At 44.7% G+C, this 71,357-nt stretch overlaps 1 protein-coding gene and 1 long non-coding RNA gene across 5 annotated transcripts; one reads left to right on the top strand and one right to left on the bottom strand.

Moving 5' to 3' along the window:
- The first annotated feature begins 43,815 nt into the window (after positions 1-43,815).
- Positions 43,816-63,558, top strand: LOC115516095. Its single transcript, XR_003969469.1, has 5 exons — positions 43,816-44,005; positions 46,751-46,929; positions 50,549-50,632; positions 59,367-59,454; positions 63,502-63,558. It is a non-coding gene; the product is annotated as an uncharacterized LOC115516095 (long non-coding RNA).
- On the bottom strand, positions 54,641-70,975 carry CCDC32 (coiled-coil domain containing 32). Of its 4 annotated transcripts, none has more exons than XM_030318479.1 (4): positions 70,917-70,974; positions 68,357-68,612; positions 63,562-63,718; positions 54,641-55,680 (listed from the first exon to the last, which is right to left on the bottom strand). In XM_030318479.1, the coding sequence occupies exons 2-4, from the start codon at positions 68,598-68,600 to the stop codon at positions 55,629-55,631; spliced, it is 453 nt and encodes a 150-aa protein (XP_030174339.1). In that variant the 5' UTR covers positions 68,601-68,612; positions 70,917-70,974; the 3' UTR covers positions 54,641-55,628. The 4 variants fall into 4 exon arrangements, with proteins under 4 accessions (XP_030174339.1, XP_030174337.1, XP_030174338.1 ...); XM_030318477.2 differs by lacking the exon at positions 54,641-55,680 and adding an exon at positions 59,610-60,561 and having other exon boundaries at positions 70,917-70,975; XM_030318478.1 differs by lacking the exon at positions 54,641-55,680 and adding an exon at positions 59,610-60,561 and having other exon boundaries at positions 68,357-68,607; positions 70,917-70,975.
- Between the last annotated feature and the right edge of the window lie 382 nt (positions 70,976-71,357).

The raw sequence follows: 71,357 nt of genomic DNA, 5'->3' as shown, positions 1-71,357 counted from the left end.
GCTGGTGTTTTAAAATAGCAGGTAACTCTCCTCAGAGTCCCACTCAATGTGGCAATGTCATTCCCGGGACGAAAGGCTACCTTCCCTCAGAGTCCCAGCTACTCACATTGCCTCTGCGCTGCTGGGGGCGCTTTTCCACCTGTCCTGGTGACCTCGCTCTCTGTTTGCAGGCTACTCAACAGCCTGGGGAGTGGCAGCCAGCCCTGGACAGTGCCCTTGCCCTTGGCTGTGCCCTTCCTTGGGGCAGCTTCCTCTCGGCCCTGCCTTCCACCACCCTGCTAGCACATACTCTCTGCTGCCTGTGACCTTACCCGCAAACCAGCCTCCCGTGCCACCACACCTGACCCGTAGAGCTTGGGATAGTTTTCCTTCTATCATGCCAGCTCCTGAAGTGCTGGAGAGCTCGGTTTTACATTCCTTTTCTAGAAAGAACTTGGAAAAGAAGTCTCCCAGGGCCTGGCTGGAGGATACTGCATGAGGAACGTCACTCAGGGCAGTATCAGAAAACGTTCCTAGACAAGGAGTTCTTTCACGTGTCCCTGTGGTAAAAAGCACATAACCTGAATGTCCCCTCTTAATTTTTTAAGGGTACAGTTGAATGTCGTTGACTGTATGCACATTGCCGTACCACAGATCTCAAGACTTTTTCATCTTGCACAACTGAAACCAAACCCATTAGACTATAGAACTCCCTGCTTCCCTTCCCTCAGCTTCTGGCAACCTCCATTCTACTTTCTGTTTCTATGAGCCTGACGCCTTTAGATACCTCATATAAGTGGAATAGTGTGTGATTTGTCTTTTTGTGGCCGGCTTATTTACTTAGCATTACGTCCTCAAGCTTCACCCCTGTGGTAGTATAGGCCAGGATTTCCTTCTTTTTTTTAAGCTGAATAATAGTCCCTTGTATGTATATACTGCATTTTGTTTATCCTTTCATCTGCTGAACATGACGGTTGCTTCCACATGTTGGCCATTGTGAATAATGCTATCATGGACATGGATGTACAAATATCTCTTCAAGATCCTGTTTTAAATTCTTTTGGATATATACCTAGAAGTAGGATTGCTGAATAATAAGGTAGTTCTGTTTTTATTTATTAAAAAAAATTTTTTTTAATGTTTATTTTTGAAAGACAGAGAGAGACAGAGCACGAGTGGGAAAGGAGCAGCGAGAGAGGGAGACCCAAAATCTGAAGCAGGCTCCAGGCTCCGAGCTGTCAACACAGAGCCGGGTGCGGAGCTTGAACTCACCAACAGCAAGATCATGACCTGAGCTAAAGTCGACACTTAACTGACAGAGGCACCCAGGCGCCCCTAGTTTTATTTTTTTGAGGAACCTCCACACTGTTTCCTATAGCAGCTCCATTATTTTACCACCCCATCAAGAGTGCGCAAGGGTCCCAATGTCTCCACATCCTTACCAACACTTGTTATTTTCTGTTTTGTTTTTGCTTTGTTTTTTATAGTGGCTGTCCTAATGGGTATGAGGTGACATGTCATTGTGGTTTTGATTTGCGTTTCTCGGATGATTAATGATGTTGAGCATATTTGCATGCTCTTGTTGGCCATTTATAAATCGTCTTTGGAGAAATGTCTGTTGAAGTTCTTTATTCATTTTATTTTTTTAAAGCGTATTTCTTTCGAGAGAGAGTGCGAGAGAGCACACGCAAGCAAGTGCAGAGGAGGGACAGAGAGAGAATTCCAAATAGGCTCACCGCTGCCAGTGTGGAGCCCAGTGTGGTGCTCGAACTCACAAACTGTGAGATCATGACCTGAGCCGAAGTCGGACACTTAACCAACAGAGCCACCCCGCACCCCATGTATTCATTTTATTTTATTTTTAAAAAAATTTTTTTTAACCTTTATTTATTTTTGAGACAGAGAGAGAGCATGAACGGGGGAGGGTCAGAGAGAGCGAGACACAGAATCTGAAACAGGCTCCAGGCTCTGAGCTGTCAGCACAGAGCCTGACGCGGGGCTTGAACTCACGGAGTGCAAGATCACGACCTGAGCCGAAGTCGGACGCTCAACCGACTGAGCCACCCAGGCGCCCCCATGTATTCATTTTAAAATTGGGTTATTTGTGGGGTGCCTGGGTGGCTCAGTTGGTTAAGTGTCCGACTTCAGCTCAGGTCGTGATGTCATGGTTCACGAGTTCAAGCCCTGAGTCTGGCTCTGTGCTGACAGCTCAGAGCCCAGAGACTGCTTTGGATTCTGTGTCTCCCTCTCTCTCTCTGCCCCTCTCCCCTCCCCCCTCAAAAATAAATAAACATTAAAAATTAAAAAAAATAAAATTGGGTTTTTTTGTTGTTGAATTATAGGAATTCATTATGTATTCTGAATATTAACTCCTTATCAGATATATACTTTGCAAACATTTTCTCCCCTTCTATTGGTTGCCTTTTTTACTCTGTCGATTATTTCCTTTGTTGCACAGAAGTTTTAAGTTTGATATAGTCCCATTTGTCTATTTTTGCTTTTTGTTTTGTTTTGCTTTGCCTCTACTTTTAGTATTGTATCCAAGAAATCATGGCCTGTCCAATATCACAAAGATTTCCTCCTTTGTTTCTTTCTAGATTTATAGCTGCAAGACTTATAGTTAGGTCTTTAATCCATTTGGGGTTCCTTTTTGTAGATGGTATAAGGTAAGAGTCCATCCTGATTCTTTTTCCTTTCTCCCTTGTGTTGTCACCCTTGTTAAAAATCATTTGAGGGGCGCCTGGGTGGCGCAGTCGGTTAAGCGTCCGACTTCAGCCAGGTCACGATCTCGCGGTCCGTGAGTTCGAGCCCCGCGTCAGGCTCTGGGCTGATGGCTCAGAGCCTGGAGCCTGTTTCCAATTCTGTGTCTCCCTCTCTCTCTGCCCCTCCCCCGTTCATGCTCTGTCTCTCTCTGTCCCCCCCCCCCAAAAAAAATAAAAAATAAAAAAAAATAAAAAAAAAAATTAAAAAAAAATCATTTGAGCATAGGGGTGCCTAGGTGGCTCACTCAGTTAAGCATTTGACTCTTGATTTCAGCTCAGGTTGTGATCTCATGGTTTATGGGTTTGAGCCCGCATTGGACTCTGCAATGACAGCTGCAGAGCCTGCTTGGGATTCTCTGTCTCCCTCTCTCTCTGCCCCTCCCCTACTCGCTCTCTATCTCTTTCTCTCAAAATAAATGAAAAGAACATTTAAAAAATCATTTGAGCGTAGATGTGAGGGTTTATTTCTGGGCTTTCTATTCTGTTCCATTGGTCTGTATGTCTGTCTTTATGTCAGTACCATACTGTTTTGATTACCATAGCTTTGTAATATGTTTGGAAATCAGGAGGTGTGAGGCCTCTAGCTTTGTTCTTCTTTCTCAAGGTTGTTTTGGCTCTTTAGGGTCCTTTTTTAAAAAAAAAAAAGGTTTTTTTTTAATGTTTATTCATTTTTGAGAGACAGAGACAGAGCATGTGCGGGGGAGGGGCAGAGAGAGGGGGAGACACAGAATCAGAAGCAGGCTCCAGTCTCTGAGCTCTCAGCACAGAGCTCAATATGGGGCTTGAACTCACAGACTGCGAGGTCATGACCTGAGCCAAAGTCAGACACTCAACCCACTGGTTTTTTGTTTTTTTGTTTTTTGTTGTTGTTTTGTTTTTTTAACGTGTTTAGGGTCCTTTGAGATTCCACATGAATTGTAGGATTTTTTTTTTTTTTTATATTTCTGCAAAAAATGCCATTGGTAAAGCAGGTTCTTAACCTGTGGTCTCAGAATCTCTGGATGGCATTGGGGGTTCTAAGAGCCCCTTGGAACTGTGTGTGTCTATGTCCAAACATTCTTATCTGGTCTCGGCTCAGACATCTGAGGGTTTTCAGGAGCCTACAGATTGGGTCCTGAAAGGTCCACAAAGGTCAAGAGTGATCACCGTGGGCAGTCGATTTGTCACCATACAAGGAGAAACCACACATAGGCATAAAATCCAAAGGAACTCAGGGAATACACATCTGGCCTTAGTGTTACTTGATATTGTTACTGATGGTTTAGTTACCATGACTGACACTTTGGAAAAGATAATTGTTGTCCTAATCCATACTCTTGAAGCAGGCTTTGTTATAAAGAGCAACATTCCATTAATTAATTATGGCTACAGGAGTGTTTTGCCCTAAAATGGATGTCTCCTTTTTTCAAAACCTGTCCTTTTTTTCTATTTGGGTCTCTGGTGGCCTGTCATCTCAGACTGTAAACCCTACAGGGCTTAAAGGACAAGTGTCATGGTTAATTGTCCCTGCCTCATTGTATTAGGTATGGGAGTTTGGTAATGAAGTTGTTACTGTGCATGTTTCCTGCTGGTGTCCAACCAGCTTGGGAGAACCTTCACAATGTGTTGACACATTCTGTTCAGCCCCTGGTGTTGTTGTTGTTTTTTTTAAAGATTTTTTGGGGAGGTTCAGTCGGTAAAGTGACTGACTCAGTTTTAGCTCAAGTCATGATCACACAGTTCATGAGCCCTGTGTTGAGCTCTGCACTGACAGCATGAAGTCTGCTTGGGATTCTCTCTCTCCCTCTCTTTCTGCCCCTCGTCCCCTCGTGCTTGCTCATTCTCTCTCTCTCAAAATAAATAAACTTAAAAAAATTTAAAAAAAAAAAGGTTTTTTTTTAAATAATCTCTACACCCAACATGGTGCTCAAAATCACAACCCCAAGATTAAGAGTCACATGCTCCAATGACTGAGTCAGCCAGGTGCCCTAGCAGCTTGTATACTTAAGCATAATGGGACAACCCACTTTTCACAGTAATTGTTAACGTAATCATTGTTGATGACGCTGCTATGGGCTGAATGTTTGTATCTTCTCAAAATTCATTTGTTGAAGTTCTCATCCCCAATGTAATAGTATTAGTAAGGCAGGGCCTTCAGGAGGTAATTAGGTTCAGATGACATCATGAGCGTGGATCCCCCGTAATGGTATTTAGTGTCCTTATAACATGAGGAAGAGACCAGAGCTCGCTCTCTCCTCCATGTGAGCACACAGTGAGAAGGCAGCCATCTGCAAACCAGGAAAAGAGCTCTCAGCAGACACTTGGTCTCCCAGTACCTTGACCTTAGACTTCCCAGCCTCCAGAACTGTGAGAAAGGAAAAGTATGTTGTTTAAGCCACTAGTCTGTGCTTTTCTGTTCCAGAAGCCCAACTGACAAAGACAGGGACTCTTGACTGATAAAAACACAAGTCAAATAACAAGATCTTATACTTTATTTTCTATAATCCAAAGCACCCTTTTTGTCCTGGAAACTGCCACCCGGATTACAAACTTGAAGGTTATGTTTCCTTGGACCAGCAGAGCAAATTTGCCCATCTTGTGTAGGCTCCCTCCTCTGCCTTTTCCTTTGGCTAGAGTTGGTATGACTTTGTCTGCAATCCCCCTCTCTCTTGAACCTCCGCTTTACTCAGGAGCCCGAGGTATTTTGCCAGTCAGAGTGTGCTGTCACCATCATCTCTGGTCAGGAAAGCATCCATTTGTGCCCTGCTCATGAGCGAGCGCCTACCTTGGACCAGGACCATGCTGGTATTTCCCCAGAAGAATATAAGTCACATTCAGATGATAACAAGCCTCGTGAAGTTTTGATGATTATATGTGGTGGGGAAATCGAGAGTTACGCAGAATTTAAAAGATCACCGTAGGACTTTTTTCTTGATATTTAATGTGTCTTATAGATCTGAGTGGAAGACTAAGATAGTGGAACTATTCTTCCGAACTTATTTGACTACATAATCCCCTTTTTCACAGATCTGAGTCCACTTTGGAAAGACGAATCTGTAGACTCAAACCAGCTCCTAAATCAGCTTTGCTGTAGATAAATACATGTACTAGATGTTTCCATCTACTTCTAATTTCTAGAAGTGGCAGAAATTAGTAGGTATGATTTAAGTAGAAAGGTGAGTGGTAAGTACGTGAGTATTTTATTACTCTTTGAACTGTACACATATTTTGTGTATACTCTTTTGTAAATTATTTTGTCAAAAGTTCTTTCTTGCTTGCTTTTTTCTTGCTTTCTTACCAAGTACCATAGTCTTTATAATCCATCTACCATTATTTGTTGACTCTAGCAATGGGTAAGCAAATCTAAAAATTGGCCAGAGCAGGTTTATTGTTTTCTCACTTACCTACTATTTGACATCTGTTTTCTTTAAGGCATACATAAAGAGCTTGTGAGACTTGGAATGCCTGTAAAAATCACTCAGGTGAACTGTGTGCCACAAAGTAGAAAACGTCACCTTTTAAGGCTCACTCTGTAAGCCCCTGTTCTTTCCCAAATACCTAGCATAGTGGTTTAGAGCGCAGGGTTGGAAATCAAGGAGATGTATATTCAAATCCCCATTTCATTATTCATCTGTTTGACATTGGGTAACTGAGTCACTTCTAGAAGCTTCCATTTCTGGATCTATAGAATGGGATTTGCATGAAGATTTAGATGGGATAATGCATGTAATGCTCTATAAATTGCAGCCATTCATAATATGAAGTACAAACCAGTACCCTTACTGGGTGTGTGGCCTTGTGAACTAGCAGGCAGAAGGAGGGGGCGGGGGCGGGGGACAGCAAAAAGTCTTCCTGCACCTTTGTGATGGTTAATTTTATGTGTCAACTTCCCTGGGTCTTGGGTACCCAGATGTTTGGACAAACACTGTACTGAGTGTTCTGGGATGAGATTAACAGTTGAATCAGTAGAGCTAGTAAAGCGCACTTCCTAACGTGGGAGGGCCTCGTCAGGTCAGTTGAAGCCCTGAATAGGAAAAAAAAAAAAAAAAGGTTGACTCTCCTGAGAGTAAGGGGGAACTCCTCCAGGTAGCTGACTACCGTGAGCTGGAGCACTGGTCTTTTCCTGCCTTTAGACTTGAAATAAATTGTTGGCCCTTCTTGAGTCTAGAGCCTGCTAGCTTTGAACTGAAACTATACCTATCTGCTCTCATGGGTCTCCAGCTTGCCAACCACACATCTTGGGGCTTCTCAGCTTCCATAACTGCCTGAGCCAATTCCTTCTAACACACACACACACACACACACACACACACGCACGCATGCACGCACACGCACAGACACACACACACCCTATTGGTTCTATTTCTCTGGAGAACTGTGACTGATATAATTTTGGTAGCTGTTCTTTTTTTTTTTAATATTTATTTATTTATGAGAGAGAGAGAGAGAGAGACAGAACACGAGCAGGGGAGGAACAGAGAGAGAGAGGGAGACACAGAATCCGAAGCAGGCTCCAGGCTCCGACCTGTCAGCACAGAGCCCGACATGGAGCTCAAACTCACAAACTGCAAGACACGAGCTGAGCCGAAGTCGGACGCTCAACCAACTGAGCCATCTAGGCGCCCCATTTTTTGGTAGCTATTCTTAAAAGTTCACAATTAAGACAGTCAAAATGACTGGAAAACATCAATGTAAGACTGGTGTGAAGTTCAAATGTGCAATTCCTCATAGAACTGAGACTGAAGATTCTAAGAGTTAAAACGGAGAAAGTCTAGAGTGCAAGGGCCACATGCTCATATAATGTAGCTATAGCACAGTTACAGAAATGGGGGGGGGGTGGAGAATGGGGAAAGCAAAAGCAAAAAGTATTTTAACTGTCCTCAGTAAGTCTATCAGTGATGATAGTATTCACGTTATTCTCAGGCTACTGTATGTGTGAGGTGGGATAAAGTTGATTATTATTAATGGGTGTTCTAATTATACCCTGCCCTGTGTCTTGGAGAACCAGGCTTCATAGAGTGCCAGAAAAGAGATACAGAAGTAATATAGCAAAGGTGAGATGAAAACCCTGTAGTCTTGTATTCTTTGCAGAAACCACAGTCGCCCTCCCTTGTGCCTACAGCCTTCATGTTCTCACACCCAGCATGACATGGACTCCAGCTTACTGAGGTTCCCTGTCACCCAGGAATGGCCCTTCCTTCTCCCTCCTTGCTCTTCACTCCGAATAGCCCATGTTCATAACACGCGAAAACACCCACTGGCTGGAAGCGTTTGGGCACCTTTTAACCACGTGGGTGATGAAGTGGAGAAGGCAGATCTGGAGAAAGAAAAGCAAGAAGCTGCCCCACAGAGAAGGGCTACCTCTGATCTCTGACAGCTTTCTTGTCCCCAGTTCCACTCCTTTCCTGAGACCTGCCTGAATTTCTGTGCTGGGTTCTGTGTATCCTTATAATTTTCCCTTTTCTGCATATGCTTGAGAACTTGTTCTCACCTGTCAATTTGGGAAGAATCTAGCTAATTCTTACTGAAGTATACATGACTAATAAAGCTCCCTAAGATTACAACAAAAAAACCTTTGGGGCACCTGGGTGGCTCAGTCAGTTGAGTATCTGATTTCACCTGGGGTCATGATCTCACAGTTCACAAGTTTGAGCCCTGCGTCAGGCTCTGTGATGACAGCTCAGAACCTGGAGCTGCTTCGAATTCTGTGTCTCCCTCTCTCTCTGCCCCTCCCTAGCTTGTTCTCTCTCTCTCTCTCTCTCTCTCTCAAAAATAAATAAAAACAGTAAACAATTTTTAATTAAAAAAACAAGAACAAAAAAACCCTTTTAGTCCTGAATTTGAATTGAAAGTATCATTAGGAATTCATGAGATATTTTATATTTATCTTTTGATTGATCTCTTGGTTGATCAAGCCATTCCAGCTCTGTCACCTGAAGAGGACTAGAAACAATGACTAACCCAGCAGCAAGGAGTATTTGTAGTATCCATTTATTTATTTATTTTTATTTTTTTTAAGTAGGCTCCATGCCAGTGTGGAGACCAACATGGGGCTTGAACTCACGACCTTGAGATTGAAACCTGACCTGAGATCAAGAGTCAGACACTTCACCAACTGAGCCTCCCAGGCGCTACCCGCCCCCACCCCAGCATAGTATCTAGATCGTAGTCTTCAAATACCATTTTCTACAAGAAGAAAGCAGAGCTTCTTGGAGAAATGGCTGACTTCAGCTGTGAGCTAGGAAATGTACAAGATCAGCCTGGACATCTTGTTTTACTAGATAGCAAGGAAGTGATCAAGGACTACTGCTGTCAGGTCAAAAGATGCAGGAGCCCACTTAAAAAGTTTTCGCTTCAAAAAGGATGATGATTGTAGCTGATTAAAACCATTAGCTGTGTTCACATTTATGAGTTCATACTGCTACTTAAAAACCAGTAATCTTCAGACAATGATAGTCATTATCTTCAAAACTGGTAAATAAAAGCAAAGAATCAAGCATTGATCTTGCCTTTCTATTGAACTTTACCACTGGGTAAACCAAATAGACGAAATGAAGCATTTTAAAAATAAAGTACCCCAATTAATAAAAAAAAATACAATGATGGAATAGCATCATTTTGCAACCCCCAATGAAAATAGATCTCTAGGCACTGAGCCTCAACAGCTGCTAACCTCACAAAATGTGGGATGACCAACTGCCAATTTATAGGAAATACAAGGACAGAGGAACATCTTGAACTGTGATTTAGGGAGCTGGGAGGATATGGAAGCAAAGCCCCTCAACTCTCAACAAAAATGGTTTACTTTTATTAGGTGCTACTACATGCCAGGTGTTGTCCTGGCTTTCTGTGTATGATCTCACTTAATCTTTGTAACAACCCCATGGAGCAGGTGTGATTATCATGCTTAACTTATAGAGAAGGAAAGTGAGGCACAGAGAGGTTTAGTAATTTGCCCCAGGTCACACAGCTCACAAACAGGAGCTGGAATTTGAACACTGGCCATCTGGCTCTAAGACCTACTCCCTTAAACACTAGGTTATATTACCTGTCATTATAAAAACTCTTTTTCCTAACAAATAAAAGTTATAATAGAAGTCCATGCATACAGACACATGGAAACTTTTAAGATTCTAAATGTTATTTAAAGGGCATGTGCAAATGCTAAAACCATCATATTAAACTAGGGATAGAAGAATTCACTGGGGTCCTTTGCCTGAATCTGGTTTGTTCCCCACCAACTGTCACCTTGATTGTCTCAGAAAGTGACGGTGGTGGACAGGGTTGATTCTTCTGAGCATAGGCTCCAAAAAACCATGTCTTGCAACAAATGTTAAGGTCCTGCGTTGACATGGTAGTTGTCAAGACTTATGAAAAGGCGGTCGGAGGCAGCCTTGTGCAAATGAGTGCCTAATGCTCACAGAGAGGGTAGCCCAAGGGTGGCGCCTCCTTGACATGCCCACTGTCCGACAACCCAGAGCAGGGCACCCAAGAGTGGAAAGAACCCACTCCCGTCTCTGATGGTTTCTCCCTCTCTCTCCCTGTCTGACCCAGCCCTGAGCTAACACCAAGTTGTGGATTCTGTCTGCCTTGCACGGACAAAGCCCACCCCACCCCTACCTGCAGCACCCCTCACCTTTTTTTTTTTTTTTTTTTTTAATTTTTTTTTCAACGTTTATTTATTTTTGGGACAGAGAGAGACAGAGCATGAACGGGGGAGGGGCAGAGAGAGAGGGAGACACAGAATCGGAAACAGGCTCCAGGCTCTGAGCCATCAGCCCAGAGCCTGACGCGGGGCTCGAACTCCCGGACCGCGAGATCGTGACCTGGCTGAAGTCGGACGCTTAACCGACTACGCCACCCAGGCGCCCCACCCCTCACCTTTTTTGCTCCGGTCTTTCTCCCACTCTCCTTCAAGCCCGACCAATTTTCTGGAAGCATCACTTACCCCAGAGGGTGAATTTAAATCTCAGAATTACCTCTTGCAGGGCCATAGGCATTTACATTTTAATGTCTAACTCCTGTTGGAGGATTCCTGACTTGCACATTGGGGGAGTTCGGTGATTGTAATTTGTCACCATTGCCACCCTTCTCCCAGGGGACCTTTTCCGGGCACTCTACATTCACCTGGGAAGGAGATTGTCTTCTTCCCCTGGTAACAGGTGAGCTCCACCAGGAGACGCTGAGGTCCTCTGGTCCTGTCCACGTGGGCGTTCTGCCTGAGCTCACCTACCTCATTCTCCTCCTCCAAAGACGTGGAGACGGCAGCATTTATTAGAGTGAATTGTGGTCCAAACGGCTAGTTGGGCAACTCTGGCATCTTTCTTAAACCCAACGAGGAGCTAAGGCATGAGGAGAAGCAAGCACGAGATGTCTGAGCACAGATAACTGTCGCTGTCAAATAACTGTCTCTGAAAACTCTTCCCTTTAATATATGCACGCTCTATGAGTAAATATGTTTCTTTTCTTTTTTTTAAAGAATTTTTTTTAACGTTTATTTATTTTTGAGACAGAGAGAGACAGAGCATGAATGGGGGAGGGTCAGAGAGAGGGAGACACAGAATCGGAAACAGGCTCCAGGCTCTGAGCCATCAGCCCAGAGCCTGACGCGGGGCTCGAACTCACGGACCGTGAGATTGTGACCTGAGCCGAAGTCGGCTTAACCGACTGAGCCACCCAGGCTGAGTAAATATGTTTCAAGGGTGCCCCAAGCCATGTTTAACTAAGCACCAACACTCTCAATGTATAACATCTCTGCGGCCAATATGATGTGCCACACAGATACTTGCCCTGATGAACACCAGTTTGAAAGTTTCAAACACTCTCTATTCTCCTGACATGTATTTCAACTTTTCAGGATCTGCTTCTTGCCAGGTAAAAAGAATAAAATAGAAAAAGGGGTGCCAGCCTCTAAATCAGAGCCTTCGGGAGTCAGATGTTAGGAGATTTGGGGCATATGCACACAGATCAAAAAGAGATGTGCTATTCCTATTCAGTATCAAATGAGTGTTGTCAATGTCTTTAAATGGGTCAAAATGTCTGAAGTATTGGGATCCAAAATGACCGAAATAATCCTCTGCCTTTGACTTTGGGTATCAAAGCTGAGGGTGTTAGTGTGTGTTCCAGTCTCCGAATCCTGGTCCCTTGTGGTTCTCATTTGTCAGAGTAGAATGAATGTCACATACCTGTGTTTCCATGGCAGACCCTTCCTCTCGGTCTCGAGGTGGCCTCAGTGCTGTTTGAAGCGTCACAGACAATGCTGGGGAGACCTGGGTGCTGATACATGCCAGGAGCAAGGCATTCTAATGCACGTATCCATCACTGTGATGAGTCTCTTTCCCTGTCACTTCCTGTTTTCTAGCAGATCAAGGGGCTAAAAATGCCCCAGTATCGGTAAGTGTTTACCAAACGATCTGCACATACAGATCATGCTGTTTAGGTTTACCAACGCAGACTCAAAATGAAGGGCATTTGTCTTGTTGCTGCCTTGATATATGTAGCAATCTCACCAGAATCAATGCTCCCCAGATTCATTAAGGGAGGGGGGGGTGCCAATTTTGTTAGCATGTGGATTTCCCATTGACAAATGATGGCTCTCTTTCCATTGAAATATGGCACTTGCTTCAGTGAATGCTAATGCACAGGTTTCAACATCACAATTGCGTGTTCTAACAGAATAATCAAGCTTCTAGAAAGAGTTGTTTATACTCGCTGTCTCCATTTCCTAACGTCCTATTCATTCCTCACCCTGGCCCATGTCACTCCACAGAAACCTCTTTCCCCAGGGTCAAAATCTAGTGACTTCTGACTCACTAGATCCAGTGGGCATCTAGCTTGACCTCCCAGCAGTATTCAGTCCTGTGAACCACTTCTCCTTCCTCTTTTTAATTATTTTTTTTATTTTAACAAATGTTTAATGTTTATTTATTTCTGAGAAAGAGAGAGAGTAAACGAGGGAAGGGCAGAGAGAGGGGGACAGAGGATCTGAAGTGGGCTCTGTGCTGACAGCAATGAGCCTGATGTGGGACTCACACTCATGAACCGTAAGTTCATGACCTGAACCAAAGATGGACACTTACCCAACTGAGCCACCCAGGCGCCCTACTGTCTCCTTCCTGAAACACCCTTCTCCCTTAGATTTCTGGACATCCCCTCTACTGGTGTTCTTCTCACTCTCAGCCCCTACTGCTCTGGCTGTCTTGTGGTCTTATCTCCATTCAGCCATTGAGTGTTGAAACTCATCAAGATCTTTCCTGGGCCCCTTTCCCTCTTCCTGTATGCTTTCTTCTCCAGCCCTATGTCAAATGCCATATGTGCCAATCATCTCACACACAGATCTCTAGCCCAAGCCTCCCCCTCTAAGTTACAGACTCTTGTGTCCAACTGCTAATTAACATCACCAACTCAGTCCAAAACTCACGGTTTTCCCCCAAGAAAAAGGAGACGAGAGAAAAGGGAAAGAGGAGAAGGGAAGGGAAAGGGAGAGGAGAGAATGGTGAAAAAGCAAGGCTTGCTTTTTGTGCTCCGTCCCTGTCACCATGAACATGACCACGATTCATCCAGTTCCATGGCCACATACCTCGAAATCTTGTTTAATATCTTTTCTCCCCAAGTGCAGATTCTAGTCAGTCACCAATCCCATCCCTTCTACCTACAGAACATCTCCACTTCTCTCTATCTCCATTCCATCTGCCTAGTACCAAAATTGAGGGGACAACTAACATTATCTTGTGCCTGGACTATTGCAGTAGCCTCCTTTCTCTCTCCCCAAACCACCATTGCGCCATTCCCACTCACCTCTGCTTATATCCTTCAATAGTTTCCCTCTGTTCTTTTTATTTTTTATGTTTATTTTATTTTTGAGAGACAGAGTGCGAGCAGGGGAGGAGCAGAGAGACAGAGGGAGACACAGAATCCGAAGCAGGCTCCAGGCTCTGAGCCGTCAGCACAGAGCCCGATGCAGAGCTTGAACTCACCAACTGCGAAATCATGACCTGAGCCAAAATCAAGAGTTGGGTGCTCAACCGACTGAGCCACCCAGGTGTCTCATAGCTTCCCTCTGTTGTTAAGGTGAAGACCCAACATCCCCAACACAGCCATAAGCCCTGCATGGTCCATCCAGCTCCTGTCCTCCTCTCTGACCTCCATTTCCTAGAACACAGCTCCAGTTCTTTAGTTACCCTGGCTTCCCTGCCTGCCACAGGGCCTCTGCACATGCTGTCCCCTCTGTCTGAAATGTTCTCCTTCTTCGGCCTCCACTCCATTTTGTCTGGTTAACTCCTCATCATTCAGATCTTCTCAGTTGTCCCTTCCTCAGGGGAGCAGCTCCCCTGACCCCCTGCAATAGATCAAGTGGCCTGTCATAAGCTCCCACAGTGAGACATATCTCTCATCTTTATGGCTCCCCTGACTGCATGATTACATATCTGTTAGTGCAATTATTGAATTGATAGCTCTCCCCCCCATTAGCCAGTGACCTTCATGAGGATAGGGACTATGTCCAACCCTTGGTTCAGCCTCGCAGACTTAGCTTATTACAAGTACTCAAAATGTCAAACAGTTTAACAATAAAAGTGACTTTTGAACTTTGCTTTAAGAAAGTATTTAATGGGTTTCAGGATGCCTGGGTGGCTCAGTCAGTTGAGCCAATGACTTTGGTTCAGGTCATGATCTCACAGCTCGTGAGTTCAAGCCCCACGTCAGGCTCTGTGCTGACAGCTTGGAGCCTGGAGCCTGCTTCGGATTCTGTGTCTCCCTCTCTTTCTGCCCTTAACCCACTTGCAGTTCTGTCTCTGTCTCTCTCAAAAATAAATAAACATTAAAAAAAACTTTTTAAGTATTTAATGGGTTTCTATTTACATTTCCTTAAATGACCATAAATGTGAAAGTTCCCTACTCTTACCTATTTTCTCTTGATATGTATCTCAGCTGTGGGTAGATCTACAAAAATGAGGGAAGAGTGGGCACCCCAAGAGTCAGAGCCTACACTAAATGCTGTTTCTCATGTCCTAGATCTTATTTAAACTCTGAATGTGCCAGGTGGTTATTGCACCTGCTGCTTCTCAGTGCTGCTGAAAATGTCCCCTGAGAGACTGACACTTGCTTCATGGGACCGTGAGCTGCGCTCCCCACACATACCCCGCAACTGTGGACATTTTGGGGGTTTTATCATCTTATTTCTGCAACGTGACAATCTGGAGGTCAGTCAAGGGCATTGGAAAAAGCAAGGATTTCTAGTGGCCAGCCCCCGACACGCTAACGTCACTGGGTGAGACCCTAGCACCCCGGGCCCGCCCTCTCCCCTGGGTGAATGCCACTCGCTTACACTCAGCTAAAGCTGCCCTCCCTGCTCCTGCCTTTCCCATCCGCCACTCTCTGTAGCCACCATTTCCTTACTGCTCTGCCCATTGAGTGCTGAAAGAAACCGGGGCCACTACCCCAGCCTTGTGACATTCGGCTGCAGCTGCCATCCCCTCTCAATTCAGGGGGTGGGAGGGTTCTTCCACCGTCACCAACCTAGCGCTCGCTCTCTCTCTCTCTCTCTCTCTCTCTCTCTCTCTCTCTCTCTCGTCTAGCCAAATCCTGAACAGTCTGGCTTGTGAATGGGCCATCGGCTAGTTTCTCCGGATGCTGTCACGTAGCCCAGCTCTCTCCAACCTGCCCACCGGGCTTGCTTCTGCTAGAAGTTTGGGGCGGCATTTTTCTACCTTTCTTACTTAGGGGTGCTGGTTGTGGAGCCCCCAGAGTCTAACCTGAATCCCAAAATCTCTCTGCTCTGCCATTTTCCCAGGGCATAGAGTGGGCCTTCCTGTAAGAGAGGCTCTTGAGAGCCAGCTCTGTTATTCTGGACCCTGAGGTGACTCCAGCATAATCCTTGCTACGCTTTCCGCCCTGCCAAGACGCCTCCCTTCACATAGGCTGTGCCTCCTCCACTCAGTTGTTACTTCTCAGGGCAGCCTCCTCTGACCCACAGACCAGATCAGATCTCTCGGAGGTTTGCTCCCTCCCCTCTGTAGCTCTTACGAGAGTTTGTAATCCTATATTTGATTTATATCTACATCCCCCTTGAAAAGATAAGGCCATGCAAGGCAGCAATTTTGTCTTTTGCCCACTGTTGCATCCCCAGCATCTTGCACACCTGGCCTGTGGTAGGGGCTCAATAAATATTTGTTGAACAAGTGGATGAACTAGGATTTCACTTCATTACATGTCAAGCTTTTGAGAGCCTGTCTTCAGCAAACTCCTTGCTCTACGATGGCAAAGAAAACACTTTTGGAGGCGGTCTCTCACTGGTGCTCGTTGCTTGTGTGAGCACCACAATATTTCTACTTGTGGGCTCGATACTTCGACCCCATATTTTATTAAAGTATTTCGTTCGGGGCGGTAAAAAACACTGTGTTACTGGCTTGCGGGTGGTTAAACCTGGCTCTGGGGGAAGGGGTCATGTTACGACACTGCAGATAAGTGAGCATATCAGTGCCAGGCAGGGAGGAGGCTAGGAGAACACCCAGGTCCTGCCTGGGGACATTCAACCTCCTCCCGTCCGCTGTGTGGATTGCAGAGGGCTTAAAGAAGGAGGGGACAGTCCCAGAACCAAGTGCCAGGTATTCCTATGACCCCCCACGGCCATGAGGCGGCTCTTTGATGGGGGATCTCAGAATGGGACTGTGTGGTTAGCATACAACATTTCCGGGTTTGCTTTGTGGTTTGTCAGCACCCTGGGGCTGTTGGAAGGTGGCAACAATGTATTTAAACAAGATGGACAGCAAAGCAGCTGTGATGTAGAAGGATGAGGCCCTTCGGAGTCAGAACAGGCAGTAAGAGTTACCCATCAAAAATGAACCCCCATTGGGGCACCTGGGTGGCTCAGTCGGTTAAGCGACCGACTTTGGCTTAGGTCATGATCTTGCAGTTCGTGGGTTCGAGCCCTGCATCAGGCTCTGTGCTGACAGCTCAGAGCCTGGAGCCTGCTTTGGATTCTGCGTCTCCCTCTCTCTCTGCTTCTCTCTCTCTCTCCCTCTCTCTCTCTCAAGTGAATAAACATTAAAAAAAAAAAAAATGAGCCCTCATTGAATGCAAGAAGCTCCTGGGAAGCAGTGTGGGGAAGGTGGAAAGAGGACCAGGCATGTTGTCAAGGTAATGACCATGCTACTTGCCGTGGGTGGACGCTGTGATGAGCACTTTGCATGCATTGTCTCATTTAATCCCACAGTAGCCGATGAGGGTTCTTATTATCACTATTTTTCAGATAATAAAACTGAGTGTCAGGGTAAAAATTGTGCCAAAGGTAACACAGTTAAGTAACCGTCAGAGTCAGGATTTGAAGCCAGTTCCATGTGACTCCACGTCAACCCACTTAATACCCGGATACACTGCCCATTGGGAAAGTTGGCTTTGAGTCCTGATTCTTCCATTAGGGCTGTGTGTCTTGAAGCAATCGCTTCAGTTCTACAGAAGTTTTATTATCTGTATAATGTGAGCAATAATACCTACAGCAGAGGATTAGATGAGACAATGTCCCTCACTAAAACTGTGCCAATCCAGGGCGCCTGGGCGGCTCAGTCGGTTGAGCGTCCAATTTTGGCTCAGGTCATGATCTCGTGGTTCATGAGTTCGAGCCCTGCATCAGGCTCTGGTGCTGACAGCTCAGAACCTGGAGCCTGCTTCAGATTCTGTGTCCCCCCCTTTCTCTCTGTCCCACCCCTGCTTGTGCTCTCTTTCAAAAATGAATAAACATTAAAAAAAATTAAAAAGAAAAACTGTGCCAATCCATGAGCCACTAGCCACATGTGGCTCCTGAACACTTGTAAAGTGCCTAGTCTGAATTGATATGTCCTACAAGTGTGAAATACACAGATTCTGAATACTTAGTATGAAAAAAATGCAAGGAATCTCATTAATAATTTTTCCTATGGAAGATATGTCGCAATGATAATATATCAGGTTAAATAAGATATATCACTAGAATTAATTTCACCTGTTTCTTTTTTTTTAATGTTTATTTATTTTTGAGAGACAGAGAGAGACATGGCATGAATGGGGAGGGGCAGAGAGAGAGAGAGACACAGAATCCGAAGCAGGCTCCAGGCTCCGAGCTGTCAGCACAGAGCCTGAAGCGGGGCTCAAACCCACAAACTGCAAGATCATGACCTGAGCCAAAGTCAGACACTTAACTGACTGAGCCACCCACGCCCCCCCCCTCTTTATTTTTTTTAACGTGGCTACTAGAAAATTAAAATTGTACGTATGACTTACATTATATTTCTATTGGACGGCTCAACTCCAGAGCACTGTAAAGATGAGTGATTATTGTTATGGTAATTTCACACAGAACCATATTCCATTTCACCACTGAGGTCAACACCTAGACAGTCTGACATAGAACGAGTCCCCATTTTTCTATAAATGTGAGTTTTAATGAATTTTAAAAGATGAAGGTTTTATTTATTTATTTTCTTTGAATATAGTTGATGCTTAGAAACAAGCTGTAGGTTTTAATCTTTTTGAGTCCGGTCTTTCTGATGCATGTCTCGTCCTTCAAATAAACAAGGTCTTCCAGGTGGAGGGAAGTCTCCGTGTCTGGAGAAGTGAACCCACTCAAAGTATATAGGCATTCTGACCCAGATTCTTTATTCAGGTGACTGGAGCGTAAGCTGCATCTCATGGAGCACAAAAATCACTTTTCCCTTACACCTGGCCGAAATGATGCCTTTTTTTTTCTTTCATTGCGTATCATGTGTTGCACATCCCTATTCATCATAATGTATGAATCACTGCAATTGTTTCAAACCACTGTCTATGAAAGCATATCATTCGTTTTTTTTAATCAAAAAAAATTTTTTAATGCTTCTTTATTTTTGAGAGACAGAGGAAGTCAGAGCATGAGTGGGGGAGGGGCAGAGAGAGAGAGGGAGACACAGAAACCAAAGCAGGCTCTAGGCTCTGAGCTATGAGCATAGAGCCCGATGCAGGGCTCGAACTCACAAGCTGTGAGATCATGACCTGAGCGGAAGTCAGACGCTTACCCTACTGAGCCACCCAGGTGGCCCCCCCTTTTTTTTTAATTTTGAGAGAGAGATGGAGGGAGGCGCAGAGGGAGAGAGAGAGAGAATCTTAAGATGAGAGAATCTGTGCTGAGTGTGGATCCCGATGCAGGGCTCAGTCCTACGCCCCTGGGATCATGACCTGGGCTGAAATCAAGAGTTGGACGCTTAACCAACTGAGCCACCCAGGCGCCCCTGAAAGCATATCATTTCAATACATGCCTAAATTTCATCTTGTTACTTTTGACCCATCATTCCAGTCTAGAAAATGTGGGATCTTGATTCTCTCACTGAGCATCATGCCATCCCTTTCAGCTTTGTATTTGTCTGAAAATTTCATTTTAGACTTTGTATTGTTCATCCAGGTCACTAAATGAGAACATGGCTAAAGAAAGAACAGTCAACTTAATGATAACCTTCATAAGGAGCGAGGGACCAAACTTATGTAGCTGAGATAGATGACTGATCTACATTCCATATTGAAGTGATAGCCCAGGAAAAAGCACCCTATAATGAAAGGATTTTCGTTTCAGTTAGGGTGATGCTACCTGCTGTAATGTCTGAACCCCAACATTTCAGAGATTTAACACCACAGTGGTATATTTCTCCCTCATAACAGTCCAATGTTAATGGTTTCAGTTGGTATTTATTCTTCCTCTAGTGATTTAGGCTCGGGGCATCCCCGCCCCTCCCCATCACCATCACAGCATTATACCATCTCCCAGGGCTTTGTTATCCTCTGCAGCCGGTCAGCAAAGAGACAACTTAAGAAACCTACATTTCTTTTTTTTTTTTTTTAATGTTTTATTTATTTTGGGGAGATAGAGTACGAGTGGGGGAGGGGCAGAGAATCTGAAGCAAGAAACCTACATTTCTTAAACCTGGCTTGAAAGTGGTACACAGTGACTTCTGTTCATATTCCATCAGTGTGAATTTAGCACGTGGTCCCTCCTAGACATAAGAGGAGCTAGAAATACAGTTCCTGGTTGGGGAGCCCCTTTCTAGAAAAACACTGTATGATGAAAAAGGAGCATGGAGTCTCATAGACTGCCCTCCATCTCTACTACCTAATGGATGGAAATTATATCCATAAGGATGAATGCAAAAATGTCTGAATGTGTTTGGAGACTTCGCCATTCAATATACCTATTGTCACTGCTTCCCCCAAGCACATTCGATAACACACTGCACTACATAAGAAATAGGGATAATAAAAGATTGCGTAATTACTCATGTTTTATAGGGATACTACATTATTGCCCCGAAAGCAATGGTCATAAAAGTGTTCCCTCGAGTTGGAATGAATTAGGCATTGGAGAATGAAGGAGGGCGTGGCAAGATGACTAGCATCCACCTCCATTCACTCCATTAGGAGGGTAGATGTAGAGAGAACTCAAGATACATCAATTCAAGGGAGATACATCAATTCAAGGGAGACTGCAGTCTGGCCTCCTCTGTATCACCCCTGAAGTTGGTAAAAGAGAAGCGAAGTATCACCTCTTTTCCTTTTTTAATTTTAGTAACAAAAACCACATCGTTATTCATATTTGCTCTCTCCTGGCCAACGTTTCTGGATGATTTGTCTTAGAAAGATGACTTAATACCTAAATTGTCATATAAATATGTGCAAAATTATGTAAAATATTAAAGGGTAAACATGAACAATGACCCTGCAATTTCTCTATATTCCCCACAGTGCTTAGCAGTGCCTCACCACAGCAGGCATCTGCTAAATATGTATTGATTTTTGATGGATTGAGGTGAGTCCAGAGTTTGTTATGATTGTACCTTACCTGAGTATTCTGTTCAAAAATATTTATTGTAATAGTTTTATATAGAGTAGAGGCATCAATTCCCTTCACGAATACTTCTTCCTTTGATGTGAAAGCATACATTCTATAAAAATATACCCTAAGTTGAGATTTCCCAGCTCTGAATCGGCTCTCCAGCTCTGAATCTGGCAATTGGTCAAGGAATTAAATCTCTGTTCTTTATGTGATGAAAACATAATAAGTGAAACCATCTAAAAATATCTGAATATGGACATTTTTCTGTTTAAAAGAGCAGTCACTTTTATCATATCTTGCTTACTTATCTTGTGTACTAATGTGAGGCAGGCAGGGAATCAATGATATGCAATAAATGCCTTGTAAAGAGTCTTATAAAGGGGCACCTGGCCGGCTCAGTCAGTGGAGCACTCAGTTCTTGATTTGGGGGCTGTGGGTTTAAGCCCCATGGTGGGTGTAGAGATTATTTAAATAAATAATAAATCAATAAACTTTTAAAAATAGTCTCTTAAAAATATAATAATTCTGTTGTTTTCATAAGCTCCTCCCTTAAAGTGGGAAGGTCATTTTATCTATGACTAAGTCCCAGCAACCACACACACAAAATGATTGATATATTTAACCACACTAAAAAGGAAACACTCCTGCATGGCAAAATTACTGTAAGCAAAGCTTCAAAAGACAATGTAAAATTTGGGGAAATATCTGCAACTTGAATAACAAAAATCTTATTTCCCTGTTATACAGAGGACTCTTGAAAATGAAACAAAAACCAGAAACAAAACCCACTAAGACTCTAGCAGAAAAATGAGCAAAGGATATAAAAGATTATACACGGAAAAGAAATACAAAGACCCTTACTTATATGACAAGATGGTCAACCTCATTCATAAGTGTAAGTGAAAACGACACTGAGAGAACATCTTCACTAAGAGTTTGGCAAAAATCTAAACTTTTGATATGACACTGTGTAGGCGAGGGCGTGGGGAAACAGGGGAGGGTCATGTGGGACAATCTCTGTGGAGAGCAATTTGATAATATCCCTCAAAACCGAAAATGCACTTACATTTACACCCAACAAATCCACTTCAAGGAATGTATCTCAAAAATATAACGTGCAAAATTACATGTATAGTGGGTCATTCATTGCCTTATTGTTTTTTCGGTTTTTGTTTTGTTTTGAGAGAGAGAGAGGGCACAAGTGAGCAAGGGGCAGAGAAAGAGAATTCCCTGAGGGGCAGAGAGAGAGAGAGAGAAGTGGGGCTCACCCGAAGCGGGACACAAGCTCACCAGATGTAGGGCTGGAACTCAAAACCGTGAGATCATGACCTGAGCCAAAGTCAGATGCTTAATGACTGAGCCACCCAGGCTCCTTGCCTTATTGTTTTTAATAGCAAAAACACTGGAAACAATCTAAATATCTATAGATAAGAGGACTGGATAATTAATTCATGGCTCATTCATACAGTGGAACATTATCATACTATGAAAAGTACATTTTTTTTTTATGAGGAACCTCTCTGTATGCTGACATGGAAAGATCTTCAAGATACATTAAGGGGAAAAAGCAAGATGCAGAACCGTGTGAACAGTATGCTACATTTTGTGCAAAAAAGGGGAGATTATTCCTGTGTGCTTACTGGCACCTAAAGAAACTCTGGGATCAGATAAATAACAGTGGAGGAGGGGCAGATGAAAACCAGTAGCTAAGGAAGGAGACTTTTGTGAAAATGTGAAAGGAGACTTCCTACCATAGGAAGGAGACTTTTGTGAAAATGTGAAAGGAGACTTCCTACCATAGGAAGGAGACTTTTGTGAAAATGTTTCAAAAAATCTAATGTTTGAACCTGGGTAATGTATTGCCTAATCAATAAGCTAAATTTTAAAAAGTAATGAGATCTCAGAGAACTTTGAATGCAGTGTTGGTAGGATGATGATGGTCTTGGGAAATGTGAATTTTCATGGCCAGTGACTTTATTGTATGGTATAGATCATCTTGTATGACTCAGTAATTGCTTCTTCTGCCCAAATCTTGTCTTCTCAGCAAAACCACCAGCCCTCACCTCTGCTGGAGCCTCCACATAGGCTAACCTAGGCAGCCAGCAGGGGTCTGAGGACAACTTGTTGATTGATTAGGCCTCTCAGACTTTCATCTCTTTCATCATGAGCACTTCTTATGCATTTTCCCTTCTTCCTTTCAAATAAATCAAAATATTAGCACGAAAGGACAAGTAAGATAGAAAGTTGCCAGGTAAATTGGGCCTCCTGAGAGTGTATCTTCAGATTTTTAAAAAAGGCAGTTTCCATCTCATTGATGAAAATGTGTTTGCTCTCTATTTAGTCAATTACCTATTGTATGTTAGATGGTATTTTCTGGTTCAAATGGCTGTCTGTATCAAACGCCAACATTTAAAAATCGATTTCCTCTCTATAAAAAATCTATTTCCTCCACTCCTGTTTCAATGTCAACAACGCTATTGTTAGAATCTTTGAATTGGTGTCTTTCCAGCCAAAGGATAATTCAGCTGAGATGTTTGATTTTATGATACAAATGTGATCTCGCTTCTTCATGTGAGCTGCCTCCTGAAAAATCACTTAGTGGAGAAGAGACAAAAAGACGCAAGAGGCCAGCGCGTGCTGTGCAGGCTGCTGGCGTCGGCGGCAGCAGGGGCAGCCAAGTCTGAAAGACGCGGGCCAAGGCCAAGGCCGGAGGGGGCTCCCGGATCCCCTCCAAGAGGTGGAAACCCGTCCTCCACCAGCCTCTGGAAGTGGAGTGGATCCCCCCTGCAGAATCCGCAGAGAATTATCCCGGGCAAAGAGCTCTGGTGTTTCACCCGGAGCCGGGGTGGAAAGGGCAGCTTACTGCCTTGCTTCCTGGTGCGGAAGTCTGAGAGAGCTGAGGCGGGCCAGGGGGTGTGGTCGGCCACACCCCAGGCTGGATCCCAGGGGCCCAGCTGGACTGCACACGGCCCTCCCCCAGGACGGGGAGAGGGCCCCTCAAGGCTGGCTCCCCTTGGGTATAGTAGCATCCTCTTCCCTCACACCTTACAGCCTGTCCTCTTCCCGGCCCCAGCTTTCTCTTCTCCGTTATCCCCCACTAGAGAAAGACTCCAGAACACACATAGTTGGACAAGTTATTTTGGGGGCAATAAATGAACCTGGCAGGGCCTCAGTTTCCTCTTTTTATGATATCAACCTTTACAACCTTTAGAAAGTGATTTGAGGGGCGCCTGGGTGGCGCAGTCGGTTAAGCGTCCGACTTCAGCCAGGTCACGATCTCGCGGTCCGTGAGTTCGAGCCCCGCGTCAGGCTCCGGGCTGATGGCTCGGAGCCTGGAGCCTGTTTCCGATTCTGTGTCTCCCTCTCTCTCTGCCCCTCCCCCGTTCATGCTCTGTCTCTCTCTGTCCCAAAAATAAATAAACGTTGAAAAAAAAATTAAAAAAAAAAAAAAGAAAGTGATTTGACAGTGTCCTATAAAGTTAAATAGACACTATTCAACTTGTAAGTACCAAGAGAAACGAAAATCTTTGTCCACGGAAACAGTTGCCTACAAATGTTTATAGCAGCTTAATTCACAACAGCCAAAGACTAGAAACAACTCAAATGTCCATCAACAAATAACTGAAAACACACTGTGATGTATTCATACGACAGGATACTCCTCAGCAACAAAAAGAACAAACTACTGATGATACCTACATGCTTAAGCATGACTAATCTCAAATGGGTTATGCTAAATAAGCTGGACTATGATTCCATTTAAAAGAAGTTCTGTAAAAAAAAAAAAAAAGCTAATCTGTGGTATAAGAAATCAGAAACAGTGGTATTGTTGGATGGTATAGACTGAGAAGGGCAGAGGGAACTTTCTGGAGTGATGGAAATGTTCTATATCTTTTTTTTTTAATGTTTATTTATTTTTGAGAGAGAGAAACAGAGTGTGAGTGGGGAAGGGATAGAGAAAAAGAGGGAGACACAGAATCCGAAGCAGGCTCCAGGCTCTGAGCTGTCAGCACAGAGCCTGGCATGGGGCTTGAACTCGTGAAACAGGAGAGATCATGACCTGAGCCGAAGTGGGATGCTTAACCCACTGAGCCACCCAGGCGCCCCCCCCCCCTTTTTTTTTAATTTTTTCAGATGTAGCTATTTAAACTGCCTTACCATGAGACTGCTTAGGACAGGAGAAAGAGCTTGACTGCTTCTGTTTAAATGCTGGTTCAGTCCTTATTACATGTGATATTGAGGATGTTACTTAAACTCTCCAAGCCTCAGTTTCCTCATCTGTAAAATAGGAATAATACCTACCCCGTGTGGATTTGGGGGACAATTGTATGAGAGAAAGTACTGCGTTTCAGAAATAAAAACTATTGCTGATCTCTGCAGAAGGGGAACGCTGGTGATGTGAGGGTCTTTGTTTAGCACCATGTCCAGCGTGGGTGAGAGCATGCCTCTTCAAGAGCATTCCTAGGAAGGCAGGACCTAGCTGCTCTTCTCTGCATGAGGAAGGGGGAGAGATGCCGAAGCTGAGAGGAAAATCTTGGAGGGAGTGCTTGGGACTGGGCAAGATTCAGAGCCCTCTCAGAGGAAGGGTGGATGAGGAACACCCTAAAAGGCGAATCAGGGAAGAGGTGTCTAATGGAAGGAAATACTGCACCCTGCTGTATGCGTAAAATTCCCCTTCTTTGGTCTCCTCTCTACGCCTCCAAAAACAAAACAAAACAAAACAAAAAAAACAGTCTACAAGATAAAGCTCTTGTGTAAGTGGACCTTTTGGAGGAGTGAGGGGAGTTGGTAAATCCTGCTTCAAGGGTGGCACAGGGAGGAAAGGTAGGCTGCAAACACCCAAATCTGGTGGATCTGTGTGTCTGGCACAGTCCTGAGTGCAGGGTACAGGCTTAATAAATGACAGACATTTAACGTCGTGTGGACCGGACTGGCTGAAGAACCTGCCTCACTGCAAACGGTGAGCTGAGGTCTGAGCGCCGAAGCGAGTGTTTCTATGACAACAGCAGCGTCTTTGCGCCCCGGAGTGGGCGCGTGGGGTGGGGACGTGGCTGAGGGTGAGCTCCAGTTGGCCTCACCCGTGGGCCAGCAAAACCTCCCTGTCTGGGGCGCCAATGATTCCCTCTCACGCTCCACTCTGGCTTCGTGCCGGTCACCGGCGCCGCGCAGGGAGCCCCGAGCCGCCTCTCAGCTGTCGCGCCCCGCTGTGAATCTCGCCCACGCCTTCCCCGGAAGCTGGCCACAGAGGCCCACAGCTCGGGCAGGTGACAGGACCCTGTGTTCTCCTCGAGCTGTCCTCACTGTGGCCCTCGGCCACCCGGACTCCCCAGCCAGCGAGCCGGGGTAGTGCGAAAGGACGCGCCGCAGGGCCCAGCGCTCTCTCCCCACGGGCCGGGCTGGGGTCAAGGTCTCGGCTCCTTTCGCTCGCAGCACCGCCCCCTGGCGCTGAGCCGGCGGGAACGTGCCGGCCGCCTCTGCGTGGATCTCGCGCAGCCGGTTCGGCCGCCGCCGACGGGGCGGAGACTGGGGGCCCTCTTGGCCCCGGCGGCCGGCAGGGAGGGGGGCCGCCAACCGGATAACCGCCGCGGGCGGAGAGCGCGGCCGTGTGCCTCCCCGGGGGCCTGTGCTCTGTCTGGTCGGAACAGAACGTTTTACACCGCAGATCTAAAACTACTCTCCCGACGTTGCTTGGATTGGGACAGGCCTGTGTGAAACAGGGTCACCGCCTCAGTGTGCTCAGCTGGTGATGCAGCAGTGACAAGAGCCAGCCCTCCTGCAGGCAAGGCCAAGCAGGCAGCCTCCCACCCACGGAGGACGTCAGGAGTTCCTGAGCTCTCCCCATGACCACATCCCACCCGCCTCTGCCATGACCCTCTGCTCCCCAAACTTCTGTTTTGAGGATAGGCGTGAACTCTCCGGCCTCTGACACTCTCACCTGCTGAACGTCCATCTGTAGGGACCTAGGGTTTCCCTCTTCGCCTTTGTCCTCCCCATCCCACCCCACGCCCCCCCCCCGCGCCCATCATCACTGTCTTCCCCAGTGACCCAGTCTCCCCCAGACCCTTCCTCAGCTCCACCCTTGACGCTTGACCCTCACCACAGCTCAAGTTCACTTAGCTCCTTCAGCAATAAGACTGGTGCTCGACCCCCAACCCCATTCCCATCCCTGTTTTCACAACCTCGTGGTTATTTCTGGTTTCCTATTTCTCCAAGTCACCACTATCCGTCCTTAACAGGGACTCCAAACATTGCCCTCTCCCAGCTGTCATCAGGGTCCCTGACTCAGCCTCCCCCCACCAAACCCCTCCTTGCATCTGGGATCACTGGCCCAGTCGAGCACAGAAGATTCTCCTGACTCTGCCTGATGGAATTTATGTGACCTGTATGTGTCCCCACTTGAGACTCCACCTTCCACCCTGCTCTGGGCCCCACCCCCAGTCTGTACCCTCACTTGTGCTCACTCACAGAGCTGTCAGTGGAATCCAGAGGTGTGGCAGGAACCTCTCTTCCTGCCCAGCAGGCCTGCTGGGGTTCACAGAGCAGATTTTGGTTCCTGCCTTTTCTGCCCAAAGGGATGGAGCCCTGTTTTCCTAACCTCACCTGCTTTTGAGGGTCCAGCATCTTCCAAGGACCTCCTGGGATGATGGGGGAGGAGGGGAGCTTGCCTCATCCTTCCCTCTAGTACAACCTGGGTTGCTGTTTGGTCAGCTAAACATTCCCACCAAAAACTGGTAAAGGAAGTAACAGCTGGTTTAATTCTCAGAGTCTTGGCTGCCCGTTTCCTGGAGTTTATGGAGGCAACATTGCCACTTTCTGAGCACCTACTGACTGTATTCATGGGTCCCCAAGGGAAGGTCATCACCCTCTCCCCTAGCTTGGCTAAATGCTACCCCTTCAATCAAGACTCAAGCCCCATGTAGCCCAGGGCTTAATTTAAGAGCCTACCTTTATCACTTGCCATGGTTTTCTCTCTCGGTTGTTGCTGTCTCCAAAAAGAGACAATGTTGTCAACTTTGTCCCTATGATCAGCTCTGGTGCGCCCCACCACACCTAGGCTAGACAGCCGGTCACATGCCAAAAGAGGCAGGACTCCCCTTTCCAAGGGCACTCGGGACATGTGCTCTGGATGGGTGCCCAAGAAGATATGTGCAAAGTTCCCTCATGCCCCATAAGGCCACCACAGGGCTATTCTTGGCCCATTACTGAGGACACACTGTGTCCTGCCTCTGGATGAAGACAGGAGTCCATCCTTTCAGGGATACACACTAAAATAGTGCTTCTCATATTTCCAGATTTTTATACACCAGGAAAAAGCACTGGAGTTTCTAACTTTTTACTTTGCCGAGAAGTTTACTGACAGTAAGTACCATCTACTATCACCATCATTTCATTTATCCATAAACTTTAATTCCAATAATATGAGAATGACATAGATGCATTACTAACATTGTGCTTTTTAAAAAGTTTTTTTTTTTTGAGGGGTACCTGGGTGGCTCAGTCGGTTAAGCCAACTCTTGATCTCAGCTCAGGTCGTGATCTCATAGTGAACTCGAGCCCCATGTGGGGTTCTGCACTGACGGTGTGGAGCCTGCTTGGGATTCTCTCTCTCCCTTTCTCTCTGCCTCTCCTCCACTTGTCCTCTCTTTCTTTCTCTCTCTCTGTCTCTGTCTCTCTCGAAATAAATAAACTTAAAACAATTTTTTTGAGTTTTTGTTTTGAAATGATTGCAAACTTACAGAAATATTGCAAGAATAGTACAATGAATTCCTATATACCCTTCACTCGGATTTACAAAGTACTAACATTCTGCCATATTTGGTTTATTGTTCTCTCTCTTTCTCTACACACACGGGCACACACACACCAACAGAGAGAGAGAGAGAGAAGTCTGTATACCAATAAATGTATTACCTAAACCATTTGAAAGTAAATTGTAGATATGGCCCCTCTTAACCCTGAAATACCACAGTACTATTATCAAAATCAGGAAATTTAGCATCTTTGATACAATACCATTATCTAATCTATGTACCTTCTTCGAATTTTGCCAGATGTCCCAATAATGTCCCTCCCCACCCCGCTGTTACAGCCCTCTCCTCCCTCCCACCTCCTCCTCCTCCTCTCTCTCTCCTCCCCCTCTTCCTCCTCCTTCTCCACTTCCTCCTCTCCTCCCCCTCTCCTTCTCTTCTTCCTTTCTCTCTCCTCCCCCTCTTCCTCCTCCTCCTGCTTCCCCTCCTCCTCCTTCTAATAGCTATTGTTTTCTCTGGTTCAGGATCCCATCCAGAATCTCATATTGCATTTAGCTGTCATGTCTCTTTAGTCTCCTTCAATCTGAGCAGTTCCTCAGCCTTTCTTTGTCTTTCATGATATTGGCTTTTTTTTTTTTTTAGTACAGGCCAGTTACTATGTAGAATGTCCCTTAGTTGGAGTTTGATGTTTCCTCATGATTATATTCAGGTAATGCGTTTTTGCCAAGAATACCACAGAAGTGATGTGTCCTTTCTCAGTATATCACATCAAGAGGCACGTGACATTGGTTTGTCATACTTTGAGAAATGTTAATTTTGATCACTTGGTTAGAATGGTGGCAACTGTGTTTCCCCACTGTTAAATTACTATTTTTCCCTTTGGAATTTGGTAAGTAATTTGTCAGGTGAATTAGCAAGTCTTTTCAATGAAATAAAATTGGCTTTTTGGAAAACTCATTCCATAGCCCTGTTTTCCTCATTTGCTCATATCTGTTGAAAATATCTTCAAGGGGCACCTGGGTGGCTCAGTCGGTTAAGAATCTGACCCTTGGTTTCCGCTCAGGTCATGATCTCCCAGTTTCGTGGGTTCAAGCCCAAAGTTGGGCTCTGTGCTGGCAGCATAGAGACTGCTTGGGATTTTCTCTCTTTCCCTTTGTCTGCCCCTCCTCCACTCATGCTGTCTCTGTCTCTTTCAAATAAATAAATAAACTTAAAAAAGGAGAGAAAATATCTTCAAGATCACCAGTGATCCATATAGTGCCTCTTAAAAATCACTGCACAAGGATGCAAGCAAATTATTCATTTATCTAACAAATACTTGAGTACTATATAAGCCATGTACCTCAGAGGGAAGAACAGCGTACAATCAGGACACCATATAATTAAGTATGGCACACCTCTTTTATAGAAGGCCTCTGGACCTAACTTCCAATTTGCAGAAAACACAGGGGACAGAGGAACAAGTTGAACAACTCAATGAGGAAACAACCACTAAATCCAGAATGTGAACCATTCTATAAGAAAGTTGGCCTACAAAAGGACACTGTCTTGGAAAAAAGAAAGGAGTGACTAATCTGGATTAAACGTTGCAACAATTCATGAGCTTTGATCGAATCCGATTTTCTTCAAAACTATAATTGGGGACAATAGGGGAAATTTTCATGTAAATTAATATTAGATGACATATGGAATTATTGTTAGTTTTCTTATGTATGATAATGGTTCTGTAATTATGTAAGGGAATGCCCTTACTTTAGGAGATGCATGCTAATGTATTTAGGGGGGAGGGGGCATGATGTTTGCAATTTACTTTCAAAACGTTCAGCAAGGGGTGCCTGGCTGGCTCAGTGGGAAGGCCATGCAACTCTTGATCTCTGGGAGTTCAAGTCCCACTCTGGGTACAGAGATTACTTCAATAAATAAAGCTCTAGGGGTGCCTGGGTGGCTTAGTTGGTTGAGCATCTGACTTGATTTCGGCTCAGGTCATGACCCCAGAGTCGTGGGATCAAGCCCTGTGTGGCGCTCCGGGCTGAATGTGGAGCCTGTTTAAGATTCTCTCTCTCCCTCTGCCCCTCTCCCTTGCTTGTGTGTGCTTTCTCTCTCTCTAAAATAAAATAAAATAATTTAGTGAATAAAACTTAAAGAAAGGTTCCATGAAAATTCATTCATACATCTAAAGCGCGAAAGAGCAAAGTGGTAAAATGTTAAAAATTGTTGATGCTTGATAGAAGGTTTAGGGATGCTCATGGTACTATTCTTTCAACTTTTTGGTGGTTTTGGATTTTTGAAAATTAAAAATATGAAGGAAAAATATATAGGTGTAATTGTGATTGATAAGACTAAAACTCCCTTTAAAATGTTGCTGAATTTGTAGTATTTTTATTATTCTAAGTTTTCTCTGCTAGTTTCTCTTCACTGTTATATGTGGAGAAGGTCCTCAATTTTTTTTTTATATATTTAAAAAGGCTCCTAGGGGCACCTGGGTGGCTCATTAGGTTAAGCAGCCAACTCTTGATTTCAGCTCAGGTCATGATCTCATAGTTTGTGAGTTCAAGCCCCATACTGGGCTCTGCGCTGAAGTGAGGAGCCTGCTTGGGATCCTCTCTCTCCCTCTCTCTCTCTCCCCTTCCCTTGCTCTCTCTCTCCCTCTCTCAAAATAAATAAATAAACTTAAAAAAAAAAAGGCTCCTAATTCAGCCTTTCTGGAAAGTGTCTGGATAATATATGAGAAATCTTACAAACTTCATAACAACTTTAACTTGGGTATTTACCCAAGAAAATAACTATGGGCTTCTGTAAAGATTCAGCAACAGGGTTGTTCATGCCAGTATAATAATACATCAGTGAAGAAACTGTATAATTTAAATGCTCACCTCTTTATTGTTGATTAGATAAACTATGGCCCAGTCACCTAAAGAAAGGAATGTAGCACAGGCATCAAAAATGTTGTGAGATCAACCATGTGTTGACAATATTTGAGGCTGGATGACTTGTATATAGGAGCCCATTCTTTTTCCTTAATTAGAAAAAAAAAACATTGCAGAACCATGTTTAACAAGTCGAAAGATATTGGTACAATATATTTAGCTTATGAAAAAATGGTATGGGGGCGCCTGGGTGGCGCAGTCGGTTAAGCGTCCGACTTCAGCCAGGTCACGATCTCGCGGTCCGGGAGTTCGAGCCCCGCGTCAGGCTCTGGGCTGATGGCTCGGAGCCTGGAGCCTGTTTCCGATTCTGTGTCTCCCTCTCTCTCTGCCCCTCCCCCGTTCATGCTCTGTCTCTCTCTGTCGCAAAAATAAATAAACGTTGAAAAAGAAATTAAAAAAAAAAAAATGGTATGGGGGTGCCTGGGTAGCTGGGTCAGGTAAGCTATCAACACTTGATTTCAGCTCAGGTCATGATCTCCCAGTTCCTGAGTTCCAGCCCCAAAACGGGACTCCGAGCTGACATTGCAGAGCCTGCTTGGGATTCTCTCTCTCTTCCTCTCTCTCTCTGCCCCTCCCCTGCTCACTCGCGCTCTCTCTGTCTCTCTTTCAAAATAAATAAAGTTAAAAAAAAAAAGAAGGAAAAATGGTATGTACTGTCTAATCCTATTTTTGTTTAAAAAAAAAAAAAAGACTGGAAAAATACACATCCAAGTGCTCAACCTTGATTCTCTCTCCAGGTTGGATTTACAGGTAGTTTTTATTTTTTCCTGTTTCAACTTTCTGGAATTTGTAAAGCGAGCATGAATTGTCCTTATGTTAAGAAGACAAAAATCATGTTTGAAGAGATGTTACTGAATTACCCAATGTTTTCTTCTACCTAGTATGAAGCATCCCCCCTGGGGGTTCCTGGAGCCTCGCCCAGAGGTGGGACCATCCTAGGCCACAAGGTGGCAGTGCTGCTCGCTGAGGGCGGCTCTTTAGCACCCTCTATCGCACCCCTGAGTGTCCTCTGCCTCCCTTACCCCAGTCTCAGCCTCTTAGCCTGAAAAACACAAGAGCACTCCCTGAAAAAAGAAAGGCAATCTGGCGAATACAGGGTCTCCTCCCCACTCTGTACCTGGGTTAGGAGTGTAACTAGTGCCCGCAGTGGCGATGGCAAGTCAGGAAATGTTCCTTTCTTTGGGGATACCGGGAAGCCTCCCCACAGACAGTTGCCTGGTTGTTTCTAGATGTGACAGGGCCGCCAGAGTGTGTGTGTGTGTGTGTGTGTGTGTGAGAGAGAGAGAGAGAGAGAGAGAGAGAATGTGTTAAGAATGTATTCTGCATGTTTTACTGATTATGTCATTTTTCTTGGTGTGTGTTAATATTTAGAATATGTTCTTTTATTTCAAAACAACAATTATGGATAGAATGTTGAAGAAAGCATAATATTTACTTCATACCCAATTCTATGCATGCTTTCTTCTGCTTTTCAGTCCACACATTGTTCATCATGCTGGAAATCCTTGCTATACCTTCCTTTGAAGCAGGATCAATGCACTATACAGATATAATTTCAGCAAATGACCTAACCAGTATGAAGTGCATTGAATAATGGTATCATTTTGTGTTATGCTCTGTGGACTTTTTTTAAAAAGTGCTTTATCGGGGCGCCTGGGTGGCGCAGTCGGTTAAACGTCCGACTTCAGCCAGGTCACGATCTCGCGGTCCGTGAGTTCGAGCCCCGCGTTGGGCTCTGGGCTGATGGCTCAGAGCCTGGAGCCTGTTTCCAATTCTGTGTCTCCCTCTCTCTCTGCCCCTCCCCCGTTCATGCTCTGTCTCTCTCTGTCCCAAAAATAAAATAAAACGTTGAAAAAAAAAATTTAAAAAAAAAAGTGCTTTATCTACAAAACAATAATGTAACTGTATTTATAAAATTGTTTCCCAATTAAGAACATATTTAATAATTTATAAAAGTGGACATTTGCACAATTTTTTATAGTTCGCCTAATTGTTTGAAGTGCAAAAATTAATGTTTTAATATATTCACAGAGTTTTGCAACCATCACCCCCCATCAATTTTCACGGTCATTATACTACTGTATCAATTAGCAGTCATTCCCCACCTGCCCCCACATTCCCTCCCCAGACCGCAGCAAGCCCTGCTCTGCTGTCTCCATACATTTTCCTGTTCCAGAAATTTCATACACAGTAAATGGAATCATACAACATATGCTCTTTAGTGGCTGACTTAGCATTATGTTTTGAAGAGTCATCCGTGTTGTCACATATAGCAGTGGTTAAGTCCTTTTTATTGCTGAATAATATTCCATTGTGTGGACTTTTACTTATCCATTCATCAACTGATGGATATTTAGGTTCTTTCCACTTTGGGGTTATTATGAATAATGCTACCATGAGCACTCGTGTACAAGTTTTTGTGTGTGGGTGGATACATGGTTTCATTTTTCCCCCGGGGTATGTACCTAGGTAACTCGATGTTCAACATTTTGAGGAACTACCAGGCTATTTTCCAGGGGCAATATATGTTGATTCCAATTTCTCCATGTCCCAAACACTTGTTACCTGTCTTTTTGGCCACAGTCCTCCTACTAAGTGTGAAGTGGTATCTCATTGTGGTTTGAGTTGTATTTCCCTGATGGCTCGGGACCATTTGCGTATCTTCTTTGGTGAAATGTCTGTTCAGACCCTTTGCTCATTTTTTGGTTGGATTATTTGCCGTTTTATTGTTGGGTTGGACGAGCTCTTTATACACCCTAAATATAAGCCCCTTATCAGACATCTGATTTGCAAATATTCTGTCTTATTCTGTAGGTTGTCTTCTTACTTTCGTGATAGTGTTCTTTTGAGGCACAAAAGTTTTTAATCTTTTAAGTTTTAATTTTGATGAATTTTAATTTGGGGGTTCATCAAATCTTAGAAGCCACCCACTCATAATGTCTGGCCCACCCAAGACCCAGGCCACTGGGGGTTCATACTCTAGTGTCCCTGCTTAGGTATAAATAAAACAGCGTCCCGAATAATTGCATTTGCCCTTAGCTTTTTTCCCCCTGACCCTGTAGTTACCTCGAGTAGTGGTTGGGAGTAGGTTGGGCTTTCCTGTTCTTTCCCACTGAGAGAGCAGAACTGAAGACCCCCTACAAAGGCATCTCTAGTGAGCTGCCTGGTGTCTATGTGGGTTGCCCACTGCAACCTCACCTCAAGGGATGTGGGCTCTGGAGACCAGAGCCAGGCAAAGTTAAAGCTGCTTGTACCCAGGGATAAACACAGCTGACTGTGGCCGCTGTCCTTCCGGAACTTTATTTAGGCACGTGAAAATATATGGACTTGTTTACGAGTGTGGGTTGGGGTGGTCAGTTTTTTTCTTTTCAGCAGACTGGGATCATTTTCTTTCAATTCAACAAGTATTCGTTGATTAGCTCCTATATGCTAGGCACTTTTAGATCACTGAAAATCTGCAACTTGCAGTTTTTGCTTAAAAGCATAAAATCTTTCTGTGTCAATACATAATGATCTGTCATTTTTTTCATCACTGGAAAACATTAGCACACTTAGCATTTTGATGTATTTAATGCTCTGATAAATATAAATTGATCGAAGTACCTCTAGCTATTTCTATCACCATTATTGGGTGGGATGCAATGAACAGATTTCCTAAGGTTAGGGAATTAGACATAAGCAGGGTTATGAGTCTAAGTCATAGACTCTTTCTCCCTAATGGGTTAAAACGTATTTTTCAGTTTTGCTTTATACTGTGGATCTGTAGAAAGAATTAGATTGGTACAACTATTTTTTTTAATTTTTTAAAATGCCTATTTTATTTTTGAAAGAGAGTGAAAGAGAACAAGTGAGGGAGGGGCAGAGAGAGAGGGAGACAAGAATCTGAAGCAGGCTCTAGGCTCTGAGCTCTTAGCACAGAGCCTGACACAGGGCTAGAATCCACAAGCCATGAGATTGTGACCTGAGCCGAAGTTGGATGCTTAACAGACTGAGCCACCCAGGCGCCCCATGACGAGAACTTTTAAGATCTACTCTCTTAACAACTTTCAAATATACAACATGCTATTGTTAACTATACCCACCATGCTGTACGTTACATCCCCAGAACTTGCTTATTTTATAACTGGACGTTTGTACCTTTTGACTCCCTTTCCCCATTTTCCCCACTCTCTTACCTGCTGGCTCTGGCAACCACCAATCCCTTCTCTATTTCTGTGAGTTTGTTTTTTTAGATTTCAAATATAAGTGAGATAATACAATATTTGTCTTTCTCTTTCTCTCTTATTTCGCTAAGCTTAATGCCCTCAAGATCCATTCATGTTGTTGCAAATGCCAGGAATTCCTTCCTTCTTTGTGGCTGAATAATATTCCATTGTGTATATATATATCACAGTTTTTTATCCATTCATCTGTTGATGGACATTTAGTTTCCTTGTCTTGGCTGTTGTAAATAACATTGCAATGGAAATGGGGGTGCAGATATCCTTTTGAGATAGCGATTTTGTTTCCTTTGGATATATACCCAGAAATGGAATTTCTGGATCATATGGTAGTTCTATTTTTTAATTTTTTCAGGAACTTCCATACTGTTCTCCTGGTACTGGTACAGTGGCTGGACCAATTTACATTCCTGTCAACAGTGCACAAGGGTTCCCTTTCTACATCCCTCCCACACTTGTTGTCTCTTGTCTTTTGAATGACAGCCAGTCTAACAGGTGTAAGGTATCTTATTGTGGTTTTGATTTGCATTTTTCTGATGATTAGTGATAGTGAGCACCTGTGGGGTGTTCACTTTTCACGTACCTGTTGGACATTTGTATGTCTTCTTTGGAAAAATGTCTATTTAGTTCCTCTGCCCATCTTATGATGTTTGTTTGTTATTTGCTATTAAATTGTATTTCTTTATATATTTTGGATGTTAATCCCTTGTCAGTTACATGACTTGCAAATATTTTCTCTCATCACCTGGGTTGCCCTTTCATTTTGTGGATGGTTTCCTTTGCTGTGCAGAAGCCTTTTAGTGTGATGTAGCCCCACGTGTTTATTTTTGCTTTTGTTGCTTCTGCTTTTGCTGTCATATTCAAAAAAATCATGACCAAGACTGATGTCAAGGAGCTTACTGCCTATGTTTTATTCCAGGAGTTTTATGGCTTCAGGTCTTACATTCAAGTCTTTAATCCATTTTGAGTTGATTTTTGTGTATGGTGTAAGATAGTGGTCCAATTTCATTCTTTTGCATGTAGCTGTCCAGTTTTCCCAGAACCATTTATTGAAGAGACTATCCTTTCCCCATTGTATATTCTTGGCTCCTTTGTCATAAATTAATTAACTGCGTGTGCATGGGTTTATTTGTGGACTCTCTATTCTGTTCCACTGATCTGTGTCTGTTTTTATGTCAGTATCATACTGTTTTGATTACTATGACTTTGTAATATAGTTTAAAATCAGAAGTGTGATGCTTCCAGCTTTATTCTTCTTTTTCAAGATTTCTTTGGCTATTCGGGGTCTTTTATGGCTCTACACAGATTTTAGGATTATTTTTTCTATTTCTGTGAAAAATGCCATTGGAATTTTGATAGGGATTGCCTTGAATCTGTGGGTTGCTTTGGGATCTGTCATTATTTTCAACAGCTGCATGGTGCCTGATAGCGTGGCAGCATTACAACTCCATGATTTCTTTAACTAGTTTCCTAATTGGGGGCATTCAGATGGTCTCCGTATACTTTTCTATTACAAATAATGCTACAATGAGTGCCTTTGTCATGTGACCTTGTGCATATTTGTGAATATTTCTGGTAGACTCCTATGGGGAGAATTGCTTAATTAAAGAGAATGTGCTGAATATTTCTAATTGTTTCCAGGTAACAAGATTGTGTCCATTTATTCTCCTACTACTAGTATATGAGAGGATTCTGCTCCCTGTGGTCTAGAAGTTAATATTATCAAGTTGATAGGTGAAAATGGGCAATAACCTTTTCGATAGTTATCAGCCTCAGCCGTTTATCCTGACCGAGCAGCTTGCAACCCTCAGCACAGGGCACTTTGGGGATACAAATTAAGAAAGGTCAAGTTCTAGCTGTTCTCATGGGTGAGCTTCAGCTATTACCGACGCTTGCTCAGATTCGTTGTGTACTTTTATATCCACGGTCTGTTTTCTCCCTTACCACCACACCCTCTAAGGTAAATGCCATTATCTCATTTACAGGTGAGGAAACACACCCAGTGAGGCCAATTTCTCCAAATCACAAAGTTAACAAGTAACAGAGCCAGGGAGGAAGGGGCCCCTGAGGGTGAAGGAAAGAACAGCAAGGGTAAGGCCACTGTTAACCCAGGAGTTTGAGTACTGACCTGGGTGTCAAGGCCAGAACCAGACCAGTTGTGTGGTCTGGAATGGTCCTAAATTCCTTCCCATGGGCTGCGGCGTGTGCGATCTGTTCTGTCTGCACTTGTCCTGACTGGGCATGAGGTGGAGGCTACAGATATGGAGAGAGGAACCCCCCTGAGTCTAGTAACTCAAAGGGATCAGGGGAAGAGAGGAAAGGACTGTTACCCTGGTGCTGGCAGAGGCATTTATGAACGGATGATATGTGTGCAGACCTTGTCCACGAGCTCATGAGAAATCTCTTCCACCCTCTCAGCTGGCCACTGCGCTAGTCACTGCCCAGGGCCCTCAGCATAGACTTCATTCCTCCCAACAAAGCATCCACTTAAACAGTCCTTGTATTACCGTGGCTCTACGCCTAGGAATTCCAAGGGCAGATTTGTTTAACCGTTTCTGGCTCCAGTACTTGTAGACTGGTCCTCAGAACTCAATGGTTTGGAGAAATATTTTCAGCAGACTCCAAGTGGGGAGCCGGCAGGCAGCTCAGCGTCTTTCCTTTGAGAGTGCATTTGTTCCCCCAGGGAAGCTCAGCTCAGTGGACACACTTCCGGGGTCATAAAAACCCCTGTGGCCTTACACCATCAGGATTTTAGTCCCCAAACATGAGGCTCCTCAGAGTGGTACCATCTCAGCCCCTCCCCGACCTGAGGGTTGGGGGGGGCACAATGCACCACTTGCTTTGCCAGCCATGTGAAGGGGGCTCTGCCACTGGGTAGCTGGCTGGTGTTTTCAGATGTGAGAGGCCCGAAGACTACGGAGAAGAGTCTTGTATCCTGAGCCTAGTGAGAATGTGGCCCAGGATCTCAGGAAGGTACAGTCTCTCTGCCCTTTTGTTTGTAAAAACAGTAAGAAATCTATCCTGTGGTCATGTGAGAGAATGTCTTTATTCTTAGGTAACGCGTATACACATGCAGAGAGAGAGAGCGCACGTGCGAATGGTGCATCTGGATAAAAGGTATTTGGAAATTACTTATACCGTGCAACTTTTCTGTAAGTTTGAAACCGTATCAAAATTAAATGGTGACAAAAAAGTAGAATTATAAAACTCAAAGAAGCATACTTAGGTACATTAATTCTCATCCACACCTGACTAGCCCAAGAATGGACTTCATGTTTGTGTAAATTTTGAATTATTTGTACCCAGTTGTAATCACGGACAATTTTGTAGTCTGTTTTTTGTTTGTGTGTTTGTTTTTACTTGACATCGGTCGCAAACTGTTGTCTCTGCTGTTACACGGTCCTGGTAACTATCATCTAAATGACTTACAAAATACCATTACAGGTCATAATTTATGCTTTCCCATTGGTGGACACTCCAGAGGAAGCAGGGGATTGATCTGAGTTCATCATGAACTTTGTATCAGGGGCTATCCACCACAGGCCTTATCTTATTTGCCCCTCACAATCATACTAAGATAAATATTTTTACCCCCAGCTTGTGGGTACGGAGCTTATAACAAGCCAACCCCACTCACGCAGGGCAGATTCAGCATTCAAATCCAGTCTCTCTGACTCCTCTGCTCATGCCTTCCCTTGGCTCTTCCACCACTGAAGCCTTCTCTTCTTCCTCCTCTAACTGCATGGCTCTTTTTTCTGTACTGCAGTTTCTATCTTGGACTGTAGTTATTAATTCCATGTCCCCAACACTGAGGCTAGCCTATGGGCCCTTTGAGGGTAGGGCTCACAGCAGTTTACCCTTGAGGCCTCAACGTGCTTAGGCCCTATGGAGGTCCTTCATGGCAGGAGTTCATGTCATTTATTCTTTCAACACATACTGTATTTATGGAAGGCCTACTATGCTCCAGGCACCGTTCTAGATTCTTGGGACACATTAGCAATTCAACAGACAAAATGGAGCTTATATCCTAGGGGAAGAAGATGTACAATAAAAAACATACGTGGTAAATAAGAAAAGCATATGTTATGTTAGTCGGTGCTAAGTAATATGGGAAAAGAGAGCACGGTAAGGAGAATAAGGGATTACAGGAGGAGAGGGTGTTTTAATTTTCAATGGAGTAATTAGGGCAGGCCACATTGAGGGAGTAACATTTGAGCAAAGATTTGGAGAAGAGAGTGAATACCACATGAATGAACACATGAGGGAATAAAGTTACCTTTAGGATACATTCTAACTATACAATTAGAAAGTGGTCATTAGAAGAGCTAGGACCCATGGGGTGCCTGGGTGGCTCAGTCGGTTAAGCATCTGACTTTAGCTCAGGTCATGATCTCATACTCCATGAATTCGAGCCCCGCATCGGGCCCTGTGCTGACAGCTCAGAGCCTGGAACCTGCTTTGGGTTCTGTGTTTCCTTCTCTCTCTGCCCCTCCCCTGCTCATGGTCTGTCTCTCTCACTCTCAAAAATGGATAAGTGTTTAGGGGCGCCTGGGTGGCGCAGTCGGTTAAGCGTCCGACTTCAGCCAGGTCATGATCTCGCGGTCCGTGAGTTCGAGCCCCGCGTCGGGCTCTGGGCTGATGGCTCAGAGCCTGGAGCCTGTTTCTGATTCTGTGTCTCCCTCTCTCTCTGCCCCTCCCCCGTTCATGCTCTGTCTCTCTCTGTCCCAAAAATAAATAAACGTTGAAAAAAAAATTTAAAAAAAAAATGATTAAGTGTTTAAAAAAATTTTTTTTAAATAAAGAAAATTTTTTAAAAAAGAAAAGCTGGGACCCTAAGTCTGAAAAAGTCAATGCTAAGGAGACATAAGATCAAAGTTTAAAAGATCATACCAAGCACAGACAGGGTGGACAATGGCTCATTCCACAAACAGTGCCAGTTTGGCTCCTCAAAGTAATGTCAGAGCGAACAAGAAAAGCTGCTTTACACACAGGTGGTAAACACCTGAGACTTAAACCCCTAAAGCTGGCATGGGCTGAAAACACAGGACAGTTTTCAGTAAACCCATAGACACCAGCCCTGTGGTTGGTGATTGGAAGAAGTTGGGGATATTGGTAGGGCATGCCCCAACCATCTGACGTGATCCAGGACAAAAGTCCAGTCTTGTGCCATGTTAGGACGGAGGACCTGGGTGAGCTGGATGCCACCGAGAGGTCCTGTTGACCCTGGACTGCACATCTCACATCAGCTAACACTGAAAGCCTTTTCTTTTACATGTCATACTGTTGATGTTTGTCGAACAAATTGCAGACTGGACAGGTGGAATTATTACACTTAGAATTATTGCATTTGTGAATTTTTTTAATACAAGACTTAGGTAGAATCAACTTTTTCTTTTTTTTTTTTTTTCAACGTTTATTTATTTTTGGGACAGAGAGAGACAGAGCATGAACGGGGGAGGGGCAGAGAGAGAGGGAGACACAGAATTGGAAACAGGCTCCAGGCTCCGAGCCGTCAGCCCAGAGCCTGACGCGGGGCTCGAACTCACGGACCGTGAGATCGTGACCTGGCTGAAGTCGGACGCTTAACCGACTGCGCCACCCAGGCGCCCCAAGGTAGAATCAACTTTTTCAAACATATAATCGCACTTTCTGACGGGGCAGGAGATATCATTTTGACCAAAGTATAATCTTTAACAATTTATTTGCTTAGTAAATAATTTCCAAGTTAAATGGTCTTTGTTTTTCATAGACTGTGTCTGTGTAAATACATAAACATATTATCGATGAAATGAATCATAACTGAAATATGTGAGGTTGGCCTAACAGAGGATTTCTATGCAAATAGAATCTTCTTTTGTGAAGTAAATACTTCCTGAAATTTTGCCTTACATATGTAGATTTTTGTTTATTGGGTTTTCTTAGAGTAGAGCACACCCACTTGACATTCCATTTTTAAAAATGTATTGAAACTTTCTATCTACGAATATGGAATGTTCTCAAAACAGTAAAACACAGATCAGCACATATTGTATGCTGTATCATATGTTATCATTTCTATTAAGAATATACACATACAGGCTCATATATGCATAGAATGTCCCTAAAGGATACACAAGGAGTTGGAAACAGCATCTATCCCCAGGGGAAGAAATGTGATGATTAGAAGGCAGGAGAAGAGGGAGATGTTGTTTTCACTCCATATCTTTTTATATCTTTTGACCTTTGTACCATGTGTATACATTACCTAGTCAGAAAATAAAGTAGTCTTTTTTTTTTTAATGTTTATTTATTTTTGAGAGAGACAGGGAGAGACAGTGTGTGAGTGGGGGGAGGGGCAGAGAGAGGGAGACAGAATCTGAAGCAGGATCCAGGCTCTGAGCTGTCAGCACAGAGCCCCACACGAGGCTCAAACCCTTGAATGGTGAGATCATGACCTGATCCAAAGTCAGATGCTCAACCAACTGAGCCACCCAGGTGCCCCAGAAAATAAAGTACTCTTTAGTACACCATAAAAAAATAAAGCATCGCTGTTTCAGGACAAATATGTAGTCACCAAAATGACTCGGACATTAAGTAGTGAATGTTAGTGTTAGGACACACTGGTAGGGTCAGGAAAAGTATTGACTGAGTCCAGGAAATGCCTTCTCCAAAATGCTCCCTTTAATTGCAGACTGTATTTTAAATCATTTGACCTCAATTTTGTTTTACAGATTTATTCAAGGTACAGTTTATTTACCTGCCTTTATAGTTAGGGATCTCTGCTCTGTTGTCACAGAGTCCACCATATCTGCTCTTAAAAACTGCCTTTTCTTCTTCTTCTTCTTCTTCTTCTTCTTCTTCTTCTTTCCCCACCCCCACCCCCACCCCCACCCCCAGTTGCAGTTTTGGAAACACAAAGACTTTAATAATTATATGAGCCACAGATATGAACACACACTCTGCATAAGGTAAAGTACAAATAGGAGACAGAATCATTGGAAAATATTCTACCTCAATAGTTAAAGAAACTCAAACTAAAACAAAGAAATACCTTATTTAATATGCAAGTCATTCAAAGGTTACCCCCAGTGGCAAGTAGGGTCTGGTAAAAGCTGTATGTATTTATCATTGGCTAAAATATAAATCAGCTCAACCCTTTGGCCAGGCATATGTCAATTCATGCAGCCATAAAAATAGATGTCTTTTTTTAAAGTATTGTTATCTCTAACATGTTTTTTTTTATTTTTTTTTACGTTTATTTATTTTTGAGACAGAGAGAGGCAGAGCATGAACAGGGGAGGGTCAGAGAGAGAGGGAGACACAGAATCCGAAACAGGCTCCAGGCTCCGAGCTGTCAGCACAGAGCCCGACGCGGGCTCGAACTCACGGACCGTGAGATCGTGACCCGGGCTCAGAAGCTTAACCGACCGAGCCACCCAGGTGCCCCTACTTTATTTATTTTTTTGATGTTTATTTATTTTTGAGAGAGAGGGAGAAACAGAGAGAGAGGGAGACACAGAATCTGAAGCAGGCTCCAGGCTCTGAGCTGTCAGCACAGAGGCCCATGTGGGACTTGAACCCACGGACTCTGAGATCACGACCTGAGCTGAAGTCGGATGTTTAGCTGACTGAGCCATCCAGGAGCCCCAAAATATTAATGTCTTTTGACTTAGTAATCCCAACTCCTGGGAATTTGTCCTGAGGAAATTGTTTCCAAAGAAGAGAAAAAGCTGTGTGTGGGAAGATCTTCATTCATCTGTATCCATCAAAGGGAAAAGGTGAGGGGCTAGAAAGAGCGATGGTTTTGCAGTCAAGTGTCTGGGGTTTGATGGCTTGATCTTGGGATCTGCCGCTTAATGTCTGTGTGGTGTTGGATAAGTGACTTGATCTCCCTAAGTCTGTATCTGCCAGGATGGAAGGAGGGAAATCAGGCTGGGAGAGTCGTGTGGGACCAGAGTCTGGAGGATCTTGACTGCTAAGACAAGGTCCCCAGGCTCTATGAAGTGGGCAAGAGGAGCATTGCAAGTATTTGACCTGAGCTCCACCTCAGGAAAGTTAAGCTGGTGGTGGCATGTAAGATATATGCAACTAGCGAGAAGGTGGAGGTAGGGAGGCCCTTTAGAAGGCTTCCGCAGTAGTGTATATGAGAGGCAATGACTAATTAAATGATGCAGCCTAAATTGTGCGAGTACTTTGTGGGTGATGAGTCATTATCATAAATCTCCAGCCTCCCCGAAGCACCTATTTTATAGCCTGCACTGAGCAGAAATATCACCTAATAATGCCTTATATTTCTAAAGCCTTTTACGGTTCAAAAAGTGCTTTCATGCGTATTATCTCATACGATCTTCTAGGGTGTTTACAAGTTGGTATTGTGAAGGACTTGTCCCAGATATTGTAGCAGGCCTATTCATTTATAATTTCCAGGGTCCACCCCTCCTCTCCTTCCCTCAGTTCCCTTTTGTTCAGTATTCAGCACTTTCCAGTTCTTTTTTCCATTTCACTGCAGAAAAAGAAAAAAAAGAAAAGAAAAGAAAAACAGAGTGGCTGAACAATGCCCCCTGCTTAAGTCCCCCAGAAGGTGGGTAAGTCATCAATGTGCTGAATTTGAGCACATTTGGTTTATTTAATCATGTGTTCATTTTTCTCTGATTGCACTGGAGTTTCACACATTCCACCATATGTTGTCTCCATGATGCTGTGCACACACGAGCGAGAACCCATGCGGGGGCCTAGCTTTCCCTCTCTTCTCTCCATCTCCAGCCCATTTCCCATCCCAGAGAGGGGCGTCTCCCTCTGGAGGCCCAAAAAGGGATCCCCAGTTACACAGACCCAATCCCTGAGAAACGGGACTTGTGATCACCCGGGAAATCTGAGGTCCTGGCCTCCACTGTGATCACAACGTCCTAACTTAGGGCTTCTCTGGCTTCCAGAGGCACTAATGAGCAGGGCTGAGCGGTAATTAAGACTGTGCTCAGCTCCCCATCACACAGCACAGCTGCAACCAGCCAGGAGGAGGGAGAGGGAGGAGGACACGAAGGATGCCTCCAGCCTTCTCTTCCCACTCTGAGCCCACTCCCCAGGGCTCTGTTTAGTGCAGCAAGGGGGAGTCAGTAAAGCCAAATAATGAGGGAATAACTGTAGGATTCAGCTGCCCAAAGCTGGGGAGGAAGCATCCAGATGCCGGCCAGGTGTTGCTTCTGTAGCCCATGAGGCGCCAGTGGGCCAAAGCTGTGCTTTTGTCAGAGGTGAGAAGTATCCTGTTTTGCAACCAGCCTGGCACAACAGGACCTGCATCAGGATGGGACTGTGGTCTCTCAAGGCAGGGGCAGCATGATACGCGCCACCCACTATTCATTGCCATGCAGATATACCATTGCTTCTGGGGAGGCTTCTGAGACCTTCTCTGGCTCATACCCTAGACCAAGGCTCCACTCTGGGTGAGGACCAACAGCAATAACAAATACTGAGTGAGCAACACTGAGCCAAGTTCTGGAGACCCACAGATCCATATGACCCAGTCTCTTCCAGACAGCATACCCTCCAGGGAGGAGGCAGATGTGGAGAGATATGACTGCTATGATAGCGGTAAGAACAAATTCTAAGGGAAACAGAGTAGCCTGGGTAGATTGAGGATAGCTCTGCTTGTATAGTGGCAATCGAGTCATGTCTTGAAGCAGAACACAGATTCACCAGAAAAGAGCTTTTTGGCAAAGGGAACAGAGCCAGCGAAGGCATGGGCATGAAATAGCAGATGGCCTGTCCTAGCGCAGTGAGCATTCAGATCCAGACGGTGAGGCAGACCTGATGCATAGCTTGAGTGGAGAGAGGAGGGATGGATTCTAGGGGTCGCTGGCCTGGTGGGAGCAATTGCCAGTCTGACTCACATTCCCCAGCTTACACCACTTGCAGGTGCCCAGACTATCAGAATCCGTGGGGAGCTGTCCCAGCCCCAGGTGCTGAGCAGGAGAGGGATCAGGGGTGAGTTGAGGGGCTGATGGAGAAAAGCCAGAGCTAGAGGGAAGGGGATTAGGCAGAAGGAAAAGGCCCCATGCTCACACAGGGACGCAACTGCAGCCAGGGGAGAGGGGTGACCGTTGCTAGGCTGGAGCCTGGGCCTCATGTGGGGCAGCGGTCACCCTTTTCCTTCCTGTCCTCTGCCAGCTGCTCCAAGAGTCACAGGTACCTGAAGGTCCCCAAAACCTACTCTGTCCCCAGGTAAGGGATAGAAGTATTCAGTGATGATTCTGTAGGGGCAGAGCTGAGAGGTTATGTCAACCACTTCCCAAACATGTAAACCTATGAGTCAGAGAAAGAAAGGTTAGCCTCAAAAATGCTGAATCTTCAGTAACATTGTGACCACTTTCAAATATATACAATCAGGACTCATTTCAAATAGCCTTTTGGAAGCATGCTAACTTTTTTTTAAGTAGGCTTCATGCCCAGCACAGAGCTCAATGAAGGGCTTGAACTCACAACTCTGAGATCAAGACCTGAGCTGAGATCAAGAGTCAGACGCTCAATCGACTGAGCCACTCAGGCACCCCAAAGCATGGTAGCTTATGACCGCTGGGTTATGGCCGTCCCCTCTCCTGCCAAGAATCAAAAGACTTCCCCTTTCCTTATCTGAGTGACATGATGAAGTTCTCCAAGGGTATTTTGGGCTGACTGATGAATAAAAGGAGCCTGGAATGCTGCTGTGTTAAGTCAGCCACCTCTTGGCTGGTGAGTGCCCACTTCATGACTTTCCTGCATGTAGATTTTTCAGTTCACGACAAGCTTCGTTTTCATTCTGAGCTGGTGGTCTTGTTTTCCAAGGCAGTGTTTCCCAAAAGGCTTGAGATCTCTTGCATGGCCACGGCTCAAAAGTTTGGAAATGAGATCCACAGGTGAGCTGTGTTCTTTACGGAGCTAACCTGAGGCTGCCCTGTACCCCTTGCCTCTCCCTTAAGGGGTCACAGGGTCAACAGGACACCTGTGGACACCTCTTCCCGGTGCCTGTATATCTGCCCTGTAGGAGAAAGGTGTAAGGAGTGGAACGGGTATATCTGGACGGGGAGGAAGGCTGTGAGTCCAAGCCTCCTTCACACATGGGAAACAAAATATCTGGCTTCCCTTCTTGTGCCCTTGTCAGAGAAGTGGATCTGGGACCCAGCCTCGTCTCTTCCCCCTGACTTGACAGGCATGGGAAGCGACTGTGGAGGGAACTTCAGAGCTGGGGGAAGTAGAGGGAGGATTGCCTTTTATTTTGAGTATCTTTCTTTGGACTTTTGCATTTATAATATTTCTATTTTTGAAAGAATCATTTGGTTCCTTTTTCTTTTAGCATATTTTCTTTAGAGCAACAGAGGCTTTTGCAATATGGAAAAAGTGACATTTGATCTGAAGGAGTGTGGAGGGGAGCTCTGAGTGTGGGGGACTGACCTTTACTAACCACCTACCCAGAGCGGAGGCTGGAGAAGCGCGAGCTGAGCCTGCAGCAGTGATGTCTGGTGCCCTCCACAGGTCAGTTCACAATGGGAGTCTCGGTGACGACCCGGAGCTGTGTGTGCGTGCCTGTGCTCGCCCCGCTCTCCAGCGGATTCTCTGGATGGCTCTGGCTAACGCGTCTGTCCACGCGCTCTGTTGCCAGCTGTCCCAGTTCTCTCTTCCTCTCTCCCTCTCTCCTTTCAGCCCAGCCTGGAAGCCCCAGGGCTTGGCCAGAGGGAAGCAGTTGTTGCTGTTTTTCCCCAGCTCCCGCTCAAACGTGACACCACAGAAAGGTCAAGCCCACGTGGTTCTGCACGTCCCCTGCCTGGCCCGCCCTGGCTGTTACCATGACGACTCCTGGGCTGGAAATGTCCTTAGCCACCTCTACTCAGCATGTTGGGTGGCTGTCCCAGGCTCCGTTCTCAGAAAAGCCACTCCAGCCAGCTGTTCTGGAGTTATAGGTCTTCTGGGAATATGGACAGACAGATATAGAAAAACAGATCAAGTCAGAGGCACACACACCGACAGAGACAAAGAGAAATAAGGCATATTTAGGGACCCAGAGAATGTGAAGAGGCAAAAAAGTGAGATGGTGACAGGGTCTCAGTGATGCAGGACTGAGGGATGATGAACAAAGCACAGCAGAGTCTGAGACAGAAACAAGAAAAGAGACAAAGAGAGGCACAGGGGACTCATGACAACAAGGATGAGAGAAGCCCCCACTGAAGAGTAATGGAGATGGCCTGAGGGAGGCAGAAAGGGGAAAGGGGACAATTGTGACAGGAGTTGGCCCACACTGCCTTGCTCCCATCCCAGTAAAGTGCCTTGTCCTGAGCCGGGCTCAGATCCAGTATTTGTCTCACCTCCCCAAGGTCTCAGGTGGGATCTCAGGTGATTTGCTGGCCGGGCTCTTTCTCTGGCTAGGTCACATTTGCCATCCATTTGCCTTGCCCTAAGCTAACAATGGTGAAGTTGAACCCCACCCCAGCACACACCCACACCCAGCCCCTCCTTGCCTTAGGGAGGCCCTTGGTTCCATTTCACCCCAAACTCACCATAAATACCTACAGCTCAGCCTCCTTTCTCCCAGGTGGTGGAATGGGTATTAGAGCACTGAGTAGGATGGTAAGAAATGAGGCAAAATTAGGGAGTTTGAGTATGACCATCAGAGGTGACGTAGCCCCTGGGCGGGGGGCAGTTAACTAATATGAAGGAGGAGAGAAGGGGTGACCGGAAACACTGAGTACCGGTCGGGAATGCAGGGGTAAGAGGGTGAGAGGAATAGGGGAGGGGAGTGTTTGGAGTGCTCACCCAGGAGGCCAGAGGAGCACTAACTGGAGTCACAGACCAACTAGGATTGGTCCTCCAGGGCTGGCCAGGAATTTTGCCTCCAACATTAGGTCATTAATTTCCTATCTTAGAAGTGTCTCTAAGGCTTTGAGTGAGGTCTCTCAGGGTCTTTGAATTCTCAGTCATTCTTAGCCTTTTCTTCTTAAGAAATAATAGCCCATAAGCAGAGGAAACTTGGAGCCCATCCAGCCTCCAACCAGTTCTGTCCTTGACCATTGTAGAATGAACAGTACAACCAGTATCCCTAATGTCACCATGTTCCAGGCTCACATGTGGGTGTAGAATAGAACAGGTGGCAGCCTAGAGAGCCTAGTGCCTTGGTAGCCTCAGAGCAGACAGCCCAGTGAGGAAACTTGGCCCAGAAGGGAGACTTCAGCTCAACATAGCTGTGGGTGGACATCAGATAAGGCTATGCTGAATTAGCCAACTTGGAGAACTCCTTGGGCCACAGAAGCTAGAATGTGAAAATCAAAGGTCCCATGCTGTCCCTGGAAGATAGGTCCCGGACTGAATGGGAAAGGGACTGTGGCAGATGTTGTTGATGCCCTACCCCACATCCCTTCAGCCCACCTCTATGTCCAACTGCGGCTGTGATGGACAGTTCCAGAACATGTTCACAGTTTCCCATTTATGATATAATGATTTGTAAGAAATGTATATTTAGTCATTCAGATGACCAAAGTATCTTTCTCAGATATATTTGGTCTTCATCCACAGTTCCTGAAAATACTTCACAGCCATAAAGGTGAAAAGGGTGTCTTGTAATTACTGAAGTTGACTTATAGACTCCACCCAAAGGCAGTGCCTGGTTTCCAGGAGAAACAACTTTGTGATTAGAGTGTTGGAACTTTCAGTCCTACTGCCACCTCCACCCCAACCTCTGGGGAGGGGAGACTGTAGACTGAATCAGCCAATGGCCAATGACTCAGTCAATCATGACTATGCAATGAAACCTCCATAATAACCCAAAAGGACAGAGTTGCGAGAGCTTTGGAGTTGGTGAACACATGAAGATTATGGAGAATGGTGTGCTTGGAGAGGGCATGGAAGCTTCGTGCCCTTTCCTCATACCTCACCTTATGTATCTCTTCATCTGACTGTTGACTATCACATCCTTTAATAAACTGATAAATAAATGTTAAGTGTTTCCCTGAGTTCTGTGAGCCACCCTAGTAAATTAATTGAACCTAAGGAAGAGGTAGTTGAAACCTCCAATCGGTCAGAAGAACAAATAACAGCCTGGGGTGGGAGGCAATTTTGTGGGACTGAACCCTTAACTTGTGAATCTGATGCCATCTCCAGGAAGATAGTGTCCGAATTGAGTTGAATTCTTGGACACCCTGCTGATGTATGAGAATTGCTTGGCGCTGTGTGTGTGAGAACCCAACCCACCCCCGTTGGAATTGGGTCCAGGAATCCTAATAGACCATCCTTCTCCTTCTCTGTGGGAGGCTTTTCTCAGCCTCTGCAGGGCAGCCTAGAAGTAGTAGGAGATTAACACTCCCAAAAGACAAACCTCAACCACTGAGGGATGGGGACTGGTGGAATTATAGCCATATTTCCCCATCGCTCAGTGGGAGAAATTCTGAGCTGTGATCTTTTATGCGCCTCAGAGTGATCCCAGAGGGACTGAGCCCTAACTACCCACAAGGAACCACTCACTAGACCCTTCACCATCTCATTCTCTTTGCTCCATTATTCTTGCCCACCCCCTAAAATAAACTGTCTACATCCAAGACCTTGTCTGATGGTATGTGTTCAGAAGACATAAAATAGCACAAGGGCTGTCTTTCTGTGATCTTCCCTGCCAAAAAGTCTGTCCCACATGGCTGGGCTAAGATAAGAATTGTTGGAGAGCTGTGCCTCTGACTGATTGTTGGTAGGTGATCAGATGTTTGTTGGAAGAGGTCATTATCATCTAAGGAGGTCATTATCATCTAAAGAACTCAACAGCTCCTCCTCCAAGATTTTGCGGAGTCCAGGGCTGACTTATTAGCAGCAAGCACCTGTAGGTCTCTGATGGACAACCATAGACTTTCATAACTGGAAAGGACCTTAGGGGTCATCTGATCCAACTTTCTATGAAATAAAGGAATCCCTTTACAATATCTCTGATGCCTGATTGGACATATATTATTGGACAGCTATTAGAAAGTTTACCTTACACTGAATTGTGATTGCTCTCCCTGAAACTTACCCCCAGTGGTCCTAGTTTGTCCTTTGTATGTCAGTGTTTCATTTTTCTGCTCAAGACTCCTCCAAATATTTTAAGGCCAACCATGTTTATCATATCTTTTCTTTCCAGGCCAAATTTTATTGCCTTGACCTTTCTTCAAATGAGATGATCTTCTGGGCCTCCTTACCCTGGACCCCTACTCCAGGCAGCACTGTGAGTTTGTCAGTGTTCCTCTTTCATAGTGCCCAAATGATACTTCAGAGTCGTATGGCCAGTGCAGAATTTATTTTTATACTATTATAGCCCTAAGTACATTTCCACTATTGATTCCTAGAATTATAAACTTTGGCAGGTACACAACACTACTGACTCAACTGAACTGTAAAGACATTGAACATCTGTTGTTTTGGTTTCTCAGCATCCCTTTTGCTTTTCTTCAGGTAACAGCAACTCTCTCTCACTTCCCATTTTCAAATGGTTCTGGTGGGATTGCCAACCACGGTACCCTGTGCCTCTAGCCATATGTTTTGGCCCATGACCTAGGCTCAGCCAATGAAAGCCAGTCCTTTCCCTGGTCACAGCAATTGGTTTGATGATTAGCATGTGACTCAGGCCAGGCCAATCAGAATCCTTCCCTGGGATTTATTATATGGAGTTGGAAGGGCTGGATTTGCTAAGCTGGGATGATGTAAAGAACTCCCAGGTCTATATCTGCTATACCTACACACAAAGAAATAGAGAAGTTAAGAGTGAAAGAAAGAAGAGATTGAAGATATTACTTGAGTATTTGGATCCAGATGACCTTGAGGCCAGCTCTACTTCTGTCCTTATCAATCAATGTCCCTTTATGGTTTAATCTAGATTGAGTCTGTTTTCTGTTACTAGAACAAACTAATACACAGTTCTTTTTGTGTCCTCTAATTGTGTAGTTACTTTTTAAATCCTAAACGAAGGGCTTCATATTTATCCTTATTAGATTTCATACTTTGTCCCATCATTTCAGTCTACAAAAATTTAGAGTCTGATTCTGTTGGTCAGTCAATTACCTATCCTCTCACTTTTAGTAAGGATGTCTTCTATGCACTTATCCAAATCATTAATAAAAATGTTCAGCTCAGCAGAGTGAGGAGGAAGAAGAAGAAGAAGGAGGAGGAGGGGAGGAGGGGGAGGAGGGGGTAAGGGAGAAGGGGGAGAAGAAGAAGAAAAGGAAACAAAGAAGATATGAGCATCGTGTCAGTTTATTAGTCAATGAGCACAATTTTTAGATGGTTTTTCAAACAACTAAGAATTTACACTACTGTACTCTAATCCAACCTACGCCTTCCATCCTGTCTCCCAGATCTCATGATTTAGTTGACCAGATGCTCTGCTGAAGGCTATGCTGCACCTTGGCATTCTGCTGAGATACCAATTGATAATCTCATCCAGGGGCACCTGGGTAGCTCAGTCGGTTAAGCGGCTGACTTTGGTTCAGGTTGTGATCTCGCGGTTCATGAGTTCAAGCCCCACATCCGGCTCTGTGCTGACAGCTCAGAGCCTGGAGCCTGCTTCGGATTCTGTGTCTTCCTCTCTCTCTTCCCCTCTCCCACTCATTCTCTCTCTCTCTCTCTCTCTCTCTCTCTCTCTCTCAAAATAATAGATAATCTCATCCAAAAAGGACATAAGATAAAAAACCAAAAGTGGTCCTTATTTATTTATTTATTTATTTATTTATTTATTTTAGAGAGAGAAAGGGCATGTGAGAGGGGGAGAGAGAGAGGAAGAGAATCGCAAGCAGGCTCTACGCTCAGTGTGGAGCCCAATGTGGGGCTTGATCCCACAACCCTGGGATCACAACCTGAGCCAAAATCAAGAGTCAGATGCTCAACTGATGGAGCCACCCAGGCTCCCTGGTTCTATTCTTTAAAATGCTCAAAACTCAGGGTGCCTGTCTGGCTCAGTAGATAGAGCGTGCAGCTCTTGATCTCAGGGTCATGAGTTCAAGCCTCATGTTGGGCATGGAGCCTATTTAAAAAATAATACTAATAAATACAATACAATAAAGGAAAAAATAAAATGATGATACACTCTCAGTAACCCATCTCTTTACCTGTGCACACATGCATGCCCACATAGGTACCATCCCTCTTACCTATCTCTGCCTCCTCCCTCCCTGCTTATCTGCAAAATAACTGATTTTTTTAAGTGGATCAGGTCAGCATGAAGGGAGCAAAGAGTCTGTTTGGGAAGAGAAAAACTTTACTTCCGAACAATCTGTGACCTGTAGCACTTGGGAAAAGGAGGTGGGGAGAATGCCAGGAGATGAGTATATCTCAGCCACACATTGACTCATGGTGGGAAGTACCACCGCTTAAGATGGCCTCCAGCTGGAGGGTGGGGCCTCAAGGAGCAGAGACCCACCCACCTGTCGCTCCAGTGCAGCCTATAGGAGGCAGTGTGGTGCATCCAAGGAGCACAGGCTTCAGAGAGCTAAGCCAGGCTAGAAATTCCAAACCCAGCAACACCACTTGCTAGCCACCCCACACTCCCTCGTGCCAAACCCAGGTGTCAGGCTCCACTCCTACTCTCTCACACTTCATTCCACCAGGATACTGAGTTCCAGTGGTTCTTCCCCTCCAAATGCTTCCTTTATCCACTTCTCTCTAGGCTCAGAGCCACATCCTCGTTTGCGTTACTGTCATCTCGTCAAATATTTCTTCCGCACCATTCGCTCTTTCTGGGACTCAAATTACACGTATATCAGACTGATTGATATTTTCCCACAGATCTTAGAAGCTTGGTTTTCTTTTTTTACTCCCACTCCTTTTTGCCCCTCTTTGTGTTTCAGCTTGGATGGTTTCTACTGACCTCTCTCAAGTTCATTGTTTTTTTTTTTTTTTCCCCTCAGCTGTACCTACTATGGAAAAACTTGAAGGAATTCATCTCTGATATCATGTTTTTTATTTCTAGCATTTTTTTAAGTAGGCTCCGTGCCCAACACGGAACTTGAACTCACGACCCTAGGATCAAGAGTAGGATGCTATACTGACTGAGCCATCCAGGAGTGCCTATTTCTAGCATTCGCATTGGACTTTCTCATAGTTTCTGTGTCTCTGCCAAGACTCCCTAAATGTTCATGCAAATTGCCCACCCTTTCCCACTAGACCTTTTCACATATTAGTTATTATTATTTTAAAGTCCCTATCTGGTAACTCCAAAATCTGTGTCATCTGTGAATCTGGTTCTGTTGATTTCTGTAACTTTTTTTTTTTTTGAGAGAGAGAGAGAGAGAGAGAGAGAGAAAGAACAAGCAGGGGAGGGGCAGAGACAGAGGGAGAGAGAGAGAATCCCAAGCAGGCTCTGCACAGCCAGCGCAGAGCCCCACGTGGGGCTCAAACTCATGAACCATGAGATCATGGCCTGAGCCAAAATCAAGAGTCGGGTGCTTAACCGTCTGAGCCACCCAGGTGCCCTGATTTCTGTAACTTTTGACGATGGATTTTTATTTTTCTTCTTTTTCATATGCGTCATAAATTTTTATTGAATGCCCATCGCATGTAAACAGTAGAGACTGAGGTAAATGGTATTTATGTCTGGAAGTGGCCATGCCTCTTCTGTTGGTCTGAGGGGTTAAGTCTGTTTAGTTCGGGGTCAGGTACGGTTTGGGCTATGTTGTTCCCACCATTACCTTAGTGCATCACAGGCTTTGAATCCCTCTGGTAGTGGGCTGCTTAGAGTGTGGACTGGTGTGTCAGAGGATTTTTCTGGGTTCCTGCTCCACGGACCTCAACCATCCCTGCATGCCTGCCCTACACCAGCAGTGGAGTGCTCTTGCTTGTCGTGTGGAGCCAGGCTCCTGGAGGGGCAAGACACGCAGTGGGGGTGGGTTGAGGGCGTGTATCTCTGTTATCCTGGTTCAGCTTTAGTCTCAGGCACATCCCAAGGTCAGGAGTGAGGCTTTCTCATTATTTCTGCCCCTGTTCCCTCAGAAAGCCAAATTCTGCCTTACTATCTGCAGTTGGTTTTTGTGGCCAGTTTCTTGCCCGCTCCCCCAACAGAGCAGACCCTTGCGTGAATCCTCAGCCCCATAGTTGCCCGCTGCTCCCTTTGGGATAGAGGGATTTTGCTTCCATTCTTCCTCACCAGAGCAGTGGATCTTTGCCTGTGGCAAAGAAGGACAGAAATGTTTTTACTCCTCACCCCAAAGCAGGTGAGTTTTGCTTTCATTACTCCCCCTAAAGCAAGAATCTGTTGCCCCTTCCTTAGCAGCTTAAGGCTTTTGCTTAAGAGAGGGATTCTGGAAGCAGCTGAGGCTTTTTGCCTTTGCCAAGCAGCTGCCTTAATCAACTTCTGCATGCTTGCACCACCACGGAGGAAAGCCCTCTCCCATTTCCTGCCCAGCTCCCAGTTTTTCTCTGAACCTCCGGGGAGGCCTCTGGAACAACACTGTGAGTACAAACTCTCCTGTGTCTGGAATAGTCTCCAGCTATTCTAAACTGACACACTAGCCCATGTGTAGCCTTTTAGTTTTTGTTAAAGTTTTTGTTGATTTCTTCTTACCCACTTGTATGATGGCCACCTCTTTCTTCCGTGCTCTGCTAAAGTTGAGACTGTTCATGTGTGTCTCTCTCTCCTTGAAGAGGCTTTATTTCATTGTCTTGTGACCTCAGCTTCCTGCAGACGCAAGAAAAGCTACGGTTTTGTAGATAATTCAGCTATTTCTCATCCCCGGGCAGGGGAGTGGCATTTTCCTGCAGGATTCTCTACCCTAAGTGGAGATGAAAGTCCTCAGGTCAGTCATCTCTTTCTTAGACAACCGCAGTCACCTCACAGCTGGCCCCTGCATCCAATTTTGCTCCTCTCCATACTGCATCCAGAATTAAGTATTAAAATTCTGTAACCATTAGAAACTAAAAGGGACTGAAAAATAAAATACCTGAAATTAGCTACATAAAATCCGAAACGTAGGTCATGGTGTGCCAGTTACCTATTGTCGTGTAACAAACCAGCTCCAAACCCAATGGCTCAAACCACGGCATTTATTTTGTTCATAAATCTGCGGGGCTTCTCAGGGACAGCTTGTCTCTGTTCCACCTGGTGTCAACTGGGGTAGCTTGAAGGCTGGGGTCTGAAATCATCTGAATCTCTCACATGTCTGATGCCTAGGTGGGAAGATTCATGCTGGGGCTAAACTGCTGAGAGCCAGCCCCTCTGTCTCTCCATGGCGTTTCTATAGTATGGTGTCCTCAAGGTTGCCAAACATCTTCTGTGTTGGCTCAGAACTACCAAGGAACATGTTGAGAGAGAGAGAGAGGAGTGCTTTCATGACCTAGCCTCAGAAGTCACATTATTTGTGCTGTACTCGATTAGCAAGGCACTTACATAGTCATACCCAGGTTCAAGGGGAGGGAGTGCTGACCCAACATCCCAAGAGAGGCATGTCCCCATCATACTTTAAGATGAAAGGGTGGGATGTGCTATGTTGATATGGCCACCTCTGAGGTCTGCCAAACATGATTCTGTTTGTTCTGTAATCGTGAAACAATAGCTTCAAAGAAATCAAGCTAGAAAATACAAATAAGACCACAAGCCATCAATTGCATTATTTCATATAGACATATCATTGCCAAGTGTGAATCTGTGCTCCCCTAATCAGTATAATCATGTCATACCCATGGCAACCATAGCTTGCATCTTTCTAGATGCAAATCTGATCCTGTCACTACCCCTCTTAAAATGACCCATTATCTCCTTGTCCCCACAATAAAACCCAAGCTCTTTAACATGGCTTATGAAGCCCTTCATACCTGGCCTTGTTTATTAATTTCCCAACCTCATCTTTGGATGTTTCCTTCTTTCTCCTTCATGCTCCAGCTACACTGAACTACTTTCTGGTCTCCAAACTTTCTTTTGCCTTTAGGCCAATGTACATGCTGTTTTCCTCTTCTGGGACTTTTCTCTGTCCCCATGTTCTTCTCCCTCTATTTTCATGGTCTGACTGCTACTCATTTTTCTGGACTTGGCTTCCCTAACACAGCCTCTCTCCTACTTCCCACCCTGACTGGCCTAGGGTTCTCCTATCTTCTTCCCCATGCTCTAAAGCTCCCTGTGCTTACGTCTTGACTCCGCAGCACCAGTGATGACAGCACTAATTAGCTAGGCCATCTCTCTCCTTCCATCATTGTGTGGGAAGATGTGGTTTCACTTTATTCACCACCATGCACAGTGCAGGGTCTCAACAAATATTGGCTAGGTGAATGAATCCGTGCCTGAAATAACCCACTTCTGGGTTCAAGTAAACAACTCTCCCACAGACCTAAGATTGCTATGGCAGTGTCCTGTCTTGAATCTTACAACTCAAGTAGGGACAAAGCTGGCTGGGATGGTTTGGAATTTTCAGGAAAATATTGCCTGTTTCATGTGGCTGGAGCTTTTCTTAATCTTGGGGAGCCACTCCAAGGCAGGGCCAGGGAGTGGCCCCAGGGCGTTTTCCCTTTTCCAGCAACAGTCCTGGTGGGCAGGCCTGCCTGGGAGAGGCACACCTCAGCAACAGCTGGTGGGATGTTTGTTTACTTGCTGTCCCTACATCCAGAGCCTATTTCTGGAACAGGTACTGGATGCAAGCCTGTGCCATTCCAGCCCTGATCCTACCAAAGCCCTGGGTGATGAGCGTGCCATGTGGCAGGAGAGAACAGTGTGGCAGTCACTCACCTTTCCTCCCTGGCTCTAACCCAACCTTCTTTGGGTATGCCACATCATTTCTGCTTTGCCCTATTGGCAAAAGTTGTCCTCCCTTGGCTCTGTGGTTTAGCATTAAATATTGCTCCATTTGCTCTGTTTCACTTAGGGAGCCCTCTCAACTCAAATCTGATTTGAGGAAGTGCTAACTGGAGTTCCTTGGAAATTTCCAGGGTCAAAGAAAAAAGATCAGCGTTTCTGGCCAGTAGAATTTTTCCTACATTTAGTCCAATTTCTGAAAGAGAATTGGAATATAAAGAGATCATTTGACTTGTGATCACACAGTAAGCCACAAGGCAGATAAAGATAGCACCCGAGACTCTTAGATTCAAATTTAGTACCATTTTAATAGTCTAAGTTAAGTCTATATTAAAAAACTAGCTTTGGAAGCTAGTATCAAATTTGGTTTCGCTATGGGGTGCCTGGCTGGCTCAGTTGGAGGAGCGTCCTCAGTTGGAGGATGAACTTGGGTTCGTGGGTTTGAGCCCCACATAGGGTGTAGAGATTACAAATAAATAAAAACTTAAATTTTTTGGTAAATTGTGCTTCACTTGTTTTAAGAGCCATCACTCAGGTTGTCACCTCTAAACCATAGTTGTGGGGCACCTGGGTGGCTCAGCTGGTTGAGAGCCCAACTTTGGCTCAGGTTGTAATCTCATGGCTCCTGAGTTTAAGCCCTGCATTGGGCTCACTGCTGTCAGCGAGGAGCCCACTTTGGATCCTCGGCCCCTCCCCCGCTTGTGCTTTCATTCTTTCAAAAATAAAATGAAAAAAAAAAAGAAGAAGAAAAGAAACCATAGTTGCAACTCGCTGAACTCCTTTCTGTGGAAATCTGCCTCTATTAAAGCGTTAAGTGAGGGGCGCCTGGGTGGCTCAGCTGGTTAAGTGACTGACTTCGGCTCAGGTCATGATCTCATGGTTCCTGGGTTTGAGCCCCTTGTCGGGCTCTGTGCTAAATGCTTGCTCAGAGCCTGGAGCCTGCTTCAGATTCTGTGTCTCCTTCTCTCTCTGCCCCTTCCCCGCTTGTGCTCTCTCAAAAATAAATAAATGTAAAAAAAATTTTTAAAGAGTTAAGTGAGCAGGTAGCTGAAGATCTAGGACTTTCATCCCATACCTCACCCAGATTTTCACGTGGGGCTAAAAGCCTTCCAGTCCTGCAGTTCCTCTAACTCCACTTCAGTTCCTCTAACTCAGTTTCCCACCTTCTCATACTAAAATTTCTGTTTCTTAGGAAATGGGAGGTAGGGAAAAGGCAAAGCTGGAATCTTGACTGAACTACAAAAACACTATTTTCTGGTGTAGATACATTCTCTGTCTGATGATTGCTCTTTAGGAGGGTGTTTTAGGACCTTATTGCTTTTTTCTTAAATTGTTGTTACTTGAGAAAGAGTCATTTTTGTTTATCATGAAGGGAGAAGAAAACTCAGTCTTTAAAAAAAAAAAAAAATCTATCCAATGAGAGCCATCAGATGGCCCCAAAGGAAGTGTGGTCCAGCACCTGAACCCCAGGCAGAGACAGAAACTTGCAAGCTCAGTCCAGGGCCAGATGACTGTCAGTGTCTGCCTTCCCCAAAGTGTTTGGGGACCACAGACGGTCGCTCTGTATGTCAAAGGTATCCTACTATTAAAAAGCAGTAGAGGAAAAAATAAAATTTAAAAAAAAATAAAAGTAAAAAGCAGTAGAGGGCACCTGGGTGGCTCAGTCGGTCAAGCGTCCAACTTTGGCTCAGGTCATGAGCTCAGAGTTCTTGAGTTCTAGCCCCACGTCGGGCTCTGCGCTGACAGCTCTGAGCCTGCTTCAGATTCTCTGTCTCCCTCTCTCTCTGCCCCTCCCCTGCTCACGCTCTCTCTCTCTCAAAAATAAGTAAACATTTTTTAAAAAGCAGTAGGAATAAAGCTAATACCATTAATCAAATTTTTCTTTTTATTTTTAGAGGGGGGGAGCGGGGCAGAGAGAGACCTAGGGCTTGATCCCACCACCCTGGGATCACAGCCTGAGCCCAAATTAAGAGACAGACACTCAACCAACTGGGCCACCCAGGTCCCCCCATTATCAATTTTAAAGAAGGAAAATATATCTGGAAATTGCCACCTCCCCCTAAATTCATACAATTCAGCAAATACATGGAATTATCTGGTTGATTCCCATCCTTTGACAGTGCAAATACTTGATTTAGATATGACCACATGTTCTCTGAAGATTTTTATGGTCACTCTGTTCCATCATTAGGGATTTGAAACCTGTTACCCGGGAAGAAGCTCCATGGAGTCAGAGCTGCAGAAATCTGGCCACAGAATCCTACCCTAAGAGCACCGAGGTGAGGTTTGGCTTGTCAGAGGGCTCATGTCAAAAATAGAAGGCTGCAAAGTTTCTCAGGTCTCCTGCATTGTCAAATACTTGTCTTTACCTCCCCACTAACTGGGAGCATCTCTCTGGGGGAGAAGCAGTTCAAGAGCACCACACACACAACTATTCTCATCACAAAAGCTTTATGTAGACAACACGGACTGAACATGAACACTATAAACAGGGAAGCACAGGCTCAGCCAGGAAAGCTGCCGCAAGAAGCTTGGAACTATTCAGAAGGGGTGTCAAATACCAACACCAAATTTACAAGTCTAATCTGAAGCTTGGCCCTTTTTAAGTGCAAGAGGAAGTTAGGGGAGAAACCATGCATGAAATAAAAATATATACATATACACACAAACACTCAAGTTGTCACACTGTTGTCCCTTTTCTCCACAAGGAACAAATCAGACAAAGGAAAAGTGCGGCCTCTTTTCCTAAAGTCTCTATATTTATTACAAACTTAGAGGAGCCCCACATGGGGTGTGGATCCAAGGAGGCAGATTTGATTCTCCTTGGCCTCACTTACCACTGACCATTAACCAAAGAAATACTTGGGATACAGGCAGGAACATCCAGAAGAGGCAAGCAAAAATATGGCTCACTGAGCTTATATATTCTACACAAGGATATCAGTTTCTCCAAATACTTTCATACTTGCTCCTTCACTAGATTCTTAGCAGACTTCTCACCTGTAGCAACAGGGCTCAGGCAAGGTGTGAGACACAGAGGAAAGCGGTATTTTGATCCAGCATGTGCTGGGTCAGTCACTTTATCCAGGACAGTCACACATGCCAGCCCCAAGCCAGTCCTCAGGGGCCCACAGCTGTTTGCTTTGTTGAGTGGGAGCGTGGGCTACCCTCCCTCCTTAGATTTCTCCTTGCTGCTCCGCTGTTTCCTCTGGACCCAAGACAGCTGCTTGGCGTGCGTGTGTGCAATTTACTGTTCCGCGGCTGCTGGCTGGTCCCCGGCCACTGGCTTCTCAACCTGGGACTCTGGAGGAATCAGATACTGGACCTCCTCTGTACTGATGGCTACTTTATCTGGCTGGAGCCACCTCTTGAAATGTTCCAAGGTGCTAGGAGAAAGCAGGAGAAAAGGGTGGCCACATCAGACCTGGCTGATTAATCACTTAATGATTATCTCAGTTACTCAAATACTGCCTTCCCGCCCACCACCAATTTCTTCCTACAATTGTTTTTCACTGCTAACGGGGAGAACGCCGATCTTCCTCTGACAGCTGTGCATCCTGGCAGCTCGGCGGCATAATTTACCCCCTAGTGGGCACTTTGGCTATAAGCAGCACCAGGCCCCTTCAAATGCAGAGCCTCTGAAGGCTTGACGAGAATAGCTGAAGAGCTTATGTCTCAGTCCTGTCTTTTCTTCCTCAAAACTGGAGTGGAGAGAAACTGTCAGAGGGAGGAAACGTTCAAATAAATACCAAACTATTAGTGGAGCATCTTGAAATCTCCTATACCTGAGGCAGTCTGAGACTCGATTATACTTACAGCACTTAGTAGCACTAAGCACCATTTTTGTGGGTTTTTTGTTTGTTTATTTCATCCTATAGCAAGTCCCCAAGATGGAAACATCTGCACAGCAATTTCTCCCACAAAGAAATAGCCACTATGCCAGAGGGCTCTTTTTTCCTTTGCATCTGTGCAGAGAGGAGAAGTGCCCCCTCCCACCTTCCTTAATTACCCAAGATCCTCCACTCTAAAGCTTATTAGATACTCATGGTAAACTACAAATGACCACAAATAATATAAGCCTTATTCTATGCTCTTAAATAGCCCAAAGTCTCGAGCCCAGAAGTAAAGCCATCACCAGCAGATTTGAGACACCTAAAATGGGGGAATCCTGGTGTAGACAATAGGATTTCTCAGCCCATTACTCCTGGGCCAAAAGCATGCCATGATGAGGGTCACCTACCTGGCCTTCACGTACATGAAGAACCACACAATTCCACTACAAAATGGCCTCTGTTTAAATTATAAATGTTGAAGTCTGCAAATAAATGCAAATCTATTTCTGGTGTGCTTGTTCTAACACTGATAGAAAGATGTGTTCCCACAGATGGAGCTTGGAAACAAGTGCCCACAGCTCAGGGGACTAAGGTACTCCAGGGGCATTTAATCTTCATCTACAACACTTTTCATAGAATTGTTTCAATTGCTTCTATAGAAAAGGGAACATCATATCATTTTAGGTATTGATAAACACACAGAAACATGACCTTGAGCCTTGGTGCTGATCTGATTTCAGAGAAAAAGAATTCCTACTTGAGAATCACATAGGAGAAAACTTTGTCTTTTCTTCTCAGAATTGGAGAGGAGGCAAACATTCAAGGGGCGCAAGAATCGAATACCAAGTTATTAGTGTGTTGGGAATGTGTACATCTTCTAGTCTTTTGTGTTTGGGGCAGTTGAAGGCTCAACGGGATTGAGTCTTTAGAGACAGAAAAAAGCAACATGTGTTTTATTTTCTGAACCCTCAGAGGGTAGGTAGTTGGCCTGACTTTAGATGCCACATGATTTCTGAAGAATCTAAGGGCACGCCAATGCAATATTTAAGATAATGTAAGTAAAAGCACTTTGCAAATTAAAAAGCAAAATGTAGGGGCGCCTGGGTGGCTCAGCTGGTTAAGCATCTGATTTCAGCTCAAGTCATGATCTTACAGCTCATGAGTTCATCGGGCTACTCGTTAACAGTGAGGAGCCTGCTTGGGATTCTCTCTCTCTCTCTCTGTGTCTCTCTTCCCTTTCCATGCTCTCCCTCTCTCTCTCTCTCTCTCTCTCTCTCAAAAATAAATAAACAAACTTAGAAAAAAAAGTAAAATGTAGCTATCAAGTTTTATTTCCCTACTGTCCATGATTTCAGCAGCCATAGCTTCATCTGACATCATGGGGCTTTTTAAAATCAACGTTAATGGTATGTTGCAAACTTAGGTCATGTTTCCCTAAGACCTTTTGTTTCAAATTCGGGTTTTTACTTCCCTCACCAATTTTTTTGAATAATTTCTTACTGAACTTTAAAATTCCATCAAGACCAATGATAATAGCTAACACTTATATAGTACTTACCAGAGGCCAGGTCTGTTCTAAGCACTTTATACACAGTAACTCATTTAACCCTCCTAACAACCTAAGAGGTAAGAGTTACTATTCCTGGAAAGCATATTACTATTACATATTCCTGTTACTATTCCTGCTCTGTAAAGCAGGAAACTGAGGCACACACAGGTTACTTCCTTAAGGACACACAGCCAGTAAGTGGCAGAGCAACTCTCCCGGGTGTTGGGCACCATGCAGCTCTTTGTGGCAGGATGCCCTCTCCTCCTCTCTGCATCCGCCACCCCCTGAAGATACTGTTCAAGTCCTGCCTTCTTCTCTGGCACAAACACCAGAGCCCACAGGGAGCTCAGTGGTCTCTCAACTCCCAAAGCATGCTCTGTCACTTCCACTCACCCGGCTCTTTTCTTATGCTGCCTTATTTTGTTAGGTTCATCTTTATATATATTTGTCATCTCTCTCCAAATAGTTGTGGGGACCAAAGGAAAAAAAAGGGATCTCTAAAATTTCTTTACATCTCCCCTCTGCCCCAGCACCCCCAGCCCCATAGCATCAAGCACAGTGCCTTCACACAGTAGATGCTTAGGAAATTCATGCTATACAAATTCAGTCTATACAAATTTGAATGCCTACAAGGTGATAGAAACTCTGTAAGGCAATAGGGAGTTACAGGTAAGATACTGTTCCAGTTGATGATTGGTTACTACTTTCTCAAGTACATTGTATACTTGGAAAAGAAGACAATGCTTTATCCTCAATTCTGTCCAATCTGTGATCAAGATGTAGGTGGGGTATTTGCTTTTTTGCAAAAATACTATCAAAAATCTGCTACTGGACCAAGAGCAAAGAGAGCAACCTTAAAAAAGGATGAGTTTTGAGCTCAGAAAAGCTGATGTTGATATTAACCAATATCTCGACTCAAATGTCACTCTCCCTGAATTCTTTAGAGAAAGAGAAATGCCCTCAGTGAAATACTGTCACCTGGAACTGGACTGAGAACCAATTACCTCTCATCAGAATCAAATCCATCCACAAAGAACTCTGATGCTAACTTCTCCTGGAGGAATCGATCCCAGCATTCCTTCTTGGCTTGGGCCAAGGTTCGAAGCATGTCCTTAGAAGTTACTTCCTGATTTAAACCTTTGATTCTTCTCAGTTTCTTCTCTAAAAACAGATGAGGAGAAGTTAACAAGGAAAGTGAGTATAAAATGAAACTAAATCTAAAATGCAACATGACAACTTAAAAATTCTCTCACTGATGAGTATATTCACACTCCCTGCAAAAGAGCTCATTTTTTCTGAGGACATGTACAGGGAAATGTACATTTTTCTTTTTCCTTCACAATGTCTTAACTCTGGATTGTATCAGAGAAACATTTAACCCCAGAAAGGGAAAAAGCCATAGGCTCTCATAAATAAATCAGTGGCATGTCTTCTTTGAAATCACAGAAGCCAGCAGGTATCTCTCTAAGGAATTACTTGTTTTCCCTGGCTTGACATGTGTCAACTCCTTGAATATAGTCTCTCTGAGGAGTAAGTGGTTTTTCTTTTTGTTACAATGACATGAAGTAGTTTCCAAACCTCAGGAGAAAGAATTAGAGAAAATAATGAAAGATCCAATGGTTCATTAGACACTAAAATTGACTTGATGGGAACTCAATAATCAGAGACCTTGAAGATCTCTATGTGCGATTAAATTCTTCATAAAAGAAAATCTCCCAACGTTTTTTACAGTTACTGAACTTGTGGCCTGGATGTTGGGACCTTATAAAAACAAACATCTTCTAATTCCAATGAATGGTCTACATGGCTTCCTGATGATAGATGTTTACTTATTGTTCTGTGCATTTTAAGTGTAATTGTTGAACAACTGAAGATCAGAAGGAACAGCATCACCATTTGCCTTCTGCCTTAATTCAGTCTTGCCTTCAACTATAATAAATGTGTCAATGATGGCCTTTTGGAGGGGGGAGTGGGGAATAATATCAAGCCCAGACCCAAACAGAAACTTTATGATTTGCAATCCTGTTTTCATTTCTTCTTTTTAAAATTTTATTTATTTATTTTAAATAATCTCTACACCCAATGTGGGGCTTGAAATTATAACCCCGAGATCAAGAGTTACATATTCCTCCGACTAAGCTAGTCTGGAGCCCCCTGTTTTCACTTTTTTTTTTTTTAATGTTTACTTATTTATTTTGAAAGAGAGAGAGAGAGAGCAGGGCAGGGGCAGGGAGAGAGAGGGAGACAGAATCCCAGGCAGGCTCAGCTCAGAGCCTGATGCAGGGCTCTATCTCACAAACTGTGAGATCATGACCTGAGCTGAAATCAAGAGTTGGTCACTTAACCAACTGAACCACCCAGGCACCTCTGTTTTCATTTCTAAACAGGCCACATCATCTGCCATCCACAGATCAAAGCAATAACCACCTTTTGTTGCTGCAAGTTACCACCAAGAGCTCGCCCATGTAAAAAACCTGCAATTGATAAAAGTTAAATATTTGAGGAGTTTTTGCCTCCTTGAGGATGTGAAAAGAATTATGTAGATCTCCCACTGAGCTGGCTAAGTTTTTTTTTTTTTAATACTTTTAAAAAATATATTTATTTATTTTTGAGAGAGAGAGAGACAGACAGACAGACAGGGTGTGAGTGGGGGAGGGGCAGAGAGAGAGGGAGACACAGATTCCGAAGCAGGCTCCAGGTTCTGAGCTGTCTGTACAGAGCCCGACGTGGGGCTCAAAGTCACAAACCATGAGATCATGAACTGAGCTGTAGTCAGTCGCTTAACTGACTGAGCCACCCAGACGCCCCATGAGCTGGCTAAGGTTTTATAATTGGTGCTCTTAGTGGATTCTTTTTGATATAGGTTTATTTGGCAATAAAAACAATGTATTATCTGGCCTTGGTTCTCAAGGTGGAAGGTACTCTTTTGGGCTGGCAAAGTCTTCCCCTCTCTGAGTGTGCTGAGTCCCTAATCGGTTGTGATCTAAGTTGGGCAGGTAGAAATAGATACCACTGCATACTCCAAGTCTGCCTGCCAATGTCTCCCAGACTGTGCCATAGGCACAGAAATGGCTCCTGTCTTCCTCAGAGAATGAAATTTTAATCTTTTTTTTTTTTTTAAGATTTTATTTTTAAGTATTCTCTACACTCAACATGGGGCCCAAACTTACAATCACCCAGTTGAAAAGTCCTATGCTCTACCGACTGAGCCAGCCAGGAACCCCTTAATCATCTTCTTAACTGATTTTAGAAAAGATCAGTGGAGTTTTAACTTCCAAAACCAGTCTTGACCAATCAAATCATCACCAAATCCATTAAACTTTCTTACATCTCCTGGGCACAGAGTACCAACAAGCTGCAGGATGTGGTTCTCCAGCTTTCTCAGATGATTGCTTCTTCTCCTTATCATCGTTCTGACTACCACTGAACAGAATTGTGTGGGACGCCTGGGTGGCTCAGTCAGTTAAGCATCTGACTCTTGATTTCAGCTCAGGCCACGATCTCACAATTTGTAGGATCGAGCCCTATGTCAGGCTCTCTCTCCCTCTCTCTCTGCCCCTTCCCCACTCTCTCTCTCTTTCTCATAAAAAATAAATAAACATTGAAAAAAAAAGAGGGGTGCCTGGGTGACTCAGCCGTTAAGCATGTGACTTCGGCTCAGGTCATGATCTCATAGTTCGTGAGTTTGAGTCCAACATCAGGTGAGCTCGAGTCTGGCTTTGGGTAAAACATGAGCCCGGGTGAGCCCCTTTCTCTCTCCCTCTCTCTTTGCCCCTGATGGGATTCTCCCTCTCCTTCTCTCTCTCTCTCTGCCCTCACTCACTTGTGCCCTCTATCTCAAAAAAAAAAAAAAAAAAAAAGAACACAATTGTCAACAACCTTGGCCAGGGCTGCAGGCTGCAAGTATTACTATCCTAACGTTGGTGGCTTCCCGATAAATTTCACATTACACCCTTATATTTCTCATTATCCATCATTCCTCTTGTGTTTCTCTCATATCTTTTTCTTACAGATCCTGTAAACTCTATTCTGACTCTTCTTTCTGTCCTTCCTCAAAAGCTTCTTCCTGAATTGCCTTTCCTTTCTTAAATAATTATTCCTAGGTTTGGTTTTGTGACACAAAGATGAATCTCATGGGTGTTTAATAATAAAAGGATACCACAATTCGAAAGCAGTCACTGCCCTAGACTGATATTTTTCTTTCCCCTTGCATGGGACAATCTGAATCTCTTTCCTGTATTTGGAGTCTCTCTAAATATTAATACTTAAGGCCACAGGACAGAAGATGTATTCAGGAAATATTTTCAAAATTAAACAACTAACAAGAGGTAGAATGAATTTTATGTCAACATGGTCCCATTCCAACAATCAACCTATTTAATACAACAGTTTTTTAGTACAACAATTTTTCAATATAATAGTTTCATCAGAAATCCAAATGCAGCTCTGGGGCCATGCCCTTTTCTTTCAGGATGGCATAATGTTTGACACTTTTGAGTTATCTGACTATATGGGCCACCAATAGTAGGCAAGAGGATTGTACAGAATGGCAAGAAATGAAGCAGAATTCAGATAATACAGTCAGAGGCAGGAGGTAACAAAGAGAGTTTTAAGGGATATACAAGGAAAAGGGTGCTCCTTCCCAACAACCAACCTGAAACCCCCTAGGATTATATCTGACAAATACATGTGGTGAGGACTAAAAATAATACTAATTAAGGGGGCAACTGGGTGGCTCAGTCAGTTAAGCGGCTGACTCTTGATTTCAGCTCAGGTCATGATCTCACAGTTCATGAGATTGAGCCCTGTGTCCGGCACAGTGCTGACAACACGGAGCCTGCTTGGGATTCTCTCTCTCCTCTTTCTCTGTCCCTCCTCCTACTCACACTGTCTCTCTCTCTCAAAAATAAATAAACATTGGGGCGCCTGGGTGGCGCAGTCGGTTAAGCGTCCGACTTCAGCCAGGTCACGATCTCGCGGTCCGTGAGTTCGAGCCCCGCGTCGGGCTCTGGGCTGATGGCTCAGAGCCTGGAGCCTGTTTCTGATTCTGTGTCTCCCTCTCTCTCTGCCCCTCCCCCGTTCATGCTCTGTCTCTCTCTGTCCCAAAAATAAATAAACGTTGAAAAAAAAAAAAATTAAAAATAAATAAATAAATAAATAAATAAATATTAAAAAATTATGATAATGGGCACCTGGGTGGGTCAGTTGGTTAAGCGACTTCGGCTCAGGTCACGATCTCACGGTTTGTGAGTTTGAGTTCCAGATAGGGCTGTGTGCTGATGGCTCAGAGCCTGGAGCTTGCTTCAGATTCTCTCTCTCTCTCTCTCTCTCTCTCTCTCTCTCTCTCTCTGCCCCTCCCCTGCTCACACTCTGTGTCTCTCTCTCTCTCTCAAAAGTAAACATAAAAATAAATAAAAATAAATAAATAAAATAATAATACAAAATGATAATAATAATAATTAAGATTAGAAACCAGGTTTGAGGGGCGCCTGGGTGGCTCACTCAGTTAAAACATCTGACTTCGGTTCATGTCAGGATCTCGCAGTCTGTGAGTTCGAGCCCGAGCCCCATGTCGGGATCTATGCTGACAGCCCAGAGTCAGGAGCCTGCTTTGGATTCTGTGTCTCCCTCTCTCTCTCTGCCCCTCCCCCGCTCTCACTCTGTCTCCCTCTCTCTCTCAAAAATAAATACACATTAGAAAAATACATGTTAAAAAAACAGGTTTGATGTAACTTTAACATGCTTCCTTAAAACCACCAGATTATGATTAAAAACATAAAAGAAAGTAATTTAACTCACCTAGAGATGCTAAATACACTTCTGAATCCTGCAAGGGAGCCCAAGGCTTTGTAGCTGGCTGATCAGCAAAATCTGGGGCCTCCCTCTGGCCTGTGCCTGCAGGGTAAGAATCCATAAAGGAGTCTGAAAAGGCATTGTTGGCACCATCTTCTTGATCAGGATTTGGCAGACAGGAACAGATTTCAGCCCAAAGATCAGGGCCAGATTTTGTAGCTGTAGAGTCAACGCTCTCAAACATTTTCATTTGGAATCTGAGCTGGAAAAACAGAACTGTAAGGACTGGCTCTAAGGATACAGTATAAGTATGCAGTACTGAGATATTTGTTTCCCTACTGAAGGAAGGTAATAGGCTTTTAAGAAGTTTCTCTAAACTTAAAATGTCTTGGGGCACCTGGGTGGCGCAGTCGGTTAAGCGTCCGACTTCAGCCAGGTCACGATCTCGCGGTCCGTGAGTTCGAGCCCCGCGTCAGGCTCTGGGCTGATGGCTCAGAGCCTGGAGCCTGTTTCCGATTCTGTGTCTCCCTCTCTCTCTGCCCCTCCCCCGTTCATGCTCTGTCTCTCTCTGTCCCAAAAATAAATAAACGTTGAAAAAAAAAATGTCTTTTATTAGATTCCTATGTTATAGATATAAAGATGACAAAAGGGCAATTGGGTTCCTCTTCTGGCTCGGCATTCCAGTTGTTTTCATAATAAAGTGTTTTTAAAAATGAAATTTCTCAAGCCAGACACAAAAGGACAAATATCAAATGATTCCACTTGTAAGAAGTACCTAGTGCAGTCAAATCCATAGAGACAGAAAATAGAAGGGTGGTGGCCAGGGGGTTGGGGGAGGGGGAAATGGGAGTTACGTTTAATGGGTACAGAGTTTCAATGGGAAGTTCTAGAGATGGATAATCATGACGGTTGCACACCCATGTGAGTACCACTGAATTGTACATCTAAAAATGGTTAAAATGAGGGGCGCCTGGGTGGCTCAGTCAGTGGAGTGTCTGGCTCTTCGTTTCGGCTCATGTCCCTGATCCCAGAGTCATGGGATCAAGCCCCCCATTGGGCTCAGAGCTGACAGCACAAAGCCTGCTTGGAATTCTCTCTCCCTCGGCCCCTCTCCCCCACTCACACTCTCTAAAAATAAAAATTTACAAATTTTAGGGGCACTGGGTGGCTCACTCAGTTAAGTGTCCAACTCTTGATTTCAGCTCAGGTCACCATCTCACAGTCATGGGATTGAGCCCCAAGTCGGGGGCTCCACTCTGAGCATGGAGACTATTTGGTCTCTCTCCCTCCTCCCCTCTCACTCTTCCTCTCCCTAAATAAGTAAATAAATAATTTTTTTTTTTTTTTTTTAAATTTTTTTTTTTTTTTTCAACGTTCATTCATTTTTGGGACAGAGAGAGACAGAGCATGAACGGGGGAGGGGCAGAGAGAGAGGGAGACACAGAATCGGAAGCAGGCTCCAGGCTCCGAGCCATCAGCCCAGAGCCTGACACGGGGCTCGAACTCACAGACCGCGAGATCGTGACCTGGCTGAAGTCGGACGCTTAACCGACTGCGCCACCCAGGCGCCCCAATAAATAATTTTTTTAAAAAAATTATTTTTTTAAACAGTTAAAATGGGCCCTTTTACATTATGTGTGTTTTAACACACACATACGCACACACACAAAGAAATGTCTAGGACATTTCCAGTGGAGACAAATATTCTGCACTTTGCTCCAAAGATCTCCAAAATGCAACCACTCTGTCCTCAGCCAATTAAATTCTGTTTTCAATAGGACATGAACCAAAGATCTTGCACAGTTCCATAGACATGAGGATAATAAAAATGCTGTTTGGAAAATACTGTCAGAGAGTAATGCCATATGCAAAGCCCCATGTGCTCATTACATGTAGAAGCTGGACTATATACCTTATTTTATAAGTTCTTATTTTAATAATCAGAAACACTGGAAGAGGCATTTCCATCAGTTTACAGATGAAGAAACTGAGGACCAGAAGGATAACAAAAGTCTAGGGTACCTTACTGACATCTATGGTGATTCCTTGATTGGAAACCACACCTCTGCCGCTCCAAAATCCATGTTCTTATCCAATACCTCGCTGCTGGGGCTTTCATAACTATCTAGTCTTACAGCCTGGGCTGACACCCTCCTTCAGGAAGGACCTTTGAGATTAGGAAGGCTGCCTGGGGTAAGGTCTGAATAATTCCAGGAGAGAGCCCAGCCTGCGCAAGGGCCCAGAAGTAAAAGGGGCAGAAATGTCACAGAGGCTCTGGATTAATTGATGCCGGGGTCCCAGTGAACCTCCACTCCCATCCGGAAGTCGCTTGAACCCACCCAAACCAAAACTTTGCTCGCACCGGAGCCCCAGTCCTCCCCCCTTCTCTCTAGGAAGTCCAGAACAGAGCCGGCAATGCCAGTGTCCAGACCCGGGCCTCGTCACTCTGACCTCAAGACCTGGCTGGGCAATACAAGTCAGGCCCCGAAGCTCCTCTGTGGTATCCCGGGATAGGACCCGGGCCGAGGATCTAAAACTGTAGGTACCCCTGCCCCTCCTCACCTACCGCAAACGCCTCCCCAGCAGCCCACAAACGCTCGGCTCAGTTCCGTCGCTGAAGGCTGTGAAGAAATGGGGGGGTGGAGTCTCCGAGTGATGGATCCCGGGAGTCCTCCAACCACCGCCCAACCTGACGATGTTCTGTGCGTCGATTGGTTGAAGGGAGCTCGGCTAAGTGAGGAAGTGAGGGGCCGAGTGAGAGAAAGAGGTAGGCGGGACTTGTTGCCGGGATATAGGGCAGTCACTTGGCCTTGGCTCCAACTTCCCTGGGGCAGGTAGATTCCACGCGCATCTGAGCATTCCTGGCGCGCGGACAGCGCCTTCTGCCATCACCTTCTCGGATAGGGGAAGCCCAGTTGCCGAGGCCTTTTGTGTTTTCTTGGTTCCCTGAGGAAATTCACCTCCTCCGCAATTCTCTGGGTTGGTGTTTTGTCTGTGAAAATTTCAG

The sequence above is a fragment of the Lynx canadensis genome, chromosome B3, assembly GCF_007474595.2.
Source record: "Lynx canadensis isolate LIC74 chromosome B3, mLynCan4.pri.v2, whole genome shotgun sequence".
In the NCBI taxonomy this organism is placed as follows: domain Eukaryota; kingdom Metazoa; phylum Chordata; class Mammalia; order Carnivora; family Felidae; genus Lynx; species Lynx canadensis.
Note: the sequence above shows the minus strand (reverse complement) of the source record. Positions and strands in the feature narration are given on the sequence as shown.

Excerpts from the sequence above, each read along its gene's own strand:
- CCDC32 (XM_030318477.2), bottom strand. The coding sequence starts at position 68,600 with ATGAAAATGTTTGAGAGCGTTGACTCTACAGCTACAAAATCTGGCCCT. Across the intron at positions 63,719-68,356 it reads AGTGTATTTAGCATCTCTAG|AGAAGAAACTGAGAAGAATC; the intron begins GTGAGTTAAATT and ends ATCTGTTTTTAG. Across the intron at positions 60,562-63,561 it reads GGATTTGATTCTGATGAGAG|CACCTTGGAACATTTCAAGA; the intron begins GTAATTGGTTCT and ends GCTTTCTCCTAG.